This window comes from Lygodium microphyllum, chromosome 13 (genome assembly GCF_053477565.2).
Source record: "Lygodium microphyllum isolate KBCC chromosome 13, Lygodium_microphyllum_v1.1.10, whole genome shotgun sequence".
Taxonomy (NCBI): Eukaryota; Viridiplantae; Streptophyta; class Polypodiopsida; order Schizaeales; family Lygodiaceae; genus Lygodium; species Lygodium microphyllum.
This window is the reverse complement of record NC_141147.1, coordinates 79,435,187-79,507,275: the sequence shown is the minus strand read 5'-3', so window position 1 is coordinate 79,507,275 and position 72,089 is coordinate 79,435,187. Positions and strand designations below refer to the sequence as shown.

General features: G+C 40.0%; 1 protein-coding gene across 1 annotated transcript; it reads right to left on the bottom strand.

The window, feature by feature from the left end:
- Positions 1-23,207: 23,207 nt before the first annotated feature.
- On the bottom strand, positions 23,208-69,124 carry LOC148026818 (4-coumarate--CoA ligase-like). The gene is made up of 6 exons (XM_087691350.1): positions 67,771-69,124; positions 24,720-24,918; positions 24,432-24,577; positions 24,250-24,317; positions 24,004-24,106; positions 23,208-23,852 (listed from the first exon to the last, which is right to left on the bottom strand). The coding sequence occupies exons 1-6, from the start codon at positions 68,860-68,862 to the stop codon at positions 23,706-23,708; spliced, it is 1,755 nt and encodes a 584-aa protein (XP_087547476.1). The 5' UTR covers positions 68,863-69,124; the 3' UTR covers positions 23,208-23,705.
- Positions 69,125-72,089: the final 2,965 nt, after the last annotated feature.

The following is a 72,089-nucleotide window of genomic DNA, read 5'->3' as shown; positions in this document are numbered from 1 at the left end:
TAACATAATCGTGCGCCCATGCGCATACAAAATAATAAATAAATATCCAACGCCTCAATAAATAGGTGCCATGCCTAAGGTATGCGCCCATCAAAATATAAGTGATAAATCGAATACTCGCTATCCTCCAATGCTTTCCTTCGCCACTGCTGCTATCTCTACACATCAACTAAAGCATTCACAATCATTAGTAAAATAATACAATTAAACCGACAAAAGTGAATACCTAGCAGTCTTCAGCTACATAAATGAATCAACTGGTTAGAAATCAATCCTAACCTTAATTTATTACGAGTATGCTCTCTAAACTCATAAACGTTTATTAATTTAATATGCATTTTGCGGAATCACCCGCTATGGAATCACCCATGTACACACTAAATTAATGAAACGCCCGAAAAGGATAGGCGTCCCCATCAACTTCTCGCACAAAGAATCCACTTTGTGTATGATCCCCAGTTATCAAAGTTTACGGAATCCACCGTAAAACCTCACAGAATCCACCATGGCACGGAATCCACCGTGAAATATGCCTCCTGGCATCACTATGTGTATCCACGAAAAAGCAATGGCAAGTACTCAAAACAAAAGAAGTTGCAATTGACAATAAAAGAAAGATTGTACCTACCATGTGGCGTTCGCATGAGCATGAGGCAACAATGTTATGATGGTATGTTTATTGAAGTCTTTTGTTTTGTATTGCTTAATGTAATTTACATTTTCAAACATGCATTGCAAACACTTTCTTATTGTTACCATGCCTATGTAGGTTTGCCATGTCGACTTCTAATCTAGAGATGATGGCTCTTTTGAAAAAAATAATGAGTAAGGATCGCAAACTACTTGGGCTTGTGGATTCAGTTGTGGAAGAAGTGAAAGGTAATTAACTCTAATAATTAAATTTATACCTAATTTTATTACTAATTCATGTGTTCTAATCCAAGTGCTAAGAAATTAAGTGATTTAGTTTGATATAGCACTTCTTTTTAAAAAAATATAAGTCTCTTATGTTTCTAAACTTTGGTTTATTATGTTTACATAAAGGTAACAAAATCACAAATGATGGTACAAGAGATAATGGAACAATGAAAGCTAAGGAGGTCATTGGCCCTAATGTCTCTTCAAATCATGATATAGGTATATGTCTTTATTTCTACTAAACTTTGAAAATTAAAATTTGTACATATATTACATCTTGCTTTATTAGGTGATTCATTTTGAGATTAACTAGCTTTAATTAGTCTCTTTGCCTAATTTAAAATGTTCATAGTTATTAATATTTTTAAACTTTGAGTAATTGTGTGTATATATATAAACATAGATAAAAGAACAACAAAAGGTGGGAAAAGAGGTAATGTAAGAAAGAGAGATCAGGAGGTTACTTGCGATAATGTTTCTTCAAGTCAAGATGCAAGTACCAACTTTAAGGATCAAAAACTTGTACAAATTTGGTGACCCAAATTGATACAAAATATCTAATTACTTTCTTTTGTGTTATTGAAAAATTTCATAACCTTGTATTATCGTGAGCTTTGGTTAACTCTATGTATATATAGGTAAAGTTACTAAAGATGACACAAGAGACAATGCAAGAAAGGAAGACATTGAGATTGCTTGTCTTAACACTTCTTCAAGCCAAGAATCAGGTATTACCAGCTTTCTTATGTTGATAATGAGTCATTTTTTGAAATGGTTATACTAACTAATGATATTTGATCACTTGAGTATCAATAGGAGTGTTATGCATACCATCATATGATGATATCTATCAGCCACCCATGTTGAAATTTAGAGAAGAGGGTAGACTTTATGGAAAAAAGCTCTTGGTTGAATACTTTAAAAGTCAACACACTGTCATGCTCAAAAATTATCATCGAGTACTTAGGTGGTTTGAATCCTTAAACCCAAATGATCTACGTTATAAAAATGCGAATAAAGAGTATATCATGAAAATCATATTAGAGAATCACCATGAGATTTTACCATTGAATTTTACTGGATGTGAGTACATATGGAGAGAGAATGACATATATGACTGGTGGAAGGGTACAAAGCAAGATGAAAGAAAGTATTTGAAGAAAAAAGATCTTTTAAAGAAGGTAAGTTGATTGTTACTTTTTTTTATTGGCTTTCCTAATATTTGAGGTGTAGATTCTTAGTTATTGAACTATTAATCTTATGACATATAGAGAGAATTATCTGCATCTCTTGGAGTGGATGATATAGATAAGCTTCAAAATGTATCAAATGACATAACATCATCAATGGTAAGATGATATGATTCATAAGTTTGATATCATAAGTGTAGGATTGGTTCTTTTTCTCCCATACTCATTTAGGGGTGTCTATTGATGGCAAAGTGAACCATATGTTGCTACTATTGATTCTAATCAACTTGATGTATACATTCCTAGCATGGATGATATTTCGAATGAACAAGGTTTGGAAAAGGTATCTTATAATCTTATATGTTTATCATTTTTGTACTTGATTCCATATATTTTGGAGACATTTAATATATACACATGATCTTATTTTGTTGATGTAGCCTCTTGAAGAAAGTAGCTCCTTTGAAGGACAACAATAGAAGCAAACATATTTATCATTGTAAGTAATGCTTTTAAGCTCATATTTAATAACTTTCTTTGAGAATGTCTCTTATACAGATACTTATACATTAACTTTCATTTCCCATAGATGAATATGTTCGTGGAGGAAGAAAAGAGCTTTGAAGAATTTCAATGTTATACATCCCATGAGGTTCTTTGCTTTATATTAAATTTAAGATTGACCATATGATTCATGTTCTTAACAGTATCTTATCCTTTACATGCTTAAAATATAGGATGTTGAAAATAAAGATGAGACACTTGATATGGAAAATTGTGCCAGCTTTTCAAAGTTATTGTCACATGGTTTAGACAAAATAATGTACGCAACTAAACGTCAAGAAACTTTGGAAAAAAGTATCCATAGTTCAAGCAATGATAAGGTATGTAACTTTTTTTTCTATATAAATGTTTTTAATGTGATTACTAATTTTAGTTTTGAATGTAGGCTAATCCAGATGATGACATTAATGAAACATCTCGAAAAAGTCAAAGAAAGAGGAAGGTATTTGATATATGTTTGTAAGAGAACAATAGCATCATAGTTTAGTGAATAACTAAAGATATGATTTATTACATAACTATTTATTTTACCTGTTGACTAGCCAAGTGAGAAGATGAAGGATCTTTTGCAACAAAGGAGCATGAAACGAGGTACCAATATCAACGAAAAAGAACCAAAGGTGCTAGATGTAAATGTTTATATTTTTGTTTATGTCATACATGAAAAGCATAATCTATTTTTTTTATTTTATTTGAATTAGAAATGTAAAGATCTCCCAAACCAAGGCATTGAGATTAACATTTCAAATGAAACTTAAAGGGTAGCTTTATAGTTTATATATATATATATATAAAATAGTCATGTAGTTAAATTTATGGCTTTTCATATTATAATTCGTGTCATTTAATTATCTATACATAGTATAATAAGTTACTTATTCTCTTTTTGTTATTCAATGCACGTTAATATAACAAAAGAGAACATGGAAACCATACTTTTGAAGTATCTTGGTGTGCCTACAATTCATGATATGTACTTTTCTTTAAAGAGTACATACATGAATCTAAAAAATATTGAAGCTAGCTTTCGAGTCTTGATTAAGGATATAAAGAAGCCAACAAGTGATGATATGATTAAGGAGATTATTTACTGGCTACTAGGAAATGACAAAGTTGTATTAAACAAAAATAGCAATGTGCTTAGTCTAGATGATGTGGAAGTTTTAGCGTAACTTCTACTTTGAGTTAAGAATTTATTGCTTTTCAACATATTGGAGATTTGAGGGATTACTCAAACATTTATTACTTTGCAACATATTGGAGATTTAAGGGATAAAACAATCAAGACACACATGTTGCTTAATTAGTTTTTAGTTCTATGCTCCTTTAAAAGTATTTTCATTTTTCTTTTGGTTGCTAGAAGTAGATGTTGATGTCTTAATTTGTTTAATCTATTTTGATCATTAGATGTATGTTATTGATCCTTACTTAGAAATGATGACATTCTTTATATAATTTTCTAGTTAAAAATTTATTGTGTAATTTCTTGTTTGATATTAGCATGTCTAAGAGTAAGGGCAAAGTACATAAAGTGATAAGGAAAAAAGAGAATTCCCACGGAATTCCCTAGTTGAAAGTACATATAAGTAGGGAATGTAAAAAATAGGAAAAATGAGAGATTTCCTAGTGAGAGTACCTAGGGAATCACCTCTGGAATTTTTTTCCTATATATGAAATATTTTCTATATAGGAATTATTCCCTACATAGAAAATTTTGTATTTTCTGAAAGGTCTTATGTGATTCCCTACTTATTCTCACTAGGAAATGTCCCATTTTCCCTAGTTTTTACTTTCTCCACTTATATGTATTTTCAACTAGGGAATTCCATGGGGAATTCTTTTTTTTTCCTATATGGGGATCGATTGAAAGTTCCTTGTGAAGCTTGAATGGAGTGGCTATGGTGCCAACAAAGAGATGAATGTTATAGGTATTCAAATGGAAGTTAAGAGTGTGACGGAGCAAGTTGGAGATCATGAAGAAGAAGGCTCTGATACTAGTTGAAGGGAGGTGAGCCTTGAAGTGGAAGCACAAGTGGGAGAAAGAGCAAGAGAGAGAGACACACACAATGTGGAAACTCTAACAGTCACAATGTGTGTCTGGCCTTCCCTTTATTCAAATGCCATTGAAAAAATAAAGAATGAAGTGACAGTGATGGGTGCCCGCATTGCCTGTAGTATGCAAGTGCGGGTACTATCAATGTAGTAATACACGGGCGGCTAGGCAAAGGCACATTTACCCCCAACAACAACAAATTTGAACGTAAATGAGATGAATCCAACTTTTAGAAAATTAGCTCTGCAAATGAAAACATCATCACTAATGAGTCATGCAAAACTTACAAACAAGTGAATACAAAAAAAAAATTTGATGAGTCCAACTTCTAGACAATTGATTGCAAATGAAAGCATGATGGCTAATGAGTTATGCCCAACTTTTAAACAAGTAAATACAAAAAAAAGACGAATCCAAACTATGTGCATAAAAAACACGCAAAAATTAATACCTTTGCATGAAATTTAACAACAACTAATATATCTTCATTGGATTTTGTACTCAACTTTTCCAACTTTACATTGCAAATGACAATAGCTTGTGTATCGAGTATACATCAACGGTTTTGAATTTTATGAATGAGCACTAAAGACTCATAGACTTATGCAAGGACACATTGATAGGAAACCATAAAGACAGTAATAAACTCGGGGACGTTACTATATATATATTCTCTACATCACGTGCATTCAAGGCCTATTTATAAATATCCTTTATCTATGAAATTTTTTAAATAAAACATAACCCTTTTCTATTCAATCTATAAATAATCTCTGTATATTACAGCCTTTTGTATGTAAAAAATGTATAAAAATTGTATTTTTAAAATACTTTATTTTGAACCCACGTGATGCACACATATACTCATGAGTAACTTACCCGAGGCAATATAGATTTCCTAATGGTAATTCTCTTTACAATGCTACAAAAAAAGAATCTTTAAAAAAACATTCAATTAACAAGAATACAAATAGATCTATGAAGCTTCTAAAAGAAATGCTAAACAAGCTCAACATTAAGTATGAGAGCTTGGAAGCTAACCCAATATTAACCATTATTATACAAGAGCCTAAAAACCAAGGGTATCTATATCTCTAACTTAATTAACTCTTCCATTATGGTTATAATGTTTCTCTCATATACCTAGTAGTAGCAACATGAGACAAAGCAAACATTGCACTAAGCAATTTTATGAAAACCAAGAACCACACATATACACATCAGAGATCATTTTTCCTTATTGAGAAGATAACCCTCATATTTAATAGCCAACTCTATAGTGAAATCTATGGACAACTCCCCACTCCATTTACAAATCCACCCACAAGAGAGCATATACCTTGCTCTGAAAACAATAACACTAACTCATACAATGAAAAAACAAAACATGTATAATGTAACAACATTACATGCAAAAGTGTGGATAGAGGATGCACCATAGCAGTTCAACCAACTTCGAGCTATTGAAGAAGTTCCCTAGCCATTATAAATAGTAGCATGTGAACAAGCACAACCCCAATAATCAATCATACCCATGAACAAAGCTCAAGAATCAATGTCAAAGAGGCAATCAAGGTAAACAAGGGCAAGCATTGAGTATACACCACAACTTGTAAGACAAATAGAAAGACATTCATACGATATGCCACAAACTTGAAAAGAGCAATCAATTTAAAAAAATGAAGAAAGATGTGGACACACACAAAACCTGCAATGAGCACTTCAATGTGAACAAGTTGTAGTGGAAAATATATAGCATGTTAACTTGATTGAACAAATGCTAATTCTTAAAAAAACATGATTAAAGGCTGTACTACTTTGCATGGATATCTTGCACACTATAAAAAGTATTATTTCTTAAAAAGGAAAACCTTATTCACTGATACTTAACACAATTCCACTTCGCTTTACATCATGATTACTAAACTCAACAATTACCACAAATCTCTCCAATACATCATGCATATTAATAGCCCAAGAATAACATCAACAAACCAAAAATTATATTTATCATGCTCTAAACATTCTTTATGACAAACACACCTTCAAAAGTTCTAATCATAGTCTACACATTGCAAACACAACTTGAAGTTTCTCAATATATACACAAATCACATATATGAAAATAAACTAACTTTACTATGCATTATCATAATATTATTTGTATATTCTCTATCCACCACAAAAATATTCGATTCAATAACAAAAATTCACTTCATCAACATATTATGAGACAAACACAACAAGTGTCACCCCCCAAAAACACCCCAAACTTCGCATAATTGAACATGACTTACTAGTTTGGTAACACTTCAAATATGATTTTTTGGGCTCTGTTCACATGATATCACTTCTTTATCCTATATATATATGAAAATTGTGCCTCAAAGTTTGCATAATTGAACGTGACTTACTAGTTTGGTAACACTTCAAATATTATTTTGTAACGTGTCCCGTAGTATCATCCAGGACACGTCTTAGCAGTCCATCGGAAAGGATGTCTAGAAAACTCCGCCCCACACTCCCATGGAATGTTACGGGTTTTGCGATCTAGGTCTTTCCGCGTCTGCCACGTAGCGGAAGTATCCTGGCCATTCCCACTTAGGATCGACCGGAATTAGGGTTTTCCTGATTGGTCATTAGCTAACAGCAACTAGCGTCAGACCCGAGCGAACTACTTTACGCAGAAACGCCATGTCTGAAGCGGATTCACGCTGCACTTGGTTCAAGGAGAATGGGAAACGAGAGGGATACAAAGCTCAACCTCTTTGCCATAAGGCATAGTCCCATTCCGTTCCCCTAAAACAGCGTAAATCGGGTAAGACGTAACTCTAGGTCACCGTTCTCGTTATTCATTTTGATGATGATGATCATCCCGCTGTTCTTCAAGATTTTTGAGAAAAGTTCCCGGCTAACCGGGACCACCCAACCGTAGGACGGACCCATGGCCCATCCTCCGCACTTTCCTTGGTTTGTTTTAGTTATGTAATTATCTAACACATTAATTTGACATATAACAATCAGCTTCTTTAATTAACCCTGTTAAGCACTGGTTCCTTCACGTAATCTTATCACGTGACATAGAAAAACAATATCAAGCAAGTTCTTTTAACATTTCATCATTTTATCTTTGAAATACAAGGAGGTCCGTCCGTAGGCTTGTCCATAATCCGCCCGAAGGCTATCCAGTAATCCCCAGGGATCACTAGTCCAAGCTTCCGTCCATAAACTAGTATGCGGGCCTCGAGATCCAATCCCAAGTCACGTTAGCCTCTTGTGCAGGACCCGGAAGGCGAGGGATTTACGGCCAGAGCCCCCCCTGGCACCCAAGCGTCCTCCTGCTCCAAGTAGAGCTCAACGGAGAGACCTCTCGCGACGGGTTCGGTCCACATTCCCGGCACGGTCAACAACCCCCTTGGTAGGGTCAGGCAAGCAGTCGGGGGTAACTGAAGCTGCCTCTCCCTTCAGGCCTTCAACCTAAAGCATAGGTGCTCATTCAATTTGTAATTCATAATTCAAACAGAACCCTAAAATCTCTAGCAAGCACAAACATTTCCATTAATCAACCGAGTTGTTTGGCAAACTACTAAGGAAGTGTTCTTTCCTTTTGAGTGTATCAGCACTCGTCTCCAAGGTGTCTTGTAAATTGGCAAGATCCTTTACATTCTGGTGTAGGGCGTACCTTATTAACCCAACTTGGTCAACCCTAAAGTTCCTTAGATATGCTAGTTTTCGGTTTATAACTTTCCTTATTTAGAAGGATATCCAAAAATACGTCTTTTGCAAGATAACTTGCGTAGGGATTTGCCATCCTTGATGAGGGTTTTTACCCTTTCTCCTTGTGAATCAATCACAAGACTAAATTATTTTGTACTTGCTGCGCAAGTCCTGTGATGGAGTAATCTGTTTAGATCCTTTAAGCTGACGTATGTCAGGCCTAGGGTTTCTTTTTTTTAAGAACCTTAGGAATAAACTCTAGTTTCTTATTTTTACAAATTTATTGTCCCTACAGTAAGGAAAGTAGTCAAATGCTTAGGGTATGAATGTTTCTATGTTTAGATTGGTTTAGTTATCTTTTGGAAGGTAATATTAATCGTCTCGTCACGGTTTTGCTATCCTTGTGATAATTTACTTTCCAATCAATACAGTTTAATTTTAGCTTTCGTTTTCCTTACAGATGAACTCATGCCAAATAACAACATTTGCCTTGCTAAGATGGGCAATTTGCAAAGATAACTTCCTAGTAATTTGAGCATCGAAAGAAACCTTTCATGAATTTAACCATTTACTATGATTCGTTGTGAAGGAATAAGACTAATGGTGCAAGATATAATTTCTACACCTTAGGATTTAACTAAAATACACTACTATAGTAAATGGATAATCTTGCTCGTAATTTATAATGCTTGATGCAATTTGAAGAAAACTAAGTTCTATACATTATCATTCATAAGCTAAACTCCTTCGTTACAAATAACTCGAACAAATATATCCTATCCTTAACCATTTCTCTTTGCATGATCGACTTAAAACCGAATTAAAGCCAAGAAGAAAAACCTGGTTTTGGGGTGAGATATCCATATGGATACCAGGAGATGACCCTCCCGCGGCTACGCCTTGGACTTTCTTAGGAGGCATCGCAATTGTAGTCCTTCAAACGTAGAAGAAGCTTTACAACTTCTCCTTAGAATTCCACCGTCGCTCCCTTGCACTGTTCGTCAAAGTAGTTTTTGGAAGGCTCCCCCCTTGAATTGGGGAATTCGAAAGGGTGTTTTAGAATCTTTTACAACTAAGACCCATTGAAGCCATGGGGAAGGCTTAATGGCCTTTGTAAGCTCGCACGAACGGGAATAAAAAGGTGTGGAAAAGACACAAGGTGTGGAAGCAAACTCCAAGGAAATATAGTAACCGCAAGGATTATAAGTGAGGTCGAAAGACCTTGGGTTAACTTGGAGGGAAGGGGTTTCAATACGCCATAAGGGAAGGGCTAGGGAAGGATCTAACACGGAGGTGTTGTAGGCTTAAGGGATAAGAGGGGTGAAAAGACACGGGGGAAAAAAAGTAATAAGACCCTTAAGGTCTTCGTGCTTTTAGGGGGAGTGACTTCAAAGTGAAGGTAAGGGGTTTTTTTAGTATGAGGGTGAAATGGGGCTTAAAGGTTTTTAAAACCCGGGGGGGGAAAGGGGCTTAGGGGGATTAAAACCGGGGGGGGGGGGGGGAGGGGGGAAGGCTTAATAAAGCCACAGGAAGGGGGGGCTTAGCTCCTCCCCCTAGAAGCTTCCAAGAAGCTTCTGTGGTCTCAGAGGCCACGTGGGGAAAGAGGATGGAGGCGGTAGATGGGTTTGTTGGCGGCAATTGACGGTTTCGGCGGCGCTAAGCGACTCCTCCCTCCTCCAGCAATCACACGGCCCTCCTTCAACGACAGCAGCTCAACGTCTCCCCTCCTCACTTTGCCACAGTAGATAGACGGCGTCGTTCCACGGCAGCCCCCTCCACGAAAATTATTTCCTTCTCCTCTATCACCTGACCCCTTCGTAGCCTCTCCAAGCTCAGCAATCATACGGCGTCTCCTGGCGGCCCCCTCTTCAGCCTGCAGCCCCTCATTAAATAGTGGAGGGCAGGGGGATCTTCCCTCCCTTGCGTGTCATCACACATGTTTCCCCCCTCATTCCAAGCTCCACCAAGGAGCTTAATTGCTCCCTCTATTTCCCTCCCCCTCCAGCTCGTCAGTCGGCTGGGGGGAATTTTAAAAAAAAATTCATTTATCCAATTAGCATTTTCATTTGAGGCAGTTCACGCGTGGATTCTTTTAGCAAATTGGAATATTACATTCTCTCCCCCTTGGAGGAATCGAGATGTCCTCATCTCGAGATAAAATGGGGATATTGATGGTTGAGAGAGCTTTCATCTATCCAAGTGGCATCCTCTTCGGGATAATCTTTCCACTGGACGAGGCATTCTCTCAGGTTTTTGGATCTTAATTGTCTCTCCCTAACATCTAAGATCCTATCAGGCCTTAGTTCAAGGACTCCTTGACTAGGCATTACAACTTGTTGATCGTCAAGTACATGGTTAGGATTAGGTACATATTTCTTCAATAGGCTGATATGGAATACATTGTGAATTTTTATGTTCTCTAGGAGTTGCAATCTATAAGCATTGGGTCCTAGGCATTTGAGGATTTTGTACGGCCCACAATATCTTGGACTTAGCTTCTTGCATTTTCCTAGGGATAGAGAACTCTTTTTAGGGCGTACACGAATGAAGACCATGTCTCCTTATTCGAAAACTCTTTCTTGACGTTTCAAATCTGTGTATGCCTTTTGTCTATCCTTGGCCGCTTGTATGTCTTGTCTTATTGACTTTATTTGATCATCCATGTCTTCCAACGTCTGTCTTGAAGCTTCAACTCTTAGGGTTGGATCAGAAAAGTTTAGGGGACTTCGACAATCATGACCATACAATGCCTGGAAAGGGGTCATCTGAATGCTCTGCTGGTAAGAAGCATTGTAGGCAAATTCAACCAAAGGCAAGTATTGAATCCACCTCTTAGGCTCTCGACAGCAGTATGCCCTAAGCATATCCTCGATGACTTGATTTACTTGCTCTGTTTGGCCATCCATTTGGGGATGGTAGGCGGTGCTAAAACAGAGTTGAGTCCCAATAACTTCAAAGATAGCTCTCTAGAAGTGTGATGTGAAGAGAGAATCTTGATCACTAATGATTCTTCTAGGTAGCCCATGTAGCTTGAATATCTCCTTGATAAACAATGTTGCAATGTCGCAGGCTTTATAATTTGTCTTTACTGGAATCAAGTGTGCAACCTTGGTAAGCATGTCAACCACAACCATAATGGAATTGTATTCTCCTTGGACTTGGGGTAGGCCCACAACAAAATCCATACTGATGAATTCCCATTTCATTTGGGGAATGTCAAGCGGTTGCAGTTTCCTTGGCATCATGACATGTTCGGCTTTGATACGTTGGCAAGACAAACACTCGGTGGCATACTTGAGAACGTCACCTTTAAGCCTCTCCCAATGATAGCTCTTCCTAACTGCATTAAGAGTCTTAGCATAGCCTGGATGTCATGCGAAAGGAGAATCGTGAGCTTCCCATAATATCTTCTGCTTAAATGACTGGCTTGTTGCTATACACAGCCTTGTTCTGTAGTAGACAAGTCCATTATCAATGGAAAATTCCTGATACTTAGCTTGCAACTTCTGATTCTGCTCCTTGGTAGATATTTCCTTTATCATTGTTTGGTAGGCCAAATCATGGCATGCTTCCTCTCTAGCTAGTTCAAGTATAGGGTTGTTTGGCATAGATACATTTGTAGCCAGAGATCTAGCCGTTGATGGATTCTGCAAGATTAGGGAATTTAGGAATGCCTTGCGACTGAGTGCATCAGCAACTACATTCTTCTTTCCTGGTCGGTACTTGATTTCAAAATCATATTCCTCCAATACTTCAATCCACCGACGTTGTCTCATGTTGAGCTCGTTCTGGGTAAAAATCCATTTGAGACTCTTATGATCGGTTACTAGAGTAAACTTGTTACCCAACAGGTAGTGTCTCCAAAGCTTTAGAGCATGGATGACAGCTAGTAATTCCAGATCATGCGTGGCATAATTCTTTTCATGACTCTTCAATTTTCTTGACTCTTCAATTTTCTTGAAGAGTATGCTACTGGATGACCTTCCTGCATAAGTACACACCCCAAGGCAAGAATGGTAGCATCAGTTACTACCTCGAATTCCTTATTGAGGTCAGGAAGTTTTAGAATGGGTGCTGATACCAAACTTTGCTTCAATTTGTCGAAGCTATTTTGTTTGAAAGTTGACCATGTAATGGAAGTCTGCTTCTTTAGTAAGTCTGTAAGAGGTGCTGCAATCAAAGCATAGTTTTTGTTGAAGACCCTATACCATCCTGTCAATCCAAGAAAGCTACGTATCTCTTTGACGGATACTGGTATTGGCCATTCAAGCACATCTCTGACCTTGGCTGGGTCTACTGATATTCCTTCTGATGATACTATGAATCCTAGATATTCAATCTAACGCTTGAAGAATGCACACTTCTTCATTTTTGCATACAGCTTATGAGACCTCATTGTCTCAAGGAAAATCCGAAGTTGAGGTTCATGATCTTCTTCCTGTTTATAATAGACTAAAGTGTCATCGAAGAAGACAAGCACGAAATCATCAAGATATGGTCTAAAGATATCTTGCATTAATCTATTGAAGGTGGCAGGTGCATTTGTAAGCCCGAATGACATAACCAGGAACTCAAAGTGCCCATATCTTGTATTGAAGGCCGTCTTTGGAATATCTTCTTCCTTGATCCTTATCTGATAATAACCTGACCTGAGATCAATCTTGGAGAAGATCTTTGCACCTTGAAGATGATGAAGAAGCTCATCTATTCTAGGAATAGGATACTTGTTCTTGATTGTTGATTGATTCAACCACTACAAGGGAATGGGGCAATAGCGACACCGATTTGCGACGACGGATATCGGCGTCGCTATAGGCATCACTATTGGCGTCGCAACTGGCGTCGCTATTTGCGTTGCTATTTTCGTCGCATTTGCGACGCAAATAGCGACGCCGCAGGGAAAAAAACCGCGGCCGAAACCAGAGCGCCGTTTTCATTTTCTTTTCTTTGCCTTTTGAGAGCGAGAGCGAGGGAGAGAGCAAGGGAGAGAGCCAAGGCTTTGTGAGAGAAGAAGAGGAAGATACTTGCTGCCACCGCCGCCACCGCCACCGCCACTGCCGTTGTTCGCGAAGGAGAGGAGGAGCCCTTGTTGCAAAGAGAAGCCGCCCACGCTCGCCATATCTCATTGGTGAGTCTCCCTCTCTCTTTCTTTTACTTGTTGAAGGTTTAAATCGTTCTCTTTTGTTTGTTTAGGAGAGGAAATGAAAGAGAAGGAGAGGGAGAGGGAGAGAGAGGGAGAGAAACAGAGGGAGAGGGAGAGGGAGAGGGAGAGAAAGAGAGGGAGAGTGCATTCTCTCTCTCTCTCTCCCTTTTGCTTGTTTAATGTTTAAATTACTTTCTTTTTTGCTTGTTTAGGAGAGGAAACGAGAGAGTAAGAGAGAAAGAGAGGGAGAGGGAGAGGGAGAGGGAAAGAAAGAGAAAGAGAAATAGAGGGACAGGGAGAGGGAGGGGGAGGAAATAGGAGAGGGAGAGAAAGAGAAAGAGAGGGAGAAGGAGGGAGAGTGCATTCTCTCTCTCCCTCCCTCTCCCTTTTGCTTGTTTAATGTTTGAATCACTTTTTTTTTGCTTGTTTAGGAGAGGAAATGAGAGAGAAAGAGAGTGAGAGGGAGAGGAAGGGGAAGGAAATGAGAGAGGGATAGAAAGAGAAAGAGAGGGAGAGTGCATTGTATCTCTCCCTCTCCCTTTTGCTTGGAGGATGTTTAAATCACTTTATTTTTTGCTTGTTTAGGAAATGAGAGAGAAAGAGAGATAGAGAGGGAGAGGGAGAGGGAGAAAAAGAGAAAGAGAGGGAGAGGGAGAGGGAGAAGGAGAGGGAGAGGGGGAGGGGAAGGAAATGAGAGAGGGAGAGAAAGAGGGAGGGGGAGGGAGAGGGAGGGAGGGAGAGGAAGAGGGAGAAAGAGGGAGGGAGAGGGAGAGGGAGAGGGAGAGGGAGGGGGAGAGAGGAAATGAGAGAGGGAGAGAAAGAGAACGAGAGGGAGAGGGAGAGGGTGAGAGAAAGAGAGGAAGAGAGGGAGAGGGAGAGAAAGAGAGGGAGAGGGAGGGGAAGGAAATTTAAGATAATATACGTATTGATAATGGTATGCAATGTGCTTTGCATACGGCCACGTACTTCATCAAAATGAACCCAAAATTATTTTTATAGAAGAAAAAACCCTTAAATTGAGTATAGGATAATTTCTCTCAGGTCTTATGACTATGAGTAGAATTGATTGAAATAAATTTTATTACTATAGTTATAAAATTTCATAGATGACGCGCATTAATTTTAAAATGGATTACTTATACTCAAAGCCGAGATATAACAAAAAATTATCTACCGGGACAAACAAATCGTTGAGCATGATACAAGACTGAGATATAACATCGGAAAATCTCTCGACTACTATATACAATGCAAGGTTTATGGTCAACTTGCAACTTGACGTACATCTCCATAAAGCTATCCATTTAAGCCTCGTTTGCTGTAATGTAGATAAGATGGCAAACGAAGAAGGTCTTATTGTTCAAGACCGCGAGTCATATCTTAATCAACGTGTCCCATGTCCTTGCTCTCAATGCAAGTTGGCAATTAGACGAAAACGCCGATTGTCTATAGAACACGTACGACGATTTGGCGAGTTTCAATCTGAGATCATTGATCAGGCGATTGCAGATTTTCAGCAAACGGTAATTTGAAGTTAGCATTTTTCATGCATTGTACTCTCAAGCTAATTGAAAACCATACACAATAAGATTGGGTCTTGTTGGCAAATTTTGTATCCAGGGGGGTGATGTCTCGACCCAAGGGGGAGTGCACCCTTTGCGGCCAATTAGAAGAGTTCGTGGACGTGCGATGGATGGATTGCAGGAGCCAATCGACCACTCGCAAGGCCCATCTATACCGTCAATGCCAGAGGAGACAGACAACCTTCCCGACTTGCCTACAATCTTGGAGCCTGAGATGGAGGCAATGATCGATGCATTGATTCCCATGGATGTTGAGACATCTGACCCGCTTAGAGAGGAAGCATCCATACCATTATATGATGGGTGCCGAGTATCTCGGTTGAAGACATTGCTTGCACTCTTAAGTGTGCAAGCAAAATACGGTTGGAGCGATACGAGTGTGACTGAGTTATTCAGGTACCTTGCACACAGCAAAATGCGCTCCACAATGGACTGTGGTGTCATTGCAAGGTTTGAGCAAGAGAGCCGGCGACGAGCAACGGATCCGAACACGGTTGTGGATGAGATGGAGTATTTTGGGAACTTGGAAAGTATTATTACGGTGGATTACCGTAGCTTCTCCATGATAATATTCGATGTGCAGTGGTTCAAAGTGGTACTTGGAGGAGCTAGCGCAACAATTCGACGAGGTCCATCTGGATTTCTCAAAATAGATTCCGAAAAAAAATGGATGGATTTGCGCGACACCTTTGTGTTGCCAGCCCATTGTGAACAGGTACAACTAGTCATTTGCTTGCTAATTGTAATACGACATGGTTTATATCACAATGGTTTGAAGCCGCTTTGTAAGTGTTTGTGAACAGGTAATCTTCTATCCAAGTCCCCGACAACCTCGATGGTGGTATGTTATACCTTCAACTCCTCGAGGTGCGAGAGTATACGATCAAAGCGATGTTCCAGGCATAGATGAAGAAAATATGCAAATAGAGGGATCGAAATTACAAGGGGTGGAGGCCACCGCAAGCTTGGAGCCCGCATCGGCTAACAATGATGGAAATACAGAAGTCGTAGAATTTTTTGAGAACGAGGCAGACTCATTCTTTTGTGGTGACATGTCTATCGACCTTCTAGTGTATGCAGAGTTGTGTCAGAAGATTAACATGGGACCATAGAATACTTCATTCTTGGAGAATTGTATTACTCAATTCGTTGTTTAGATCTTCCATAAAGGTAGATAAGATATGCATTTTAAGAGGGATTTTTCAAAAATGATTTATATTAATGTGCTTTGTATAGTTTAAATTGATTATTCTAACATCATTTTTTATCTGTGCAGGTATTGACATTTTCAGGATGAGTCGAGGGATGAGCGATGAGGAGTTTCAGGAGATGATGGCACGCATGTCTCTAGATCAGCTCGCGAGATTCAGAGAGATGGCAGATCAGGAGTTGTCTCGTTCTTCGTCAGGGCGCTCTACTAGATCAGCTTCAGCGGTTAGATGCAGACGATTGGCGCCGACTAAGGGAGGAGGCTACAAATTCGCCAGGACATTGGAGTCAGCAGCGGGAGGCGGCGAGGGCACGAATCGAGGCTGGATCGGTACATCATCTTGGGAGTGGCGGCCACAGGACATATTTGGAGGACTTTGTAAGTTTCTCTTTTGTTTTGCTTATTTGTTTTTTTGAGATATTCTTTGTACTGACAATCATGTTTCTAACAGTTAGCATTTTTTTTTCTTTGCAGCACTCCATTACAAATCGCGATCCGCAAGGCCTTGAGACTCGATATGCAGAGAGGCACGGTCTCAGATCATTGATCGACCGATTGTATAGACGCGGCGGCCCAGTAAGTCACTCATCTTTCTTGTCCGTAGTTACCATGAGATATTTGAATGCATTATTGTATGGTGGATTGATATGTTGTTTCTTTTTCTGCAGAATCCGTTTGATACTCCTTTGCAGCGGGAAGAGCTTTCGGGGGACGAGGATTTGTAGCTCGCCCTTGGATCCTTAGAGCTCACATATCTTTAGTTTTTAGTCGCCCGATCTATGTAGACATTTTCTATGTATTAGTGATATTGTTTTATGATTGTACCAATCGCATTTTATGCGATATCATGTATTTATTTCATCTATCAGTTTTATGATTTCAGTATACATTCTTTTTGTTTGCAAACGATTTGTATGCAGCAGTGTAAAAACTATTTTGTATGGCTCTCATACAGCACACAGTGCTATATGTGGCACAAAAAAAAAAATTCTGTGTTACTGTCGCTATTTGCGTCGCAAATTTACTGCACGCGTCGCTATTGGCGTCGCTATAAGCGTCGCAAATTGTCTGTAACCGTCGCTATATATAGCGACGCATATACCGATGCATATAGCGACGCATATAGCGACGATTCTATGGCGTCATCAATAACGACGCTTTTTGCGACGACAGGGGCAAATTTTGTTGTTTGTATTTTCGTCACTTTAAACGTCGCTATAAGGTCTATATCTTGTAGTGAACCCCCGGTAATTAATAATAGTCGAAGTGTCCCATCTTTCTTTTTCTGGAATAGTACTGGAGCTCCCCACGGTGAGTTGCTAGGCCGGATGTAACCCTGTTCTAACAGTTGCTTGAGTTGTTCCTTCAACTCAATTGCTTCCGGTATGGACATTCTATAAGGTCTCTTTGCAATTGGTGCAGCTCCAGGTACTAGCCTAATCTCATGATCTACTTGTCTTTGAGGTGGAAGTTCAATCAATTCCTCAGGAAATACGTCAGCATATTCCTTTAGCCAAGAAGGTCCTTCATGAGATTCTTGCTTTTGATCTAACTTGTTGAGTTTGACCAGGTACACGGGTAATCCTTTTCTGACTCCTTTTATGATCCGAGATACTTTGGCTAATTGGATTCTTGGCACTCCTGCCTCACCTTGAGTTATGACAAATTCCCTTTCGGAGTTTCGAAAGGAAACTTGACCCTTTCCACAGTGGATGTGGGCGTCGTTAGGCTTAAGCCAATCCATCCCGAGTAGACACTCATGGATACCTAAATTCAAGACTCTGAATTTGACTGAAGTCTTCTTTCCTCCTAGAAAGAATTCCACCTTAGCAGTTTGCATGGTACAAGTTACCTGACGACCGTTTGCCAATTCCACAAGCAGGGTAGGTGCTTCTACTGTGGCTATTCCTAATCTTTTTGCACATGCTAGTGAGATAAAGGAATGTGTACTGCCAAAATCAATCAAGGTTTTGAAATCTTTACCTTGATAGTCCGATGGTGTCTGAATCACCGAAAACTGGCGATTTGGCCATTTTTTGTGTAAAGCGGCATGGACTGTCGCTTTTTCAAATTCAGCTTCCATAGTCGGATCTTCCTCTTCTTCTTCTTCGCATCTTTGCCTATTGGCAATGCAAGCAGTTCTTCCTCTTCCACGGGAAACGGCTCCTTGACCGCGGCCTACACCTTGGAAAGGTGTTTGACGATGTCCTCCGCTGAGCTTGGGATATTGCCTCTTGAAGTGACCGAGTTCGTTGCAGTGGAAACAACGGAGGTTTCGGCCATTACTTTGAGTAGGAACAAAGTTGTTGACACTATTTGTCCTTGCTTTCTTCCTTTGTCCCTAATTGTGACCCTGAACCCTCTTCATTTGAGGTCTGAATGCTCCTCTATTCGATTCACTATAGGACCAAGTTTTGTTACCCCTTGGTCTAGCTTGCACCTCCGGAATCATAGGCGTCGCTCAAATGAGTGCATCCTGAAGATCTGATGGACGCATAGATTCGAGACGGGTATTTACGGGTGGATTTAAGCTCGCACAAAATTTGGACACCTGCTGCGTCAAGAGTGAGTCCTAGCTGTTTTAGCTCGTAGAACTCATTCATTTTCTGCGTACGATATGCAGGTGGCAAATATCTTCCCTACACGGCTTTCTTCAACTTCTCCCAGGTAACAGACCCCTCTGAAGTCCTTTGATCCCTGCACCATTGCTTCCACCAAAGTCTGGCTTTGCCGATGAGCTTTAACTTGGCGAGCATGGCCTGATTGGTAGGTGCAGTACCAGCTGCTTCAAAGTAATCCTCCATGGATTCAATCCAAATTTCAGCATCAACCTGGATGAATCTACCTCTCCCGTCAAACTCGGATGGCTTTATCTGCTTGAGGAGGAACTTCTTCTCCTGGGTCACAGCAGTACTTGATGTAGGAGGCGAATTTGGAACCTGTACCTGGGGTTGTGCCTGGATAAAAGTTTTCTTAATGTTATTATATGATAATCGATATTAGCTTATCTTTCATTTTTAGTTCAGCTATCTCGTAAGCAATGTAGCTACTTAACTTTTTAACAACTCTTATGCACAGCCAAATATTGATAAAAAGAAGTTTTTATTTGTATTTACATGGGCATAGTCTTTTTGAATACAAGGTTTCGTGTGATGATAGGCCAATCATTACATTCAGTTTGGGGAAAACAACGTTGTATTGCATTTGTCTACAGGAACTGTGTAATAGTATGGTTTTGGGTCATGGATCTTTAGGAATCGATAGTTCATTGGAAGTTCAGGATACCCTTTCCGTTGGAATCCATACTTGTCATGGCGGCCCAATACTTTAATCCTGTCGACTGGGATTACACGGGTTACTTTCTCATATACATATGAGTTCATTTCAACCCTCCGACCTTGAATATGTAAAGTCGAATTTACGTGAGCTTCCACAAAAATGAACAGCTTCACGACTTTCAAGTCTTCCAACCACTTGATCCTCTTTAAGTTGGTCTGTAGATAAGCAAACCGGTGGGCGGCTATATAGTAGATTCCTGAAGACCCCGTCCATCTTCGTTCTGTGTATAAAGGTGATGGATTATAAATCTACTCCAGGATGTTCACCATCCCAATTCTTTGTCTATAAAGCGGAGAATGCATTGCAGTCATAAACATGACCCGAAATACCAAAAACTTGATCCACGCTTCATAATTCTGCAAGACAGCATTGAAGGTGAGAAAATGTTTGGACAGCAACAATTTCTTTACTTCATTTTATTGAGATCTCATAAAAACAATTTCGTTGTTGGTCGGCTCTGATACCAACTGTAACATGTCCCCTAATATCATCCAGGACACGTCTTAGCAGTCCATCGGAAAGGATGTCTAGAAAACTCTGCCCGACACTCCCATGGAATGTTACGGATTTTGCGATCTAGGTCTTTCCGCGTCTGCCACGCAGCGGAAGTATACTGGCCGTTCCCACTTAGGATCGATCAGAATTAGGGTTTTCCTGATTGGTCATTAGCTAACAGCAACTAGCGTCAGACCGAGCGAACTACTTTACACAGAAACGCCAGGTCCGAAGCGGATTCACGCTGCACTTCGTTCAAGGAGAATGGGAAACGAGAGGGATACAAAGCTCAATCTCTCTGCCATAAGGCATAGTCCCATTCCGTTCCCCTAAAACAGCGTAAATCGGGTAAGACGTAACTCTAGGTCATCGTTCTCGCTATTCCTTTTGATGATGATGATCATCCCGCTGTTCTTCGAGATTTTTGAGAAAAGTTCTCGGCTAACCGGGACCACCCAACCGTAGGATGGACCCATGGCCTATCCTCCGCACTTTCCTCGGTTTGTTTTAGTTATGTAATTATCTAACACATTAATTTGACATATAACAATCAGCTTCTTTAATTAACCCTGTTAAGCACTGGTTCCTTCACGTAATCTTATCATGTGACATAGAAAAACAATATCAAGCAAGTTCTTTTAACATTTCATCATTTTATCTTTGAAATACAAGGAGTTCCGCCCGTAGGCTTGTCCATAATCCGCCCAAAGGCTATCCAGTAATCCCTAGGGATCACTATTCCAAGCTTCCGCCCGTAAACTAGCATGCGGCCTCGAGATCCAATCCCGAGTCACGTTAGCCTCTTGTGCAGGACCCGGAAGGCGAGGGATTTACGGCCAGAGCCCCCCCTGGCACCCAAGCGTCCTCCTGCTCCAAGTAGAGCTCAAAGGAGAGACCTCTCGCGGCGGGTTCGGTCCACGTTCCCGGCGCGGTCAACAACCCCCTTGGTTAGTGTCAGGAAGGCAGTCGAGGGTAACTGAAGCTGCCTCGCCCTTCAGGCCTTCAACCTCAAGCATATGTGCTCATTTAATTTGTAATTCATAATTCAAACAGAGCCCTAAAATCTCTAGCAAGCACAAACATTTTCATTAATCAACCGAGTTGTTTGGCAAACTGCTAAGGAAGTGTTCTTTCCTTTTGAGTGTATCAGCACTCGTCTCCAAGGTGTATTGTAAATTGGCAAGATCCTTTACATTTTGGTGTAGGGCATACCTTATTAACCCAACTTGGTCAACCCTAAAGTTCCTTAGATATGCTAGTTTCCAGATTACAACTTTTCTTATTTAGAAGGATATCCAAAAATACGTCTTTTTGCAAGATAACTTGCGTAGGGATCTGCCATCCTTGATGAGGGTTTTTACCCTTTCTCCTTGTGAATCAATCACAAGACTAAATGATTTCGTACTTGCTGTGCAAGTCCTGCGATGGAGTAATCTCTTTAGATCCTTTAATTTGACGTATGTCAGGCCTAGGGTTTCTTTTTTTTAAGAACCTTAGGAATAAACTCTAGTTCCTTATTTTTACGAATTTATTGTTCCTACAGTAAGGAAAGTAGTCAAGTGCTTAGGGTATGAATCTTTTACAACTAAGACCCATTGAAGCCATGGGGAAGGCTTAATGGCCTTTGTAAGCTCGCATGAACGGGAATAAAAAGGTGTGGAAAAGACACAAGGTGTGGAAGCGAACTCCAAGGAAATATAGTAACCGCAAGGATTATAAGTGAGGTCGAAAGACCTTGGGTTAACTTGGAGGGAAGGGGTTTCAATACGCCATAAGGGAAGGGCTAGGGAAGGATCTAACACGGAGGTGTTGTAGGCTTAAGGGATAAAAGGGGTGATAAGACACGGGGGAAAAAAAGTAATAAGACCCTTAAGGTCTTCGTGCTTTTAGGGGGAGTGACTTCAAAGTGAAGGTAAGGGGTTTTTTTAGTACGAGGGTGAAATGGGGCTTAAAGGTTTTTAAAACTCGGGGGGGAAAAGGGGCTTAGGGGGATTAAAACCGGGGGGGAAGGGGGATTAAAACGGGGGGGGGGGGGGGGGGGAAGGCTTAATAAAGCCACAGGAAGGGGGGCTTAGCTCCTCCCCTTAGAAGCTTCCAAGAAGCTTCTTGGAAGCTTCTGTGGTCTCAGAGGCCACGTGGGGGAAGTGGAGGCGGCAGATGGGTTTGTTGGCGGCAATTGACGGTTTCGGCGGCGCTAAGCGACTCCTCCCTCCTCCAGCAATCACACGGCCCTCCTTCAACGACAACAGCTCAACGTCTCCCCTCCTCACTTTGCCACGGCAAACAGACGGCGTCGTTCCACGGCAGCCCCCTCCACGAAAATTATTTCCTTCTCCTCTATCGCCTGACCCCTTCGTAGCCTCTCCAAGCTCAGCAATCATACGGCGTCTCCTGGCGGTCCCCTCTTCAGCCTGCGGCCCCTCATTAAATAGTGGAGGGGAGGGGGATCTTCCCTCCCCTGCGTGTCATCACGCATGTTTCCCCCCCTCATTCCAAGCTCCACCAAGGAGCTTAATTGCTCCTTCTATTTCCCTCCCCCTCCAGCTCGTCAGTCGGCTGGGGGGATAAGGGGGGAATTTTTTTTAAAAAATCATTTATCCAATTAGCATTTTCATTTGAGGCAATTCACGCGTGGATTCTTTTAGCAAATCGGAATATTACAGATTTTTTGGGCTCTGTTCACATGATATCACTTCTTTGTCCTATATATATTAAAATTGTGCCTCAAAGTTAAATCTCTGGAAGATGTTTCTAAAATTAAAATGTATAGAAGAATTAAAAGAATGTTTTTCATCGTGAGATTTTGCATAATTGAATGTGCCTTTCTAGTTTGGTAACATTTGAAATATGATCTTTTGGGCTTTGTTCGCTTAATACCACGTCTCTATCCTAGATGTATTGAAATTGTGCCGCAATGTTAAATCTCCAGAAGATATGTTAAAATTAAAATCTGTAGAAGAATTAGAAGAATGTTTTTCATCGTGGGAAAAAGTGACAAGGATACAATCATTAAATTACGCATAACAGGGTTATAAATATAATCGTAATTGGATTAGCAGGAAACATTTGTTGGATTTGTCAATCGAAGAGATTGATCCAAGGGAGATCGAAAACGTAGACAAAACATCTACAGGTAGCAGATACCATTATAATCGTAATTGGATTAGCAGGAAAATTTTGTTGGATTTGTCAACCGAAGAGATTGATCCAAGGGAGAAAACGTAGACAAAACATCTACAGGTAGCAGATACCATTACAATTTCAAGTTAACTTGCAATCTAGCAGGCAAAGATCGAGGAGGCCGCTACGTATGATAAGAGGGAGTGATGAGTTAAACGGGGCGCTCGTACGTTTGATTGTCATTTGTTCTGACATGAGATGAAGGCCAGCTCAACTTGATCCGAGGTAGGAGGCCCGATTTTAATCGTCCTCACACTAAATTATAACACAGAGGAAGAATCAGTGAAGTTAAGGGTCGTGACAAAGAAAGTAATTAGGAGTTCTGGGCTGCCGCCATAGCCCTCTGGGCCGCCTGGTCAGCCAGCCGCTGCTTCAGAACTTTCCTCAGTATCTTGCCAGTTGGAGACTTGGGGATGGCCTCGACAAAGTAAACTTTACATATACGTTTGTAGAAAACGACCTGCAATCCGCACGTATGGCTAATCTCAGTCATTGCACAGTTAGCCAATTATCAGCATGGATTAAAGGCAAGACACTAGCTCGCATAGACACACACCAATCAGAAGCACGGATGAAGCGAGATTAATCACAATTTTACGGTTAACACACACCTGCTTCGCAATGTACTGCTTAATCTCTTCCTCGGTTATATCAGATCCGCTAGATCTCACCACAAACGCCACTGGCAGTTCTCCGGCCAACTCATCACGCTCCCTGCATTTGTTGTATAGTTTATATAAGATTGATAAGCAAATTAAAGAAGCATCCAGCACTGATCCTATCCTGTTAATTACTAATCAACTGGTAAACTATGGTTACGAGATGAAAATTAGTTGGCAAATAATACGATAACTTACGGGACCACTGCAGCGTCGTGGATCCCCGGAAGAGCAATCAGCATACCTTCCAGCTCAGCGGGTGGAACCTGAGGCCACATTATATCAGTTATATCAAGCGATTGGCAGTATATTGCATTATCACGGGTCTTAGCACTCTAAGAAAGGCTTTTAGTTAAGTAGCCAACTACACGGCCTCTTACCTGGTACCCTTTGTATTTGATAATCTCTTTGACGCGATCGACGATGAAGACCTCCCCGTCCTCGTCGACGTAACCCACGTCTCCGGTGTGGAGCCAGCCGTCCTTCTCCAGCGTAAATGCAGTAGCTTCTGGATTGTTGAGGTAACCTGATTTTTAACGAGAGAAGCTGAGAGCTCAATTGCCTTAATGAGGCGATCGTTAGAAGCTAGTCAAAGGTAACTTAGTTGTATTAATATGGTGCTTACAGTCATAATTCATTGATGGTCATGTCAAACGCAACTGCACTACCTTTCATGATTTGATCGCCTCTGACGCAGATCTCTCCGACTTGGTTGTAAGACAGCGACGCCCCCGTCTCGGTGTCCATGATCTTCATTTGTGCATTTCTGACGACCGTCCCGCAGGAACCTGGCTTCACAGGGCTGGGGTACTTGGCGAACGACGGACACATGCATATGACGGGACCCGCTTCAGTCATGCCGTAACCCTGTTAAACCAAAGCCACTCAGGAATTAATATCCCTTGTTTTGTAAGGCGTCGCCTTGCTTCAACAAATTTGTTCGAGCACAAAATGGCAATTATAACAAGGTCGCATTACTCACATGACGCCAAAACAAAGGCATTACTACTCTCCAACGCATTGGGACGGGCATTGTATTTATTTGCCATATATATCACGCCATCTTCCTCTCTCAAAAACCTTCCAATCTTATGTTGAAACGAGTGGCATCTTCCATCAAATATTATTAACACTCATTTCCTCCTCTGATCTGTAATCTTATATCAAAAGAAGTGGAATTTATGTCATATCTGAAGAAGTGTGAAGGTGCCCGTCAATGAATACGAGTTCCCGGCAAACAAGACTGCTAATGAGCAATTACTTCTAGAAAAACTGATTGAAGACTATTATCTTCATCATTAAGTCTTATTTCAAGGTGTTACATCGTGAGCTTTGTCTCTGAAGAAGGTGTTCTAAAGAAATATTGTGACGGCAGCAAGGAAAAGGTTTTTCTTGCTTTGGGACCTATTATTTGGAAGTTTCATCGCTTCAATTTTCCCCTCTTTCATGCATAACCATGGCAAATCACCCTCTCGTAAGCAAGGAGCTTTGAATATCTTTTGTGAAAGATACATGAAACTTATTCTTTGAATACATGAAATCAAGAATTTGGTGAATTATTGTGAAGATGGAAAATCTTGATTCCCATCATCTGTATTTCGATCGATTGTGAGTCCTAACTATTTTGTATTGAATTGAGTACTCATTATTCCCATCTCGCAAAGCGTCCTTGCGGCAAGCAACTTCATGAACCCCATAAGGATTCCGTGCGACACCTGGTGAACCCAACGTGAAATCATCACTTCTGATCGTCAAGATGGGAGACTCTTCGAATACTCCACCCACTTCATCATCTGCTTCTTCCTTTTCGACCGATGAGATGAAGACTTCATTGCAAATTCTTTCTTCAGTCATTATGATGCAGAATCAGCAGATGGAGTTGTTGATGTTGCAACAATAACAGTTACATCAACAACAATTGTATCAATGACGAATGTCGCATCAAGAAAAAGAGCATATGCATGATGCAACCAAGGCGATCGAGGCTGTGGTTAGTGAGCGCAAATTATTTGATAAACGGAATGTTTCAACCTATCTTAAAGCCTTTGAAAGCTTGATACACTTTTTTGGAGTTCTGTTGTCGTGACGCTGCGCGTCTACCGCTGCGAACCTGAGGGCGAAATTTTCTGCCAAGATTATGAACTCTTAAGTCACCATCATTATGAAATTATTTTCCGTTGTGTTTGCTTTTGCATGACGCACGAGCACATGTAGTTAGGCTAGGCAGAAATTCCTCAATGCATTCATAATTTTTGCGAATAATCGCTCGATTGATTGCATAGCATAGTTTCTAATTTACAAACTACACGAGTGATTGGGCATGAAGTTCTTTTCCAAAGCATGTCTTTGATAGGGCACAATGCATGAAAAATCAGTTCACCTGAAGGTTTTTGTTTAGAAGACTTGAAGGCTTGAATTTGGATGTTGACAGTGTAGAAAATATGACTTTTCATAAGCAAAACTGGATTAATATTTAGCAGTCTAAGAAAGCTAAAATTTATTCGCTTATATCATGGACATTGCTATATTCGACATTTGTATTCTTTGTAAAGAAGGAGGAAACTTTAACTCTGACCACTATCCTTCTATCTTTACTCATCCAAGTATCTTTGCTCAAAATATATGGTGTAGCAGAACCAAAGGAAAGATCAATACATGAAGGTGTCGAAGTGAACAAGCCCCTAGAGAAGAAGTTTCGCTAGCAAATATGAGCTTGGGATGAGGTTGGCCGTAGACACTTTGGCCATACTTGTTTTGCAAAAGTTAAGAAGGATTAAATGAAAGGATAGGCTATATCTATCAAAGTGATAGCCAAAGCCAAGATGACAACAGTCATTGCCATTGAGGATGCAAAAAGGGAAGATGGCCTTTATGAAGGAAGCATCAAATTTAAATCAAGTCGAAGGAGTACAGAAACAGAGTATGAAGAGTGTTAAAAAAGGTTTGGGTGGATAAAGGATATCCATTACCCTTTCAATTGCTTACAGCATTTTACTCACTGTATATGATCAAGACATGAAGAAAGAAACAGTAGAACCTTGCAAAATAGTTGACAAAAGCGAGAAATGGACGTCATCGATTACGCAGAGGTTCACTTTAATACAGCGACAAAAGCATGCGACGAGGAAAGCAAACTCAGTGGTGCTAATCCTGATGACAAAAGAACATGAGGGGGAGGGGTATAAAAAGCCGGTGGGAAAGCACTAGAGGAGAGGAATGAAGAAGCTGCATCAAAATGCCATTACCTTCTTCATTAAGCATCGCGAAAGTCCTGCAGAAGATGGCGGCAAGACGAATGGAGAGAAGCAATCACAGTTTCAATGGCTACCGAAAGAAACGGCATCAACGAACACAAAGCAACGGAGAGAGGACGCAACCTACAGAAGTTGGAAGCTGACGAGGATTGACAAGCTCTGCAGAGGATGGCACAGGATATGAAGATGATGAGAGAAGGGCAAATTCTGAAGACACTGTAGAAGAAGAAGGAGACGAAGTCAATGATAGTGCAGAAGACAAAGACGACAGTTAAGCGGAGAAGAAGGACCGACCTGCAGAAGACGAAGCGCAGATGAAGGAACGAGAGATGACATCGTCAGCTGACTGCCGATATCTATGATATTGTTAGTTCTTCTCTTCACCAAAAAGAAAATCTGCAAACTGCTAAGCCTGCACCTCCAAAAACAATTACTATAGTGCTAAAGGATGAAGGTGACAAATCAAGTTCACTCGCTTGACAAAATTACCACCATGGATCTCTCTTTGAAGGCTTCGGACTTCAAGCTCTTGCTTGCCACTGCTTGATAATGAGCTTCGGTTGTTATGCAAAACGAGATGATATTATGGAGTGAAGATCACCCTCTTACCATAAGAGCTTATCAGCCATTACCATATGCTGAAGGGAGTGTATTTCAATCAATATAAATGTACCTCTTACCTATTGCGAGAAATTTCATCTCATGGGGTTGATCTTGTTTGATGACATAGTAAGCTTTCATTGAAACTATAAATGTTTTGATATTCTTGTACTCCTTATATTCAAGCCAAAGCATGTGAAGCCTTAGAAGAATTCAAAGCACATAATGCAATCAAGTGTGGCTCCATTGAACTTATTGATTCCTCTTGTGGAAAGATTTTGATGGCTTTCAGATTCTATGTGTTTATCTTGAGTTGAGCACTCTTCTTCATCCTTGCCTCAAAGCGTCCCTGCGGTGAGCGACTTTCACGAACCCCCCGCACGAATCTCGTGTGCACCGTCCAATTGGAGCAACTATTTCCTACGGCTTATCATACTTGCTTTGCATGTTAGAGTGACTGATTTGTCTGTGCAAGACTCAATTTGGAATGTTTTCAAGAAAGCGCTCAAAGATGATATTTTATGGAGGATTATGGTATTGTTACACAGAAAACATTTAGAGAGTGGGTCTATCATCCCAAGAAAGGACTTGTTGCTTCTGAGTTGTTGCGAGAGTTTGAAGAGGGATACAATCAATTGGATGCACTAGAGCAAAGAGCTCTAACCTGAGAGAAAGTGGAGTTATTCTTACATGCGGTTGATCTTGCACTTCAGGATGAGTTTGGAGATCTTCTTAAAGACCATACGCAGCCTATAGGATTGAAGGCGGATTGGCAAGATGTTGTTGATGCGGTCTCTACATTGACAAAGAGGCAAAGATAGAAGGCCCACTTGCAAAAGGGCATGCAATCACCACCAGCAATGTCTTCTCCTACCTCGACCTCTCCTACTTATCCTATTGCTCCTTCCACTTCTTCTCCTATTTCTCATCATGTGTCTATGCCTACTTCTATGCCTATGCCTATTCCTGCTACGGTTATTAGATCATCTGTCAAACTGACTGTCGAAGACATGGTGAAGGAAATTTCAAAAAACTTGAAAGATCTTCACATTAAGATGACTAGAAGGGAGTAGCAGCCACTTTTTGTCCCAACCTCTTCTACTCCTACAAATCCTTTCAGAAATGATTCTGCTCACTGTTGCATGTGGTGTGATAGTCTAGACCATGAGCTGAAGGACTGCCAAGATTTTGAAGAGGCGAAAATGCTGAAGTTGGTGGTCTGGAGGGACAAGATGATATGTTTTGGAGATAGAGAGCAACCAATTAAACCAAATTTTGGTAAAGGAGGTATGAAGAAATTATTGGAGGAGTTTCTTTTGCACTCTTATTATGTGATGCGAGAGGTGGCAAGAGAAGCTATTGCCCATGGTCTTCAATTGGAGTAGTTGTCAAAAGAAAAATCTCCTTTATGGTCCTATATGCACTGCATGCAGAGAAGAAGGGAAAAACTTCATTATCGAAACTTTTAGCCATAGGAGATGCAATCACAAAAGGGACTGGATGGAATGATCAAGTTTGTGTCTTTTCTATCTATATTTATATCACGAAATCTCAAGGATTTGAAGTGCTTGTTGAAGAGAAGTGGAAAAGAGATAATGATCAGCGTGAAGGATCGAAGAGGATGACTAGGAGGAATGACCCATCTTCTCAGCCTTCTTCTTCAGGAGACCGAAGCAAAGTATGGCTAACATACATAAGCCAAAAGTACATGAAGATAAGAAGGCCCAAAAGACAAAGGATCTGAAGCTGAAAAGGCAACCTCGATTCAAGCTACTATCCAACATTGAGACAACCACGGACTTGAAAAAGGTACTTGAGGATCAGATTCTTAATTGTAAAATTGAATTTACTCTTGAAGAAGTCTTGGGGATTTCCAAAAGATAATTTCATGATGTTATCATCGACATCATTAAAAGAAAACAACAAGTTATTGAAGAGCCGACACAGGATATGATCCATCGAGAGACTTTAATTGTTGCCGAGACTATTCTCTATGGGTTGTAGATTGAGGAGATTGGTTCTGATGAGGAGACTATTGAGGAGTCTACAGATGGAGCTCTATGTATGCAGTCCAAGAAGTCTCTTCATCCTGTACTTCAACCTGTATAGTATGATGAAAGCAAAGATGCGGCTAGATTAATGCCTCGTAGTCACTGGGCTCATGCAACTACAAAGACTGTAGTCAAGCTGGGTGAGATGGAGACTCCTTGTGTTGCCCTTTTGGATCATGGCTCAGATGGTACGAAACCCCATCCTTTGCATGTACCATCATACTGCCATAGCCCTGCTAGACGAATTTGATAGAGTGTCTTTTCAGCTGATTCCACAAAATTGGAACCAGTTTGCCGATTCATTGGCTAACTTTGCGTATGGAGAAGACCTCTTCTTTAATTGTGGCCCTTGTCCCGATATATATATTGATGGCGAGACAGGACCTAGTCGTTTGTGGGGTATGCTTTCTGAACATGCCCTCTTTGGCAAACGATGGTTAATCTGGGTGATGCAGAGAGTAAGCGAGACTCATCTGCCTTTATTATCTTGGACCCATAGACTGATTAGACCACATGTGATGTGAACACCTCTTGCGATATACGCAGGAGGGATGGGTCATAATTTAATGCACCTAGTTTAGGGCTACGAGCCCTGTTCCCCTGGGAATGATGTGCTTTGATGTCTATCATAGTTGTTTCCTGGAGGATGTTATACGTAGTCATGTTTGATTTCATTAGGCCAAGAGGGCCGATTCAGTTTTGTAGTGAAGTGTTTCATTTCATTAGGCTAAGAGGGTCATTTCCCTGTCTAGTGCGGGTGCGTTTAATCGGGTTTTTGTTTTAAGTGTTGTGCTGGATAGGTTTCGTGATTCGTGGAATTTGGTGGAGCCCGGAGGAGCCTTTGCTGCGATGGAAGCTTCTTGTGGCCAATCCAGGTGATACCTCTCCTTTATGAGTACCTTTCTTTCCTGTTATATGTGTATTTGTACTTGTCGAGGGGATATATTTTTATTGGGGACCGGCAACCAAGGCATGAAGTCCCAGGTTTAGGCTAAGTATGTTTGAGGGAGGTCGGAGTAGTCATTGCCTCCTGTAAAGACATTGTCAGGCATCGAAAGACCTGTTTTAGAAGGAAGTCTTAGTGGCCATGTTCTGCTAGCCTGCTAGGCAGCCGTTCTATGAGTTCTTGTTAGTAGTGAGGCAGTTAGAGATGCGTGCCAGAAGATAATAATGATGATACCAAGAAACCCTGGACATCCTAATGAATATAAATACGAAGGTGTGTAAAAAGGGGTTCTAACCCCTATCCCAAGAAAAGAAAAGAACTGGAAATATATAGGCAGTTGATCATTGCCTTGCAAGGGCCTGGTAGGTTTCTGGGGACGAGTCAGACCCGGGGCCGATACCTTGTCTTCCGAGGGGTGGCTTCTTGCTGAAAAAAAACTGATAAAACAAGGAAGGTTGGAGCGAAAATAAAAGTGAGCATTAGAAAATGATTAAGTGTCGCCTTGCGAGGGCTTGGTAGGTTCTTGGGTGCCGAGACAGGTCCTGAGGCCGATGCCCTGTTCTCCTTGGGTCACTACGCTCAGCTCTCTCCTTTTTACATGCCCAAGTATGTTCATACAATTAAAACCCTAAAAGAATACATGTACTGAAAGAAAATACTCCTTGATCAGGCTATAGGAGTCCTCGCCTTGTAGGAGATCCTAGTTATGTTGTCTTTAGTTGGTAAGTAGTTCAGACTATCACTTAGGGCAACCTCTTTGATAGGTTTTTCAGTTTGGCTGTGTTGTAGCAGTTGGTTAGTCACTCGCTTCGGATCTTCTATTAGATGCTGCTAGGTCTACTCATTGTGGATGTCATGCCTTGGTTTTGTCTAGGGGTAGGGGAAGTATTGTACTGAGTTTTATTATATATTTGTTTTGTATCAATTTGATGCTTCTTTGGTTGTTTATGTGCATATATGTTCGTGGATTCGACGGGCTGAGTCGCCCTATCCCGTGGTCGCCAATGAGAGTGGAATTTAGGTGCCGGGAAGTGCTTAAAAATAGCTAAAAATTATAAATATCAAGGGAAAAATATTCACCGTCAAAGGCGGCGGCTCGATCTAGGACGATTTTAAGCGTCAAAGTGCTTTAAAGGTGCCCGAGCGACACTTGTTGATTTTTCATACTTTTTCAGATAGTCATGGGGTTGACAAGAGCTACTGGCCAATGCAGGATGCTAAGCCGAATGCCCAGGATTTTTCAGAGTTTAATTCCGAGACCGGACGGGGAAATGGCCAAGGAAACGGTCAAGATGCGAAGAGGTGGACAAAGTTTGGCCAAAGTGGACATGACCTTTGGGAGCCCAATTTTAAATGTCACATGAAAGAAAGATGAAGATGAAGATGCCAAATTGTGGAGAGAGAGCACGCAGTATGGCGCCGAAAAATGCACTTGAAGGATGGGAGATGCCTCATGCTGCCTGTGAACAACCATGCCAACTGATCATTGGCCCTCATTCCCCCCTGTATGCTGATCTTATCGCCGCCCTTCGCTCGCGCAATGATGGTCTCTTTGAAGATCTCTGATTTCAGTCTTTCTCTCTCCTCCCTCTCTCTCTTCTAAGAGGGAATTCATGTGGAAAGAGGAAGGAAGAAGAAAGAATGGTGGAGGCTTGTCCGGCATGGATCGGATTGCTTCCCGGGCTAGAAATGGTGATTTGTGATCGTGCTGAGCATGCAGTGCTGCTGATTTTCAGATTTGCAGCCATGGACATGAAACCCGAAACACGAAAATAAGTGGTAATTCAATTTTTTCAAAGAAAATTTGAGATTTCATGGCTTTTGATTAATAAAATGTTGTTCATGTGGGCTAAAATTTGTTTATGTTGCTGTTTTCCATGAGTACTTGTTGATCATAATTAGAAAATCAGAAAAATATGTATCTTATGGCTCAAAATAATACACTAAAACACGTAAAATATGGAAAATCAAGGAAAAATGATGTTTTTGGGCATAAAAATGAGAAAATGAGTAGGAACACCAACTAAATTTTCATTTTTGTTGCAAGAAGGAACTAAGGGCCACAGCCCATAATCTATTTTGAATTTTTAGTAATTAAATAATGCAAGAAATAAGGAAAAATACAAGGAAAATAGAGGAAAATCACTAAAAATAAGGGAAAAATGCATTTTGGGTACGGAAAATTAATGAAAATTAAGAACAATGTTTGTGAATGTTTGTGGGGACTGAAGCATGAGGATTTGCCTCAGTTCAACCCCACCTTCTTGTTCTAGTGTGTTTTTCCCGCTTTCTACACATAAAATGATGGCAAAATGTCCTATAAATCCATACCACAATGCAACATTTGATCGATGGGAGGGTAGAGTGGTTAAAGTGTGTCTAAATGTGGAGTAAGATGATGAAAATATTGCTATTTTTTGCATGCCATATAGGTTGGTGAATAATTATAAAATGAGAGCCTAGTAGCATGAGGGTTTCCTCAATGCTAGGTATGTGCAACGCCACATAAGATCGGTAGTTGAAAATCATTGAAAGGATGTTTTCCACATGTGCACGATACTGATTTTATAATTGTTTGAGCACTTGACATCCACACTATGCATAAATCATGAAAATATTTAAAGGTATCAGAAATCCTGGATGCACAGCAATTGTTTTCATTAGGACCTTGACCCACGTTAAGTGAGAGACAGGACACCCTAAGCCATAGGCTAGTTGTGGGGTCTAGGGAAAAGAGAAGTAAGGACAATGGTACATTCCTGTATACGATGAAATGGTACCTTGAGTGGATTTTGTGCGAAATGTTTATATGTTGAGCGACGCATCGAGGGGCCAATCCCCAAGGTGTAGGAGAGTCGCAGAGAGGTGGCGGCACTCAACCGTTGGAGGACCCCCTATGTCTGTGCTTCGTGCCATTAGGCAATGTGTAAGGGACTCCCTCTGAGGAGTAGTGGGTGAGAGAAGAGTGGACTACAAACAACATAATACAAACGCAAGATGTCTAGGAAGGCAATGTATATGTCATCAGCGCTCCTGGCCGCGAGGCCGTGGGGTTGTTGAGCGCATGAGATAGAGGTCCGGCTAGTGCATGAGCCAGTGCCGGCCCGTTTTAGGTTCCATCAGAAGCCAAAGTTCACACAACATATAAGACAATTGACAAGAAGGTTAGACCAGCTGTTGCACGATCACTACCTTTGGACAATGATGAAATGGTTAGACGATCTGCTTTGCAACCTCCTTTACAAGATCCTGCAGGTGTTGGACATAAGTTTTCAACTAAGACATTGAAAGAGATGAAGATTGGGACTTAAGATTTTTTGCTTTCTAAAGAGGTAATATGTTTTGAAGAGATGTTATGCAAACATGGAAAAGCTTTTGCATTCTTCCCACATGAGATTGGATGTGTTGATCCTGGGGTTATGATACCTATGGTTATTTTTACCATCCCGCATGTCCCTTGGAATCTACGGATTATTCATGTACCGAGGACTCACTTTCCCAAATTGGGGAAACTTTTGAATGAGTGGATTAGGATAGGGATTCTAGAGCCATATTCAGTTCCACATTCCAATAGATGGTTCACAGTTCCTAAGAAGAATGAAACACTCAAATTCATACAGGACTTATAGCCAGTGAACAAGGTCACTATTCAAAATGTTGGTGCAGGCTAGAGGAAGTAAATTTAACCTTGGTAGGATTGAAATCTATTTTTGGAGCCAGAGAAGTCTTGATTGTTGGGCATATGTGTGGATATTAAGGCAAGAAGCCTTCTCCTACGAAGGTTGATGCCATAGAGAAGATTGCAGAGACTTACTCTTCTACTTCAGAGGTTCGCAACTTCCTTGGAGCTTGTGTGTTTTATCTTATTTAGGTTCCTCATTTTTCTCATATTGCAAATGATCTCTACTAGCTCTTGAGGAAAGGACAATGTTTTTCTTAGGAGATGAGACATACTAAAGCTATGTAGAAACTGAATAAATTATTCAAAGCTTCTCCAACTCTTCGAAATGTAGATTATGAATGTGGGAGACCTATTTTTCTTACTGTTGATACTAGTCCTAATTAGCATTGGATGGGCTATTGGCCAAGATGATGCACACGGGAATAGGTATACTATTCGGTTTGGGGTGAAAGTCCTAAGCGAGTAGCAACGTAAATATTCATAGATTCAGAGGGAGCTCTTGGGAGTTGTCATGGCTCTCAAGAATGACAGAGAGTACTTCATTGGTGCTATTGTGGTAGTCGAGACTGATTGTTTGCCTCTCCTAGGTATGGTCGCGAGTTGTTCTACTCTAGATATTGCCATGCTTAGGTGGATTGGGTACATAAAATTCATGAGTCTTGAGTTCAAGCACATAGCAGGTAAAGACAACCTAGTAGTCGATATGCTTTCACGAGCAAGTTATGATGGTATGGATTTTTCTTGCATTGATGATGCTGATGATGGGGCTGATCTTTTAGCCATGCATGCTAATCATATTTGTCATGTATCTAGTTTGGAAAGCTTTGATGAGTCTTTTTATACAAGAGAGTATTTATAGATTAGTCGTTATTTGAGTACCATGTATAGATAGGATGGATGGACTGATGCAGACTTCAGGAAGAGCAGAAGAAAAGCTTATGGTTTTTTCTTGCGAAGTAGGCTACTTTGGAAGAATCCACGAAAGCAAAGATAACAGCCATTGAGAGTTGCCTATGATAGAGCTTCACATGTGCGAATCATGAAAGAATTTCATGAAAGTCTTTCGGCTAGACATCAAGATTTTTTGGGAGACCTATGAGAATATCAAAGAGTGCTATTGGTGGAGAGGCACGTACAAAGATATCTCACAGTTTGTTAAGACATGCCCTGATTGTCAATTGTTTTCTTTAGTGAGACATAAAGATGAGCTTTATCCTACCCACCTACTATCTATTCATTATAAGTGGGTTTTTGATTTGATTACTATGCATGTTGGTTTATGGCAAATGTGTTATATTGTTTTGGCATGAGAAGATCTCACAAATCAAGTGAAAGGAAGAGCTTTATAGATGAAATCTACTTCAATGGTTTGTAAGTTTTTGTTGGAAGATGTTATTTTTAGATATGGATATATTGGAAACATTACTACAAATAGAGGTAAGTTGGATGCTGATGAGGCTAGGGATTTTTTCTCTTGCCTTGGAATTAAACTTGCTTTGACTTCGGTATATAATCCAGAAGGCAATGGGAAAATGGAAAGAGACCATCCACTAATTGTGAAAGCCTTGGCCAAAGCATGTGGTGGGGGATGGCGGGTCAAGGAGTGGCCTAGGTTGTTGCCTTATGCCTTATGGGATGATCCCACTACTCACAGTGTGACTAGAGGTTATTTGCCAGCTGAGTTTGATGTATGGAAAGAAGCCAGTCATGCCTAGTGAAACTTGCACACTTACTTGGAGTGCTTTAGCCTGAGAATAACTTTTAGCTCTTCGTATTCATTAGATGGAAAAAAGACCTCAAGATATTGAGAGAGCAATTCAAAAGCTCAAAGAGGCTAGGATTCACAACAAAGATCACTTTGATAAGAGACACAGACTGAGACCTAAAGAGATTAAGGAAGGAGAATGGGTGTTGGTCTATGACAGTAGTCTAGACAACCAATATAGTGCTATCCGCAAGGTTTCGAGATGATGGTTTGGGCCCTATTTGGTGCAGCATGTCCATGACAATGCTACATATTCCTCCTTGGCAGAGCTTGATGGTACAGCCTTGTGGGTTTTGATTACACATAAGAGAATCAAACTATTCAAGAGAAGAGATGGTATAGACTATGCAGTTGAGGAGTTGGATGATGCGATTTATGATGGACTTGAGCCAAGAGATGACGAAGATAAAGATGTGGACATTGCAGATGCTTTTACAGAAGATTAGAAGATTGCATTGACCATCGAGCTTGGCAGTGAAGAGGATAGATAGTTGTGGCCCATCCGGAGGATGTGTAGGTTTGGAGGGGGCCAATCTCGTGACATTGTGCATCCACCATTGTAAATCTTAAGGGCAGAGTTTTTCGCCAAGAAATTGATTACATTAATCAATGTCATTAGGAATTTAATTTTCATTGTGTGTATCTTTTGTGTTTACATTTGCATGATACACGAGCACCTGTAGTTAGGCTATGCACAATTTCTTAAATGCACTCATAATTTCTCATAAGCATCGCTCCATTGATTGCATAGCATGGATTTTAAATTGCAAACCGCATGAATGATTGGGCACGAAATCTTTTTTTTCAAAATCATATTTTTGTTAGGACACTGCTATCATGTGAATTTGAGGATAAGGCATGAAAACACTTGATATGATAATTCTCTTTTGAACTTTGAGCACAAAGTGGGTTTACATTATGTGGCTTTAATAATTGGTTTGAGTTAAGTACCCTGACATTATATAGGTCTTGTAATGATTGATAGTAAGGTTCCAACTTGGTCAAAAGATAAGAATGCACCTTTGTGCCTATGAGATGCCTCATGCTTATGATCATTGGACAAAGGAAAAGAAAAAGATATATGTAAATCTTTTTGGTATGTATTCTTGGAGAAGGGTGGATAGCTATTCTTAAGAAGAAGGGATTTGTTTAGGAAATATGCTTTGCTTTTTGGAGGAGTTGGCAACTGCATGATATACAAAAGGTTGTGCCAGGACTCTCATGGCAAAAGAGTGTCGTCATTTTGGGCAAGGAACCAACTTTTTAGGGGATAATGTTGTTCTTACGATAGATCCAAAGCCCCAATTACGTTGGACTGATGAGCTTCATGAGCAGTTTGTTGATGCAGTTAATCAACTTTGAGGACGTAATAAGGCTACCCCTAAATCTGTGATGCAAGTTATGAATGTCAAAAATACCTCATTTTGTACCACTTGAAGAGTCATCTTCAGAAATATCGAGTAGGAAAGTATGGACAAAAAGATCTGAACGAGGGTGGCAGTCTACTCATAAGGAAAATAAAAGCATCAAAACATGAAAACAAGGCGGCCCTCTTCTTCCACCTGATAAACCTTTCCACGATAAATTAAGGAGAGCATAGCAAGGCATCATCATTGACGTTATAAAGCAATGATTTCTAGAGATTTTTTTGTAGGAAAGCCATGAGCTTTAATTGGAGTGGTGGCATTGATTATAAAAGGAGGGAAGAGTGAGCATATCGAGCAGGGGGGAAGACACAGACAAAGAAGGTGACGAATCTGAAGATGCAATGAAAGAAGCAGTAGTTGTAGATGATGACGAAAAGACAACATCAAGCTCTATAGAAGGAAGGCAAACGAAGTTGCAGCAATAGCGACGGCTGAAGGTGATGATGAGGCCGCAACGAGGCCAAAGACGAAGCTGAAACGAATGAAGCAAAAGATGAAGGTAACGAAGCAGAAGACAAAGTCAAAGGTGACGAAGAAGAAGACGAAGACAAAGGAGAGAATGGAGTGCAGTGAGGCTCACCAAGCAATCCATCGAGCTCTTCCGCGCGCAGCCAGTTCGGACTCGCTATTGCATGAAGTACCGGCATTATGACACAAGCTCAAACTACCATTGTATGATTGGTACTTTGTACCTTTTATGCGTAAGTGTGTCAGCCATGACCAAGGCATTACTACTTTCCAATGCATTGGGACAGGCATTGTATTTATTTGCCATCACGCCATCTTCCTATCTCAAAAACCTTCCAAGTTCCAATCTTATGTTCAAACGAGTAACATCTTCCATCAAATATTATTAACACTCATTTCCTCCTGTGATTTGTATTCTTATATTTAAAAAATGGAATTTATGTCGTATCTTAAAAAGTGCGAAGGTGCCCCTCAATGAGTACGAGTTCCCAGCAAACAAGATTGCTAATGAGCAATTACTTCTGGAAAAACTGATTGAAGACTATTATCTTCATCATTAAGTCTTATTTCAAGGTGTTACATTGTGAGCTTTATCTCTGAAGAAGGTGTTCTAAAGAAATATTGTGACGACATCAAGGAAAAGGTTTTTCCTGCTTTGGGACCTTATTATTTGGAAGTTTCATCACTTCAGTTTTTCCCTCTTTCATGCATAACCATGGCAAATTACCCTCTCTCATAAGCAAGGAGCTTTGAATATCTTTCGTGAAAGATACATGAAACTTATTCTTTGAATGCATGAAATCAAGAATTTGGTGAATTATTGTGAAGATGGGAAACCTTGATTCCCATCATTTGTATTTCGATCGATTGTGAGTCCTAACTATTTTGTATTGAATTGAGTACTCATTATTCCCATCTCGCAAAGCGTCCTTGCGGCGAGTGACTTCATGAACCCCTGCGCGGATTCTGTGCGACAAGGAATGCTCAAGTAGAGAGGTTTTCTAGAAGATTTTAGAACATCCTAGAAAATGTCTCCATCCTCGCTTATGTCATCATTGTATCAATATGCCATGTGTCGACATGTATGTCATGCCATGTGGCATTCTTTTCTAATGACATGCATTTTCCTTAACCTCCCTATACTATAGTATAAATAGGGGCCATGGATTACAAGCCCTTGAGTCTTGCCAACACTAGTTGTGAGGCTCCTAAGAGGTAAGTTATCTTCCAATTCTTGTCTTATTCTAATCTTGTATTATATTGAGTCTTTTCTTGTAATCAAGCCACACTCTTGTGAGTATTCTCTTGTAATTGAGTTCTCTTATAATCGAGCTATTTTGCATTCAAGTTCTAGTTCAATTTATCTTTCAAGTTCTTGTCTTGTACGTTGTTAGAGAAATCTTATCACTCTTGAAGAGCACTTATTGTGCCCATAATAGTTTGGCAGGACTCTATCTTGCCTAGTCATGATGGTAGGTATTGTTGCTTCTTTACAAATGATCTAGTAGCAAATCCAAGAGCTTCAAGAAAGTAACACAAGGCTACAAGTAGAGCAACCACAAGCTTTGGCCTTAGTTATGCAAAATCTACAATGGCAACTTTAAGAAATCAAAAGATGAGCCTATATCAAGCCAGGGGTCCATCAACTACTATTGACTTCCTTCATGATCAAGATAAGAAAGAACCAAAGGTGAGTCTTCCAAAGAAATTTGATAGCACAAGGTCAAAATTTGGAGATTTTTTCTATGGGGTATGATTATTTATACACATACAACTAGATCATTATCCAAATGATACTTCTTAGGTCGGCCTCTTAGAAACTCTTCTCTCAGGCATAGCTCTCTCTTGGTTTGCCCCATTGCTTGAGAACGAATCCCCATCTCTATATAATTTAGAGGCCTTCATACAATATATTTTTTCCATATTTGGAGAAGTAGATAGAGCAAGAGTAGCTAAAACAAAGATTAGATATCTACGCGCCAAGGGTCGAGGCCTACCTCCATCTATGCATCTGAATCTCCAAAACTCACATGTGATTTAACATGGCATGAGGATTATTTATTAATCAATTCCATTGGGGATTGAAACATGATGTTAAACACCTTTTGCCCACTATGCCAAAGGTGCATACACTTGATGAATATATCCCTCAAGAAATTGAATGTGACAACTACATATTTGAGAGAAGACAAGAAAGAGGTTGAGGAACCATCTTGAATTCAAGCAAGAGGAAGACTTTTCAAGACCCAACCAACCAAGAACACCAAGTATCTGAGGCAGAGCTTATAAAAATTGATATGACATGGTTCAGGCCATTGAGAGCTCAAGAAAAACAAAGGTGAAACATTAATGGATTATGCATGTGTTGTAGCTAGTCAGGACACATTGCGATATAGTACCCTAACAAAGGAAGGATGAGAATTTATGGTGCCATACTCTATCATTACCGAAAAACATTGGCGTCCAATCTCAATAGAGACCATATGGCTAGACAAAGCTTCAAGAAATCCAAAAGAATATCTCTTTCTATTTGCAAATTCAATATTTAGCTTTATGTTACAAATAAAGATTCACCTAGAGACAAGATAGATACATGGACAAGCGTTGTTAAACTCTAGAGCCATAATATGCTTCATGGATGAGATATTTGTAGAGCAACATGATATATAGCTTCTAAGAAAAGGAAAGCCAATATGTATAGAAGTAATTGGTGGCCAACCTCTTGCTTTGGGATATTGCACGTATAAGAATCAACCCATAAAAGTTAGCCTAAGGAGTTTGGTATCAGATATGGCCTTCAACAACATCCATTGTTTAAATATTCACATTGTTATTGGGCTACCCTCGCTAGAATTACATAACCTCGACATCAATCTGAGGTGTAGAAGAGTCAAATCAATGCTAGTACAAAATAAGAAAATGAAGAATTTGCAACCAATATACATTGGGTAAAGGTATTCATGCATCAAGCAAATATGCAATTCCAATGGAGAAACCAAAGGACAAAACCTTGGACACACTCCTAGCTTAATATGTATAAATCAAGGATGTGTTTGAAAGAAAGAACATAGATATGCCATCGGAATACCAACCTTATGATTATGCAACAAATTTATAAAGAAAGAGCTCAACCCTTTTGGCCACATCTATAAGTTGTCACTAGATGAATTAGCAGAGCTCAAGAAATATGTTGATTAAAATCTTGCCAAGGGATTCATATATCATTCAAAATCTCTAGAAAGGGTGCTCTAATTATATTCGTGAAGAAAAAAGATAGATTCCTCTGTATGTGCATGGATTATAAAGGGCTCAATAAGATTACTATCAAGAAATGCTACCCTCTTCCTTGGATTCTAAAACTCCTTGAACAACTCGGGAAAGAAAAACTATTCACCAAGATAGATCTTCATGGCCCTTATAATCTTGTTAGGATAAAGGAAGGTGATGAGTGGAAGATGGATTTTTCCACAAGGTATGGGCATTTTGAATATGTTGTCATGTCCTTTGGCCTCGTGAATGCTCTAATATTTTTCGAACATATGATGAATGACATCTTTCAAAAATACTTGGAAAATTTTATTATGATCTATTTGGATAACATCTTCATCTTTTCCACGAACCAAGATAAAGCATGAGCATTAGTCAAAAATAGTCTTAAATAAATTATGAGAGGTAGCTTTGTATACAAAACTAGTTAAAATAGTTATTTTTATCAAACTAAAATTGAGTTTTTGGGATACATTAATTCTGAGAAATGAATTTTTATGGATCCTAAGAAGGCACATATTATTCTAAAATGGGAGATTCCTTTATTTTTGTGAGATGTTCAATTATTCTTGGAATCTGTAAATTTTTTTCGAATCTTTATCAAGGGTTACTTTGATATTGTTGCCCCTCTAACCAACCTAACTAGAAAGGATAAGTTTGTATGGGATCAAAAGACTGAACAATCTTTTCAAATATTAAAGCAAGCCTTTACCCTAGCACCCATACTTATCCTATAGATTCATTGAAGCTCTTTATTATGGAGACGAATGCCTTAGATTTTGGACTTGGAGTTTTTATCCCAAATTGGTGATCAAGGACTTTGTGTGTTCTTGTGACATGTGCAATTGAGCTAAAGTCCCTTGTCATTGACCTCATAGCCTTCTTCAACCATTACTTATTCCAAGTAAGCCATGGTCATCCTTATCGCTCGACTTTATTGTTCAACTACCTTCTTCCAAAGGGTATGATTCTATCGTGATAGCGATTGATTGATTCATAAAAAACAAACATTTTATCCTAACAATCAAGGGTTTCAAGAATAGAAGGGATGGCAAGGCTCTTTCTTGAACATGTGTATTAGCACCATGTATTACCTGATAATACCGTATGTGTCGCAACCCCTAGTTTATGTTTGGGTTTTGGAGAAGCCCCTTTAAACTTCTAAGAGAACAAGTGAATCTTTCTTCAGCCAATCATCCACAGAGTGATGGATAAATAGAATGAGTGAATCAAGTCTTGGAGCAATACTTTAGATCCATGTGCCTCCACTCAATTCCCACCATTCTTTGCTAATTATGGTTAATATCCAAGTATAAATCATATAAGATCACATGAGAAGAGCTCAATTGGTACAAACTTAGCTCAACACCTCTTTAATATTTATAAAGAATTGTAAGCACACATCAAACAAGCTCTCAAAGAGAAATATAAAAAAGGTGTAGATAAGCTTTGTATGCAATATCTATCATAAAAAATTGGACATCAAGTTTGATTTCTTCAGTTTGATCTACGTTCTTCTCATCCCTCTCAAAACTAGATTATTAATGACTTGGGCCTTTCAAGATTCAAGTAAATCTAGTCACCTATCATCTCAAACTTCCCCAATCCATGAAAGTCCATCTTGTATTCCATGTTTTAGTCTCAGAGCCGCGTTATACATCTAATATTCTCGGAAGAATACAAAAGCCATCACCTTGGATCATAATTGAAGGTCACCAAGTATATGTAGTAGGCAGAATCCTGGATTTGAGAATTTCAAGAGGTAGATTACAATATATTATCCATTGGAAGAGCTATGATGCAAGTGAATGAACATGGAAACTAACTTCACATATTCACAGAGCTCTTATTAAGGTTTACAAATTTTATCTTCAACACCCAAGTAAGCCAAGGCTTATTTAAAAGCATACCACTTCCCATCGTGGAACTCTATGCTAGAAGGAGGGGGAAGGGGATAGTGTAATGGGTACTCAAGCAACAACAGTCCCTAGTTCTATGAAGATTCTAGAATATTTTTAAAAAATGTAGAAGATATCTACATCATCGCTTGTATCATGATTGATGTCAACATGCAATGGGTTAGTATGCCTAAAGTATAAATAGGGGTCATGGGCTACATGGCCTCCAATCTAGCCAACTCTAGTTGGGAGGCTCCTACAAGGTAAGTCCTCTTCCAATTTTAGTTTGTCTTGTAATCAAGCCATGCTCTTGTGTGAGCATTGTCTTGTAATCAAGGTAAAAATTAAGGAACCACTAAGACTTTTACTTTGTAGATAAATGGGCAAATGTTTGATTGATCTTGGTAAAGGTTTAGAAAATTGGGTGAGTAAATTTAAGAGAATATCCTATTTTTGAGTTGTTTTTGGGCAAATTTTAGGCCAAAATATGTAATTTTCTGTATATATGGGCTTTCCATTGAGTTTTCAAGCCTGAAAACTTTAGCCTAGTGACCTAAAAAACCTCCAAAAAATAGCATTGGACTAAACTTGCCCCTGATTTTTAGCTTGCTTGTAATCAAGTTCTCTTGTAATTGAGTTATCTCGCAATGAAGTTCTAGTTCAATTTCTCTTTCAAAGTTGTGAGAGCAATCTCCTTCACTATAAGGAAAGAGAGGTATAACGACGGCGGGTAGCGACATTTCGAGAGGGAGAGCGAGAGAGAGAGTGAGTGAGTGATCGTATTGCATAGAGGGTGAGAGAGGGAGAGGAAGAAGGCTTGCCGCTACCACCACCGCCGCCGTTCGCGAAGGAGAGGAGGAGCCTTTATCGCGAAGAGGAGCCGCCAAACGCTTGCCATATCTCATCGGTGAGTCCATTCTCTCCTTCTTTTGCTTGTTTAGGAGAGGAAATGAGAGAGAAGGAGAGGGAGAGGGAGGCGGAGGGAGAGAAAGAGAGTGAGAGGGAGGGGGGAGGAAATGGGAGAGGGAGAGAAAGAGAAAGAGAGTGAGAGGGAGAGGGATTTGGATGGGGAGGAAATGAGAGAGGGAGAGGGAGGGAGAGTGCATTCTCTCTCTCTTTTACTTTTGCTTATATGATTTGTGTATATATATTGAGAGAGGAAGAGGAAATGAGAGAGAAAGAGAGGGAGAGGGAGGGGGAGGAAATGGGAGAGGGAGGGGGAGGGAGGGAGAGAGAGAGAGAAAGAGAGGGAGAGGGAGAGGGAGGAAATGGAAGAGAGAGGGGGATGAAATGAGAGAACGAGAGGGAGGGAGAGTGTATTCTCTATTTTTTATTTATTTTTTGTATAATTTGTATATAATGAGAGAGGGAGAAGAAATGAGGGAGAGGGAGAGGGAGAGGGAAATTAAAGAGAGGGAGAGGGAGAGAGAAAGAGAAAGAGAAAAAGAGAGAGAGGGAGGGGGGAGGAAATGGGAGAGGGAGAGAAAGAGAGGGAGAGGGAGAGGGAGAGGGAGAGGGATGGGGAGGAAATGGGAGAGGAAGGGGGAGAGAGGGAGAGGGAGAGGGAGAGGGAGGGGGAGGAAATGGAAGAGAGAGGGGGATGAAATAAGAGAACGAGAGGGAGGGAGAGTATTCTCTCTCTTTTTTATTTATTTTTTGTATAATTTGTATATAATAAGAGAGAGAGAGAGAGAGAAAACGAGGGAGAGGGAGAGGGAGAAAGAGAGAAATTAAAGAGAGGGAGAGGGAGGAAGAGAGAGAGGGAATGAGAGAGGGAGAGGGAGAGGGGGGGAGACGAAAACATAATAGGGAAATGAGAGAGGAAGAGGGAGGGAGAAGAAATGATAGAAGGAGAGAAAGAGAGCAAAAGGAAATGATTAGAGAGGGAGAGGAGAGAGAAAAAAAGAGAGAATGAGAGGAGAGAGAAAAACAGATAAGATGTTAAACATAATAGGCAAAGAGAGAAAGAGAGGGTGTGGGTGAGGGTGAGGGCGAGGGAGGGAGAGGAAATGAGAGAGGGAGAGGAAGTGAGAAAAGGAAATGAGAGAGGGAGAGGAGAGAGAAAAAAATGAGAAAGAGAGAGGAGAGAGAAAAAGAGAGAAAAATCTTTAAACCTAATAGCGAAAGAGAGAAAGAGAGGGTGAAGGCGAGGGAGGGAGAGGAAATGAGAGAGGGAGAGGAAGAGAGAAAAGGAAATGAGAGAGGGAGAGGAGAGAGCAAAAGGAATGAGAGAGAGAGGAGAGAGAAAAAGAGAGAAAGATCATTAAACCTAATGGGAAAAGAGAGAACGAGAGGGTCAGGATGAGGGAGGGAGAGGAAATGAGAGGAAGAGAGAAAGAAAGCGAAATGAGAGAGGGAGAGGAGATAGAAAAAAATAAGAGAGAGAGAGAGAGAGGAGAGAGAAAAAGAGAAAAAAATCATTAAATCTAATAGAGAAAGAGAGAGTTAGGGTGAGGGAGGGACAGTAAATGAGAGAGGGAGAGAAGAGAGAAATGAAAATGAGAGAGGGAGAGGAGAGAGAAAAAGAGAAAAAAATCATTAAACTTAATAGGAAAAGAGAGAAAGAGAGGGTTAGGGTGAGGGAGGGAGAGGAAATGAGAGAGGGGGAGAAAGGGAGAAAGGGAAATGAGAGAGGGAGAGGAGAGAGAAAAAGAGAAAAAAAGAAAAAAATAATTAAATCTAATAGAGAAAGAGAGAAAGAGAGGGTCAGGGTGAGGGAGGGACAGGAAATGAGAGAGGGAGAGAAAGAGAGAAAATGAAATGAGAGAAAGAGAGGAGAGAGAAAAAGAGAAAAATCATTAAGCCTAATAGGGAAAGAGAGAAAGAGAGAGTTAGGGTGAGGGAGGGAGAGGAAATGAGAGAGGGGGAGAAAGAGAGAAAGGGAAATGAGAGATAGAGAGAGGAGAGAGAAAAAGAGAAAAAATCATTAAGCCTAATAGGGAAAGAGAGAAAGAGAGGGTTAGGGTGATGGAGGGAGAGGAAATGAGAGGGGGAGAAAGAGAGAAAGGGAAATGAGAGTGAAAAGGAAATAAGATGGAGAGGAGAGAGAAAAAAAATATGAGAGAGAGAGGAGAGAGAAAAATAAATAAAAATCATTAAACCTAATAGGGAAAGAGAGAAAGAGATGGTACCTTAGTACCTGCTACGTAGTATCATAATACTGGATACTTGGCACTATGATACTAGAGTACCAGGTGCTAGATACTAAGATGCTATAATATTATGTGCTAGGTACTGAGTACTAGGTACTAAATACTAGTGTTCTATGATATTATATGCTAGGTCATAGAAAAAGAGAGAGATGGAAGGAGAGGATAACAATCTAAGAAAAGAAAAGAATGATAACAAAAACAAATTCTTTGTTGTAACGTAGACAAAATGGAAAACGAAGAAGGTCCTGTTGTTCAAGATCATGAGGCGTACCTTAATCAGCGTGTCCCATGTCCTTGCTCTCAATGCAAGCTGTCAATTAGACGAAAACGCCGATTGTTTATAGAACACGTATGACGATTTGGCGAGTTTCAATTTGAGATCATTGATCAGGCGATTGCGTATTTTTAGCAAATGGTAATTTGAAGTTAATATCAATCATGCATTGTACTCGCAAGCTAATTAAATACCATATACAATAAGATTGGGTCTCGCTGGCAAATTTTCTATCCAGGGAGGCGATGTCTCGTCCCAAGGAGGAGTGTACCCTTTGCGGCCAATTAGAAGAGTACGTGGGCGTGCAATGGATGGAGTGCAGGAGCCAATCCACCACTTGTAAGGCCAATCTATACCATCAATGCCAGAGGAGACAGGCAACCTTCCAGACCTACCTACAATCTTGGAGCCTAAGATGGAGGCAATGATCGATGCATTGATTCCCATGGATGTCGAGACTTCTGATCCGCTTAGAGAGAAAGCATCCATACCATTATATGATGGGTGCCGAGTATCTCAACTAAAGATACTGCTTGCACTCTTAAGTGTACAAGCAAAATACGGGTGGAGCGATACAAGTGTGACCGAGTTGTTCAGGTACCTTGTACATACGCTTCATTGATTTTTTTTTTACACTATTATTACAAACATTTATGCTTTTTCAAGGTGTTTTATGATTTTTTTTCAGGTTATTGAAATATCATATATTACCACCTGCAAATACCATGCCTAAGTCTCGTGATGATACACGACATGTTTTACGGAAGCTTGGCATGGACTACAATAACATCCATGCATGTATCAACGATTGCATACTGTTTTGAGGAGAATACGAGACTATGGAGACATGTCCAAAGTATGGTGCTCACAGGTATCGACAAGACTTGCAAGGGCAAACCATCCCTCAAAAAGTTCTCAGACACTTTATGCTTATCCCTCGCATAAACCACATGTTTCGTACATCCGGCATGGCGAGCTTGACAACGTGGCATGTGCAGAATAGGTCCACGAATGGAGTTCAACGAATATCAGTGGATTCACATGCATGGAGTCACATTGACTCTACCTTCCCAGGCTTTGCCCAAGAGCCAAGGAATCTTCGGCTCGGTCTTGCAATGGATGGCGTGAACCCATTCGGTCTGCGCTCAACTTCTTACAGTATGTGGTCTATAGTCCTTGTCAACTACAATATCCCTCCATGGCTTTCTACGAAGAAATGACATCTCATTCTTAGCTTACTCGTCCCCGGTCGCTACAAAGTAAAAAATATGGACGTGTATCTTCGTCCATTAGTCGATGAGCTTAAGATTTTATGGGAGGAGGGGGCCACTGTGCAAGATATGAGCAGGCGCGATGGTCGGCGGTCAGCCAATATTCGAGCCATTCTCATGTGAACGATACATGACTTTTCGGGATTCGGAGAGTGCTCAGGTGAGCAAGCCTCTGTTCTCGCTGGTAATATCTATATTTTATCTCGTTCAAGCAAGTATTCACTGGGTCATGGTGTTGGGACAAGTCTGGTTACCTCAAGTTATCATGCATATCCATTGTGCAGGCCACAATTAGACTCGCGAAGGTCACGAACCATGAAGAAGATGGTATATCAAGGACACACTGCTTTCTTGCCAGAGGATCATGAACTCAGGAAAGGTTTCCTTGGATGATCTCCAACACGCATGAACGCCGCAAGTTGGTACGAGCTGAAAATGGTCCACGCGGAATCATATCTAAACAGAATGTCGCGGTTCTCAGTTTTCTACGAGTTGCCATATTGGACCCACTTACAGGTCAACCATTGTTGGATCCCATGCATATTTTCAAGAATGTGGGCAGCTTGTTATGGGACCACATCATACGAAAGAGAGACACTATAGGGGCGCGAATGGATTTGAAGGAGGTAGATAAGATGGAGACGCTTTGGCCGCAGTCGAGTGCTGATGGTCGCATGCATCTTCCTTGCGCTCCTTGGGTTTTGTCCACTAAAGAATAGCGCATTGTGAAGCAAATAATCAAATCTAAGACGAGTATGATGCATTCTCTCAAGTCCACATTTTCTAAAGACGACCAATTATCAGGGTTAAAATCCCATGACTGGCACAATATATGTCAAGTTTTTACTACGAATGGATTGTAATTAGCGCGCGTATTTTGCTATTTGGAGTATAGACATTATTTTTAATGCTTCCTCATTTGTGGCAATTTGTACTACCGATCGCGATCGCAGGATGTCTTACTCCAGAAATACGCGGGGCCATTTATAGGTTGTCGACTTTGGTGCAATGGATCTCACAGAAGGAGATTAAAACGTCCTCTATTGAATCCGCGAGGCGGGGAGCAGTGGAGACGGTCTATCTCTTTGAGAAATACCTGCCTACCAGCATGCTCACGATACAAATCCACCTTCTTGTACATCTTGTAGATGAAGTGGAGATTGTTGGATCTGTCCATACACGATGGATGTTCTTCTTGGAGCGCTTCATGAAAATCCTGAAAGACTTTGTGCGACAACGAGCTCGGTCAGAAGGTAGCATGGTTGAAGGTTGGTTAGTATCTGAGGCGCTAGTGCATATTTTACAATGGCCACCAACGGTGAAACTAGACAATGAAATGCTATGGTCGCTGAAGGACGATGATAGACTGATTGGAGATGTGGTGGTTGGAAATGGGGTAGAAAAAAAAATGGATGCCTCAATGGAGGAGAAGGTGAATCGCTTTTGTATGTTGCACCATGCCTCTATGGAGACGTGGCTTGCCAAGTACTAAATCGCTAGGCAAGATCAAGAGGAAGCGCGAGCTGAATTCCGACGTAGTACGCATCATCGACCAATTCGATATCCCGAAGGCATGGAGGAGATGCCACGGTTCATGTCAACGCGATGGTTGCATGGAGCTTTGAACACAGCGTCTTGCGAAGGGACAGAGGTCTCAATGGAGGAGTGGGAATTCTCAAGGGGATGTAGTCCAAAGGTGATGAGGGGTTTAGAATCTGTCGTATCTAAATTTTATATGCGACGTCTAATTTGAGTGTTTCAATATACAGTATAAAATATATAGTGCAACGTGGTCGTACGGATGGCATTTTCGCATGGAGTGTATTAACAAAATGCACTCCACAATAGACTGTGGTATCATAGCAAGGTTCGAGCAAGAGAGCCGGCGACGAGCAACGGATCCAAACACAGTTGTGGATGAGATGGAGTATTTTGGGAACTTGCAAAGTATTGTTACGGCGGATTACCATAGCTTCTTCATGATACTATTCGATGTGCAATGGTTCAAAGTGGTACTTGGAGGAGCTAGAGCAACAGTTTGACAAGATCCATCTGGATTTCTCGAAATAGTTTTCGAAAAAAAGTTGACAGATTTGCGCGACACCTTTGTGTTGCCGACCCATTGTGAATAGGTGCATGGACTCATTTGTTTACTAATTGTATTACGACATGGTTTATGTCACAATGGTTTGAACTCTTTTGTACGTGTTTGTGAACATGTAATCTTCTATCCAAACCCCCGACAACCTCGATGCTGGTATGTTATGCCTTCAACTCTCGGAAGTGCGAGAGTATATAATCAAAGCGATGTTCCGAGTATAGATGAAGATAATATGCAAATAGAGGGATCAATATTGTAAGGGGTGGAGGCCGTCGAAAGTTTGGAGCCAGCATCGGCTAACAATGATGAAAATACAAGAGTCTAAAAATTCTTTGAGAACGAGGTGGACTCATTCTTTTGTGGTGACATGCCTATCGATCTTCCAGTGTATGCGGAGTTGTGTCAAGAGATTAACATGGGACCATAGGATACTTCATACTTAGAGCATCCACTTACTCAATTCGTTGACCAATCACTTATAAGGGTAAACAAGATATGCATTTTAAGTGAGATTTTTTTAAAATAATTTATATTACTGTGCTTTGTATGATTTAAATTGATATTTTAATATCATTTTTTATCTGTGCAGGTGACATTTTCAGGATGAGCGATGAGAAGTTACAAGACATCTTCACATGGATGTCTCTAGGCCAGATCGCGAGATTCGGAGATATGAAAAACCAGGAGTTGTCTTGATCTTCGTCAGGGCGCTCTGCTAAATCTACTTCAGCGCGATCGGATGCTTCGGCTTCGAGCAGACGAGCTCGATGCTCACGACTTAGGCCAGAGGGAGGGAGTGCTTCGGGGTCAGGGGGATGCTGTAGAGATATAGAGGCAGTGAGACCGCAATTGACATGGGATACAGATGCAACTCCTCGCTCTCATGGAACTTCTAGGGAGGGTGGATCAGGCTCAGGTGGATGCTGTGGAGGCACGAACGCGGTGCCTCCGTCTCATCGTTCAGCTAGAGCTGCGTGACCTCAGGGATTTCTCACACCTATGGGGACGTCTACTCCAGTTACTCCGGCTTTTTCTCAGTCGTCAGCGAGATGGCACCCCTGTGAGTGCCACTCCCGAGAGATATTACCCCAGTCGGTACACCGGATGCACAGGGGTCTCCTAGATATGCCCAGGAGCGTGGACGCAAATGGGAGAGGACCCATCTTAGGCAGACTCCAGGGGGATATGGATATCTAGTTGATAGTAGGTCAGGAGCCATCATCATGAATGATGAGGGGAGGAGGGTGATGGCTCGCATAAGAGAGTTGTGCCAATAAGTTTTTCGGCACAACGTCTTGGATCATTGGAAGAACATACCAAAGGGGAGTAAGGACTACATAGTAGCATCCTTGCAGGAGGAGTTTTGGATGCCAGTCTCAGTAGATAGATTCTCTACGGGCTAGATGACGTATTGCATGCGTGCATACATGTCACATAGACGATCCGACGCACGCAAGGCAATCAAGAGTGGGGCTGCAAAGCTCGAGTGGTTAGATGCAGACGACTGGCGTCGACTGAAATAGGAGGCTACAGATTCTCTAGGACGTTGGAGTAAGCAGCGCTGTCAAAGAGTTTACTGTTCATAATATAAATTATGGGATTCTTATGAATACAGAAGAGCTTCACTGGAAGTTATATGAGAAATTTACATACAAAATTCAGACATTGTTATCCAATAACCACCTTAGTTATACAAGTTCTTTTGTATTTAGCATATAATTTTCAGTTATACCAAGTATATTTATGAAAAATAAGTCTATGGGAACCTACAACTTGATCATGTAGAAGAAATTGACAGTCTGCAGGATAAATCACATTAATTTAGGTACAAAAATATGGTCAGAACCCAACAAAGATACCAAAAACTGCCAAAAGTCCAGTAGGTCCACATGGGACTAGGAGTAACATACTTAAGTGACCAGCAAGTGACCTAGGCTGGTCAATAAGTGACCAGGGATTGAGCAAGGAGCAGCCCGCGTTTTTCGATGCAAAATGCGGGCTGCACTGTCTGAGGCAAACTGGAGAGAGCTGGAGCTATGGTGCATGAAATGGAGTATGCAAACTGAAGATCAACAGGCCCAACTACTGAAGATGTAAACATGGTGAGAGCTCCACTTCTCTGCCTCTTTGGTCTGACGAAAATGCATGCTGAAATAGTCTATAAAAGAGGGAAATCTGAGAGAAGAGGATTCAGCCTGCTCTTATGCACGACTTCTCTCATTTTGTCTACCATATTCTTGGTCCAATGAAGCCCGACTTGTATCCAAGTACTTGAGTGACTTTGGGGCAAGCAAAGGGTGAGGATATTGAAGACATACGGGCTGTTATGGGCTGAAATAACCAGTCATAAATAGGGAAGCCCATTGTTATGGTCCATTTTTATGAGCAAACATGGATTTTTATGGTTGTAATGGAGGGAAATGACCTCTTTTCTTCAGGACATTGTTCATAGATGATCAAAAGTGCTTTTTATTGAGTTTATGCACTCATTTTGAACTTGATTATGGGCTGGAATTTTCTGTTTTAAAACAGGACTGAAGCTAAAATTATGTTTCTTCAATTCATTTCATGTATCTTTGATCCAAATCTTGGATGCATTTGAATCTATCAACAATATACTTGTTCCAAAGGGTTGAAATCCATCTATGTACTTGAAATAAATGCCATTAGAACTTGTATTTGACATTCATAAATGAATTGAGAATCTGAAAATATCCTTTATGACATGATGTATGTATCCAGAGGCATTTGATATAATCAAGATAGACTTATTCCTTCTGTTCATGTATGCTAAGTACATAGTGAAAAGGCTTTAACTCTTCTTCCGTACCTAAATCATTTCTAAATCCCTGATTTTATTAAACCCCAATCTATTTTCCCTTCCCGAATCTTGAATCCTAAACTCTTCTTCTGTACTAAAAGCCCCGGTGGTAGACCTTCAACTCTTAATGCGACGACAGTGGTGAACCCAACGTGAAGGTCCGCTCTGCGGAAGAAGAAGTCCAATGGGAGAATCATCAAGTTCGGGAGGAGATGATTTGCAACAGTTGGTTCGTCTAATGCAAGAGAGTCAACAACAACGGCTGCAATTTCAACAGCAGTTGCAATTGCAACAACAACGGAGACAAGAAGAAGAGCGGATTGATGCTGCTGCCATTAAGGCCTTAGAAGCAGTTGGGCATGAGCTCAAGCAATTTAATGGGAAAAATGTGTCTTCTTTTATCCGCCTCTACACTGACAAGATGGTTTTGTTTGGAGTTCCTCAACATGCATGGAGCCGTTACTTTGCCCGTCTGGCTGTGCATGGTCTCCAAGACCGAATTCATGGTCTTTTCCAAAAAGATGATGGATGGACTGTGTTCAAGAAGGCTCTTCGAGAAGAATTTTTCCTTGAAGATTCTGGCCTTATGACTAAGAAAGTCTTCACCGAATGGGTCGAAAGGCCCAATAAGGGTCTAATTGCTACTGCTCTTCATCGAGATTTTGAAAGCAAATTTGCCCAACTAGATCCCGATGACCAACAAGGTATGGAAAGTCAAAAGATTGAATTATTTTTAAAGGCTGCAGATTCTTCTCTTCAGGAGAAATTGACTGACCAACTTGAAGACCTTGACTTTGAGTCGGGATTGAAGACTGCTTGGAGTGATGTCACTGAAGCAATTAATATGATTGCTCGAAGAGAGCGATTGTGCCTAAGATGGGGATCAAACCCTGCAACAACTGAATCTATGAAGGAGCCTGTTCCAGTTTCTCGACCTCCTGTCTCTATGGCCGAGCAATCAAGAAATTCTGTTGTTCCTTCTCCAAAGAAGGATGTCATGGACGAGCTAATTAAAAGCATGCGGGGTCTCCATCTTAATTTAACATAAATTAATTCTAAAGTAGAAAGGCTTGATGTAAAAGTAGAATAAAGGGGTCGGTCAACCACCCAAAGACCTACACGAGAAGGCTTCAAAAGATGTATTTGGTGTGATAGCCTTCAGCATGACAAGAGGGAATGCGGTGCATTCCGTGAAGTTGAAGCACAAAAATTAGTCTTTTGGAAGGATGGTAAAATTCATGCAACCGAAACCGGGCTTCCTCTTGAGCCAAACTTCGGCAACGGTGGCATGAAGAAAAGATTGAAGGATTTGGCAACAAGAACGGCCTATGCAGCTGTTGATGATGCAACTTATGGGTTGCAAATTGAGCCAACTAATGAAATTGTTAAAACATGTAAAACTAATGCAAAATCTAAAGTGTGGACGCAGGCCTTGGAACGCATGGAGCAAGGCAAGGCAACTAAGGATGATTTAACCACTGCCAGCCAATGTATTCGAGGAAGAACCGGATGGTCCGAGCCTGTGGATTCATTTTCAGCTTTTGCCCGGTTAGTTGAAATTAATAATCAAGAAGCCATGATAGAAGAAAAGAGAAGAAGATGTTGCCGGTCCTTCCTCTTCAGGACTGACTAAACGTATAACAAGAAGCAAACCAGACCAACAAAAGGCTGCTGAAAATCCAACACCTCCAGAATTTGACATGGGAGATGCCCCTCAAGTAAAGAAGACAGAAGGAAAAAGAAAAAGCAAACATTCCAGTTACAAGTTGCAGTTTGACATAGAGACCGCAACGGATCTTAAATGAGTCCTAGAAGAAAGGATTCTTAGAAGTAGATTAAATTTACATTAGGTGAAATTCTCGGTATTGTAAAACGAGGATTTCATGATGTAATAATTGATGTAATTAAACGAAAAAGGCAATATGTTGGTGAGGAAACTGAAGAATCTGTACATGCTTTTTTGCAAGTACTTCATGTGTATTTGCAGGATGAAGAGAAGCTGAAAACCCAAGGGATTCGATTGGAGGCAATCAAAGAATTGATTGCAGCCATAGAAGCCAAATATGAAGACATTTATGAAGCAGAAGCTGAAGAAGCCATAATGGTGGAAACTTCTCAATCTAAAGTGCAGCCCATGCATAAGAAAGAGACTCTTCTTCACAACATGCAAGAAGAAAGTGAAACTCACTTTATTCCAAGTAGTCACTATTCCCGTACCCATTGGGCAAGGGCGACTACTGAAACTGTTGTTAAAATCGGTGAGAAAGAAACTCCATGCATTGCCCTTATAGACCATGGTTCGGAAATTAATGTTATGTCAAGAAGTCTCTATGAGAATGGTGGATGGCCCATTAATGTGGACCCAAGATGGCGCATGAAGGCAGCCAATAACTCTTCTGGCGATCTTTATGCAGCGTGTCCTTATGTACAAGTTACTATTGGTAATGTAAAAGATGAATTTCATTTCTTTGTTCAAGATTCATGCAGTTATCCTATTATTCTTGGACAACTATTTATTTCTGAGTCTCATTTAGAGACAAAGGCTCTTGATGATGGTTCATCATATACTCGGATAAGAAGCAAGGATAATGATAAAGCTGTTTAATTCCTAACTATCTGTGTTAATCACCATCGGAATAGGGATCGATTGAGAGTTCATCCTGTTCCTCCTAATGCTCGAGAATTTAAGGGTTTTCAGGTAGCGCTGCCATAAGTGGAGGCTATGGCAGTGCATCATGTCACAGAAAATTGCCTCCACATATGAAGAAGGCAAGGCTAAAAGCTGATTTGCAGGTTTTTTCAGCCAATGGTGTGAGCTGTTATAAATAGTTTTCAACCATGAACATGGCTGAAAGAAAGTATTTGAGTCGTATGGAGCAAGAGCTAAAGCAAATTGATGTTTTACCTAAAGATGAAGAAATTTCAAGACTATTTTATGGGCTGAATTATAATTATACAATGGCTGAAATTTATACAGTCGTTCATGCTGAAAATCAGTCCATACAGATATGTACATTGGATATGTATGACATAATTCAAGAATTTGTAGATTATGAAGCTTTTGGACAGCCAAACAAGGATGAAGAGTGAGTAGAAACAAAGTATAAAACAGTTGATAAGAAGGTCAAGCCGGTAGCTACTCCTCTACCACCTGAAAGCAAAGGACTGGCAGAAAGGGTATCCAAACAACCAAGCCTTCGTGATCCTAAAGATATTGGTCACCAATTTACAACAGAAAGTCTACAAAAGCTGAAAATTGGTAAAGACTCTTTTCTCTTATCACGGCTGAAAAGCAAATCTTCATGCAGATGTTAAAGAACCATGGTAAAGCCTTTTCATTTCAGCCACATGAAATTGGATGTGTGGATCCAAGCATTGTGGCACCAATGGTAATTTTTACGGTCCCACATGTTCCTTGGAATCTTAAACCAATTCCGGTTCCAAGGGCTCATTTGCCTAAATTATTGAAACTTTTAAATGAAAAGATAAAAATGTGAATATTGGAGCCATCCTCAGCTCCATATTCCAACCGATGGTTTACCGTACCTAAGAAGAATGGATCTTTACAATTCATTCAAGATTTACAACCCGTCAATAAAGTCACTATAAGAAATGTTGGATCACGACCAATTGTGGATGAGTTTGCTGAAGCTTTTGCAGGAAGGGCAATCTATTCCATAGGAGACTTATATTCAGGCTACGACCAATTTCAGCTTGCTTTGGAAAGCCGTGACATTACCACAATGGAGATGCCTCTTGGCCTAGTCCGCATGTGTACTCTACCTCAAGGGGCTACAAATTCAGTAGCTCACATGATGAATGCTATACATAAAGTATTGAGGGATTATATTCCTCATTTGACTCTTCCTTTTCTTGATGATGTTCCAATCAAAGGATGTGAAGTTCATGAGAAAAATGAAGAACTCAATGAACTTGTATGTCAAAAGTTTGTCTCTGATCATATTAATGATTGTACTCAAATCTTATCTAAATTAGAAGAAGTCCATCTTACTCTTTCAGGAGCTAAATCTGTTTTTGGAGTCGAAGAAGTCCTTGTGGTCGGTCATATGTGTGGTCCATATGGCCGAAAACCTTCTCCATCCAAAATAAATGCTATCAGCAAAATGCAGGAAGAATGTACAAATGTTTCAAAAGTGAGAAGATTTCTTGGTGCATGTGTCTTCTACCTTATTTTGATACCACATTTTGCCCATGTTGCTGAAAGTCTTTATCAGCATCTAAGAAAGGGCCAAAGGTTTATATGGAAAAAAGAACACACTCAGGCTATTCGGAAACTCAAGAAAATGCTAACTTCAGCCCCCACTTTAAAAAGGGCTAATTACTCTAATGGACAACCCATTATTCTCACAGTGGACACAAGTCCTATTGGAATAGGATGGGCAGTTGGACAAGATGACTTTGAAGGCAACAGATATGTAATCCGCTTTGGAGCGAAGGTTCTTAATGAACGACAAAGAAGGTATGCTCAAATTAAAAGAGAGCTTTGGGGAGTACTAACTGCATTAAAATGTGACAGGGTGTTCTTCATGGGCGCACATGTTATAGTTGAGACAGATTTCCTTCCACTCTTGGGCATGATCACCAATTGTTCCACTCTTGACATAGCCATGCTAAGATGGATAGCATATATTAAATCCTTAAATCTTGATTTGAAACATATTGCATGTAGAGATAATCCAGTTGCTGGCATGCTTTCACGTGCCAGATATATGGATATAGAAGAAATGATGGATGAAGAAGAATCGAAGTTTATAAATGATGCTGTTAAGGCAGGTACAAATCTGAAAACAGCAAGTATAGCTGAATCTAATATTGATTCAGCAATCAAAAAGGCTGGTACAACAAAAATTACAGCAAGTACAACAAGTTCAGCTACTAAAACAAATGTTACATCAGCAAAGGAAGGATGAAACAACCAAAGAAGAATAATGGACAACTAGTAAACATCATATTCAATGCTTTGTTATGGTTTGTTCACACTTTAAAGAAGAATATTATGAAGATGATTGGTTAAAAATTGGCCAATTTTTTAGCACTATGACAAAGAAGGAAAATTCGACTAATGAAGAATTCAAGAGAATTAAGAGAAAAGCCTATGGTTTTTTTCTTAAAGATGGATACCTTTGGAGACATGCGAAAAAGAAAGGAAGGGCGTCTGTTCGTGTCTTAGGTGACAAAAAGACACAAAGACAGGTCATGCAAGAATTCCATGAAAGCCTATTGGCTGGTCATAGAGGTATATGGGACACTTTTGCCAAAATAAAAGAGAAATTTTGGTGGCAAAACATGTATAAAGACATTGAGCATTTTATTGAGTCTTGTCATGTTTGTCAAATGTATTCTATGGTAAAGCATAGAGATGGGCTTCAGCCTACCTATCCTTTATCCATTCACTATAGATGGGTTATGGATCTAGTAACCATGCCTACAGGAATTTGGAACATAAGATATCTAGTACTTGCTAGAGAAGATCTCACAAATCAAGTGGAAGGAAAGGCCTTGACAACAAAGTCCACTCATGCTGTTTGTAGATTTTTACTTGAAGAAGTATTTTGCAGGTATGGATGTGTTGCTAAAGTAACTGCTGATAGAGGAGAATTGGATGCCGATGAGGCTCGCCATTTCTTCACTCAATTGGGAATTAAGCTATCTCTTACTTCAGCCTACAATCCTGAAGGCAATGGTAAGAGTGAAAGAGGTCATCAACCAATTATTAAAGCCTTAGTAAAATCATGCAAAGGAAAATTGAGGGAATGGCCTAAAATGCTACCATTCGCATTATGGGCTGATAGAACTACCCATAGTGCAGTGATAGGATATATGCCAGCTGAACTCATGTATGGATAGCCACCTGTTATGCCTATTGAGGAATCCATTGTCACATGGAGTATCTTGCCTTGGGATGAAGGCATGAATAGAGAAGAATTGTTGTCTTTACGCATAAGGCAACTTGAAAGAAGGCCAGAAGATGTCAAAACAGCAATTGAAAGGCTAAAAACAGCAATATTAAAGAATAAGAAGAGGTTTGACAAGCGTCATCGACTCCGTCCAAGAGCTATTCAAGAGAATAACTGGGTTCTTGTCTATGATAGCAGCCTGGACAATCAATATAGTGCTCATAGGAAGTTAGCCAAGCGATGGTTTGGACCATATGTTGTAAAAGTAGTACATAATAATGCTACTTACTCTTTGGCTGAAATGGATGGGACCATGATAAAGATTCCAATAGCTGGGAAACGAATCAAACTCTTCAAACGAAGAGAATCTTCAACTTATGAACTTGATGGCTTACTTGAAGACATGCAGCAAGAAGAAGACTTAGAGAATGAAGATGAAGAAGAAGACCCTCTTTGACCTATCATCTTATGAAATGGCACATGCCAGAGGATGTGCTGGTTAGGAGGGGATGAATGTCAAAGAGTTTACTGTTCATAATATAAATCATGGGATTCTTATGAACACAGAAGAGCTTTACTGGAAGTTATATGAGAAATTTGCATACAAAATTCAGAAATTGTTATCCAATAACCAACTTAGTTATACAAGTTCTTTTGTATTTAGCATATAATTTTCAGTTATACCAAGTATATTTATGAAAAATAAGTCTATAGGAACCTACAACTTGGTCATCTAGAAGAAATTGACAGTCTTCAGGATAAATCACATTAATTCAGGTACAAAAATATGGTAAGAACCCAACAAAGATGCCAAAAACTGCCAAAAGTCCAGTAGGTCCACATGGGACTAGGAGTAACATACTTAAGTGACCAGCAAGTGACCTAGGCTGGTCAATAAGTGACCAGGGATTGAGCAAGGAGCAGCCCGCGTTTTTCGATGCAAAATGCGGGCTGCACTGTCTGAGGCAAACTGGAGAGAGCTGGAGCTATGGTGCATGAAATGGAGTATGCAAACTGAAGATCAACAGGCCCAACTACTGAAGATGTAAACATGGTGAGAGCTCCATTTCTCTGCCTCTTTGGTCTGACGAAAATGCATGCTGAAACAGTCTATAAAAGAGGGAAATCTGAGAGAAGAGGATTCAGCCTGCTCTTATGCACGACTTCTCTCATTTTGTCTATCATATTCTTGGTCCAATGAAACCCGACTTGTACCCAAGTACTTAAGTGACTTTGGGGCAAGCAAAGGGTGAGGATATTGAAGACATACGGGCTGTTATGGGCTGAAATAACCAATTATAAACAGGAAAGCCCATTGTTATGGTCCATTTTTATGAGCAAACATGGGTTTTTTATGGTTGTAATGGAGGGAAATGACCTCTTTTCTTCAGGACATTGTTCATAAATGATCAAAAGTGCTTCTTATTAAGTTTATGCACTCATTTTGAACTTGATTATGGGCTGGAATTTTCTGTTTTAAAACAGGGCTGAAGCTAAAATTATGTTTCTTCAATTCATTTCATGTATCTTTGATCCAAATCTTGGAAGCATTTGAATCTATCAACAATATACTTGTTCCAAAGGGTTGAAATCCATCTATGTACTTGAAATAAATGCCATTAGAACTTGTATTTGACATTCATAAATGAATTGAGAATCTGAAAATATCCTTTATGACATGATGTATGTATCCAGAGGCATTTGATGTAATCAAGATAGACTTATTCCTTCTGTTCATGTATGCTAAGTACATAGTGAAAAGGCTTTAACTCTTCTTCCATACCTAAATCATTTCTAAATCCTGAATTTTATTAAACCCCAATCTATTTTCCCTTCCCGAATCTTGAATCCTAAACTCTTCTTCTGTACTAAAAGCCCCGGTGGTAGACCTTCAACTCTTAACGCGACGACAGCGCGAGGCGGCGAGGGCACGACTCGAGGCCAGAGTGGTCCATCATCTTGGGAGTAGCGGCCACAGGACATATTTGGAGGACTTTGTAAGTTTTTCTTTTGTTTTGCTTGTTTATTTTTTTGCAATATTCTTTGTACTGACAATCATGTTTCTAACAGTTAGCATTTTGTTTTCTTTGCAGCGCTCCATTACAAATCGCGATTCGACTGGCCTTGAGACTCGATATACAGAGATGCATGTTTTCACTTTATTAATCGATCGATTGTATAGATGTGACGGCCCTGTAAGTCACTCATCTTTCTTGTCCGTAGTTACCATGTTTAATTAGAATGCATTATTGTATGGTGGACTGATGTGTTGTTTCTTTTTCTGCAGAGTCCCTTCGATGCTCCTTTGCAGTGGGACGAGCTTTCGGGGGACGAGGATATGTAGCTCGCCCTTGGATCCCTTGAGCTCACACACCTTTATTTTTGAGTCGCCTGATCTATGTAGGCATTTTCTATGTATTAGTGATATCTTGTCATGATTATACCAATCGCTTATTATGCAATCATGTATTTATTTCATATATCAGTGTTATGATTTCAATATACATTGTTTTTGTTTGCAAGCCTATTATATACAGTGCAGAAACTATTTTGTATGGCTCTAATAAAGCACACAATGCTATATGTGGCTCCCTGTCACAATTTTTTTTTCCTTGCTACCGTTGCTATTAGCGTCGAAAATTTTACTGCTTGCATCGTTATTAGCATCGTTATCTACATCGCAAACCGTCACTATCAGCGTCGGTACGACACCAATACCGACGCTAATAGCGACGGTGATACCGACTGTTCTATGGCGTCGCCAATAACGACGCTTTTTGTGATGACGGGGGAAAATTTTGTTATTTGCATTTTTGTCGCTTTAAACGTCGGTATAAGGTCTATATCTTATAGTGCTTGCTCTCGAAAAGCACTTGTGGACAGGTGCAACACCACATGGCAAATGGAGAGGTTTTGTGCGAGGGGGTGATGAGGCACTACGTGCACCATGTGACAGCCCCCCCACCAAATCTCCTCTTAAAGAAGACTAGCATTCCACGTGCGCTTCACGCGCACGGAATGCTAGCCGTGCTAACGCACGACAACTTCGCTCAACAATCCATTTCTCATCTTTCTCTCTTCTCTTTTTCCTCTCTCTCTCTCTCTTTCTCCCCCCAAATTTTCCTATGTCTAATTTTTTTTCTCTCTCTTTCTTTCTTTGCCTTTTATTTTAGTTTATTTTTTTCCTCTCCTGATTCTCTCTCTCTCTCTCCTTTTTTTCTCTCCTTGCTTTTCTTCTCTCTCTCTCTCTCTCCTTTTATTCTCCTCCCTTTCTCCTCTCTTTTCCTTCTCTCTCCCTCTTCTCTTTTTTCATTTTTTTTCTTCTTCTCTCTGTCTTCATTCTCTTTTTAAATTTTTTCTTTTTTCTCTCTCTCCTTTTCTTCTCTTTATACTTTTCTTCTTCTTCTTCTCTCTTCTCTCTCTCTCTCTCTCTCTCTCTCTCTCTCTCTCTCTCTCTCCTCTCTTTTCCTTCTCTCTTTTTCCTCTATTTTTTATTCTCTTTCTCTTTTTAATTTTATCTTTTCTCTCTCTATAATTCTCTCTACATGTTCTCTCTCTCTTCTTCTTCTTCTTCTTTCACTTTCTTCCCCCCTCCCCCTCAGTCTCTCTTAAAGTATGTGAATTTTATCTTTTCCTTATATATAATTCTCTCTTTATGTTTATATTCTCTCTTTTCTCCTCTCTCTCTCTCTCTCTTTTAAATTTTGTATTTTTCTTCTCTCCTTCTCTCACTTTTAAATTTTATATTCTCTCTCTCTCTCTCTCTTCCCCTCTCTCTCCTTCTCTCTCCCTTCCTCTCTCTCACAAAAAATATTTAAATTTTAAAAAGACTTTTCTATTTTCTGTTTTCCTCTCTCTTCTTCTTTTTCTTCTTCTCTCTCTCTCCCCCTTCTTATCTCCTTTCCTTCTCTCTCCTCCTTTTTCTTTTTTTTCTTCTATCTTTAATTTTTTTTCTTTTCTCTTTCTTTTAAATTTTATCTTTCCTCTCTCTATAATTCTCTCTGTGTTCAAATTCTCTCTTCTTCTTCTTATTTTCTCTCTCATTTTCTTTCCTCTGTCTCTGTCCCCTCTCTCCTCTCTTTTCCTTTTTTATTTTCCTCTCTCTTTCTCTCTCTTAAATTTAATATTTCCTCTCTCTATAATTCCCTTTCTCTCTCTTCCCTCCCTTTCCTTTTCTTTCTTTTTTCCTCTCTGTATATTCTCTCTCTCTTTCTCTCTCTCTCTCTCCTTATTTGAATTAAAAAGAAAGTTTTTTTCTTTTCTTTTCTTTTCTCTTTCTTTTAAATTGTATATTTCATTTCTCTATAATTCTCTCTCTGTGTTCAAATTCTTTCTCTTCTTCTTCTTATTTTCTCTCTCTCTTTCTCATTTTTTTCTTTCTGTCTCTCTCCCCCCCTCTCTCCTCTCTTTTTCTTTTTTTTCCCTCTCTCTCTCTCTTGAATTTTATATTTTCTCTCTCTATAATTCTCTTTCTTTCTTTTAAATTTTATATTTCCTCTCTCTATAATTCTCTCACTGTGTTCAAATTCTCTCTTCTTATTTCCTCTCATTTTCTTCTCTCTGTCTCTCTCTCCCCCTCTCTCCTCTCTTTTCCTTTCTCTCTCTCTTTCTCTTAAATTTTATATTTTCTCTCTCTATAATTCTCTTTCTCTATGTTCCCCCTCTCTCTCTCTCTTCCTCCCTCCCCTCTTCTTTCTTTTTTGCTCTAAATATATATATATATATATATATCTCTCTCTCTCTCTCTCTCTCTCTCTCTCTCTCTCTCTTAAACCTTATTTTAATTAAACAAAAAGTTTACATTAAAAAGTTTAATCTAAGAGAGAGAGAGAGAGAGAGAGAACCTAGGCCTTACGTATGAGAGAGAGGGGGGAGGGGAGAAGAAAAACGTTTAATTAAAAAAAGACTATTCTATTACCTGTTTCTCCCCCTTCTCTCTGCATCTTTTTTTTTCTTCTCTCTCTCTTTTATTCTATCTCCTTCTCAAAGTGTGTGAAAAACTATGTTAAAAAAACTTTAAATTAAAAAAAGCTTTTAAAATATTTAATTAAAATTTTTTTAATTAAAAAGTTTAATCTAACAGAGAGACAGAGAGAGAAGAAAAGTAGGGGAGAATAAACTATGTTCTCTCTCTCTCTCTCTCTTTTTTTTCTCTCCATGCTTTTCTTCTCTCTCTCTCTCTCTCTTCTTTTATTCTCCCCCCTCTCTCCTCTCTTTTCCTTCTCTCTCCCTCTCCTCTTTTTTTCTTTTTTTCTTCTTCTCTCTTTCTCTCTCTCTTCATTCTCTTTTATTTTTTTAATTCCTCTCTCTCTCTCCTTTTCTTCTCTTTGCACTTTTCTTCTCTCTCTCTCTCTCTTTTTCTTTTCCTTCTCTCTTTCTCCTCTATTTTATTTTCTCTCTTTTTAAATTTTATCTTTTCTTTCTCTATAATTCTCACTACATGTTTTCTCTCTCTTCTTCTTCTTCTTTCAGTTTCTTCCCCCCCAGTCTGATCTCTTAAAGTATGTAGATTTTATCTTTTTCTTATATATAGCTCTCTCTTTATGTTTATATTCTCTCTCTTCTCTCTCTCTCTCTCTTCCCTCCTCTCTCCTTCTCTCCCTTCCTCTCTCTCTCAAAAAATATTTAAATGTTAAAAATACTTTTCTCTTTTCTCTTTTTTCCCATCTCTCTTCCTCTTTTCCTTTCTCTTCTTCTTATTCTTCTTATTCTCTCTTTCTCTCCCCCCTCTCCTCTCCTTTCCTTCTCTCTTTTCTTTTTTCTTTTTTTAATTCTCTCTTTAAATTTTTTTATTTTCTCTTTTTTTTAATTTTATCTTTTCTCTCTCTATAATTCTCTATGTGTTCAAATTCTCTCTCATTCTCTTCTCTCTGTCTCTGTCCCCCCTCTCTCTTCTCTTTTTATTTTTTCTTTTCCTCTCTCTCTCTCTTAAATTTTATATTTCCTCTCTCTATAATTCTCTTTCTCTCTGTTCCCTCCCTTTCCTCTTCTTTCTTTTTTGCTCTTTGTATATTACTCTCTCTCTCTCTCTCTCCTTATTTTAATTTATTTTTTTTCTTTTTCTTTTTTTCTCTTTCTTTTAAATTTTATCTTTCCTTTCTCTATAATTCTCGCTCTGTGTTCAAATTCTTCTCTTCTTCTTATTATTTTTTCTCTCATTTTCTTCTATCTGTCTCTCTCCCCCTCTTCTCTCTTTTTTTTTCTTTTCCTCTCTCTCTCTCTCTCTTTCTCAAATTTCATATTTCCTCTCTCTATAATCATCTTTCTTTCTTTTAAATTTTATCTTTTCTCTCTATAATTCTCTCACTGTGTTCAAATTCTTTCTCTTCTTATTTTTTCTCTCATTTTCTTCTCTCTGTCTCTCTCTCCTCTCTTTTTCGTTTTTCTTTTCCTCTCTCTTTCTCTCTTTTAAATTTTATATTTTATCTCTCTATAATTCTCTTTCTCTCTATTTCCCCTCTTTCTCTCTCTCCCTCTCCTCTTTTTTTTTTACTCTTTATATATGTGTATATATATATATTTATTTATTTATTTATTTATTTAAATTAAACAAAAAGTTAATATTAAAAAGTTTAATGTGAAAGAGAAAACCTAGGCCCTACATATGAGAGAGAGGGGAGGAGGGGAGAAGAAAAATGTTTAATTAAAATTAAAAAAGACTATTCTCTTTCCTCTTTCTCTCCCTTCTCTCTCCGTCGTCTTCTTCTTCTTCTTCTTCTTCCTCTTTCTCTCTTTCTCTCTCTCTCTCTCTCTCTCTCTTATTCTATCTCCTTCTAAAAGTGTGTGAAAAACTATGTTCGAAAAACTTTAAATTAAAAAAGTCTTTTAAAATGTTTATTTAAAAATAAATAAATTAAAAAGTTTAATCTAACTATGTGTGAGAGTGAGAGTGAGAAAGAGAACATAGGCCGTACACATGAGAAAGAGAGGGGGAAGGGTGGAGGAATTTAATTAAAAAGGGGATGGAGAAAAGAAAGAGAGAGATTATAAGTGAGAGAGAGGGGAATGGGTTTTAATTTAAAAAAGGGAGGTGGGAGGGAGGCTTTAATGAAAAAAGGGAAGGGGAAGAGAAAATGAAATATTACACATGAGAAATAGAGGAGAGAAGGGGGTTTTGATTAAAGAAAAGAGGTTTAAAAAAAGGGGTAGGTTCTGGAAGCCCTTTGGAGGTTTGAGGCTTTCTAAACCTATAGCTATTTTCTTTCTCTATAATTCTCTTTCTCTCTATTCCCTCCCTTTCCTCTTCTTTTTTTTTTGCTCTTTGTAAATTTCTCTTTCTCTCTCTCTCTCTCTCTCTCTCTCCTTATTTTAATTAAAAAGAATTTTTTTCTTTTATCTTTCTTTTAAATTTTATATTTCATTTCTCTATAATTCTCTCTCTGTGTTCAAATTCTTTCTCTTCTTCTTCTTATTTTCTCTTTCTCATTTTTTTCTCTCTGTCTCTCTCCCCCCTCTCTCCTGTCTTTTCTTTTTTCTTTTCCTCTCTCTCTCTCTCTCTCTCTCTCTCTTAAATTTCATATTTCCTCTCTCTATAATTCTCTATCTTTCTTTTAAATTTTATCTTTCCTCTCTCTATAATTCTCTGACTGTGTTTAAATTCTTTATCTTCTTATTTTCTCTCTCTCATTTTCTTCACTCTCACTCTCCCTCTCTTCTCTCTCCTCTCTTTTCCTTTTTTCTTTTCCTTTCTCTCTCTCTCTCTCTCTTAAATTTTATATTTCCTCTCTATAATTCTCTTTCTCTATGTTCCCTCTCTCTCTCTCTTCCTCCCTCTCCTCTTCTTTCTTTTTTGCTCTTTGTGTGTGTGTGTGTATATATATATATATATATATATATATATATGTATGTATGTATGTATGTATGTATGTATGTATCTCCTTATTTTAATTAAACAAAAAGTTTACATTAAAAAGTTTAATCTGAGAGAGAGAGAGAGAGAACCTAGGCCCTATATATAAGAGAGAGAGGGAAAGGGAGAAGAAAAATATTTAATTAAAATTTAAAAAAACTATTCTATTTCCTCTTTCTCTCCCTTCTCTCTCCGTCTTCTTCTTCTTCTCTCTCTCTCTCTCTTTTATTTTATCTCATTCTCAAAGTGTGAAAAACTATGTTCGAAAAACTTTAAATTAAAAAAATCTTTTAAAATATTTAATTTAAAAAAATTAAATTAAAAAGTTTAATCTAATTGAGAGAGAGAGAGAGAGAGAACCTAGGCCGTACACATGAGAGAGAGGAGAGGAAAGGTGGAGGAATTTAATTAAAAAGGAGATGGAAAAAAAAAGAGAGATTATAAGTGAAAGAGAGAGGAGGGTGTTTTAATTTAAAAAAGGGAGGTGAAAGGGAAAGGCTTTAATGAAGAAAGAGAAGGGGAAGAGAAAATGAGATATTATATAAGAGAAAAAGAGGAGAGGAAGGGGTTTTGATTAAAAAAAAGAGGTTTGAAAAAAGAGATAAGTTCAAGAAGCCCTTTGGAAATTCTGGGCTTTTCGAACCTATAACTAAAATAATATAGTAGTAAGATAAAAGATTATGTGTCTAAAGGTATATATTGTCTTATTGTGTTGATGGAAAAGCAGTGTCCTAAAAAGCAACCGAGTCTTAGTGCAATTTTAAAATTCAAATGTTAAAAGTTTACGTCATATTAGAGCTGAGGAAACCTTAATACCGTGAAAAAGAAACTATATATTTCATTTATTAAATTGTTGATGGAAAGGTTTCGAAATTCGGTCTTTCGGGAGAGGAGTTTCTTCCGGGCACTGGTACTAATGAAGAAGAAAAATGACAGAGAAAAGCTTAGACGAGGGATGATTAGCACGGGGGGTACCTGACCAATCACGGCGTTGGGTAGGCAGGCACGGAGGGCATCTTCGAGCTCCTTGCCCATGGGGGCGGCCCCGGACAGCACTTTGCGGATGCTGGAGATGTCGTAGTGGGAGACGGTGGGGCACTTGGTGATGACCAGGACGATGGGCGGGACGACTGCCGCCACGGTGATGCGGTGGTGCTGGATGAACTGCAGGAGCGCCAGCACGTCGAACCTCTGCATGATCGCGATCGCCGACCCGGCCCTCAGTGCGCACAGCATCACCGAATTCAGGCTGAAGACATGGATCAGCGGCAGCACGCACAGCACCACGTCATCCGTCGAGAAGTGCAGGTTCGCATTCTCTCCGTCCACTTGCTGCGCGACACTTGTCACCAGGCTCCTGTGCGTCAGCATCACCCCCTTCGGCAGGCCCGTCGTCCCCGACGAGAAGGGCAGGGCCACCACGTCGTCCGGGCTGATGGCCACCTCCGGGCAGTCCGCCTCGTCGGCTTCCAGCAGCGCCGAGATGTGCATAATCGTGCTCCCCTCCCCGCCGTCCGATGCGACCTCCCCGTCGACGGTCATGATCCGGATGTGCGCCTTGCACTCCTCAGCCAGCTTCTCCACGAAGACCGACTGCGTGATGATGAGGCGCACCTTAGCCGACTGCACCTGCCTGTGTATCTCCGCCGGCTTGTACAGCGGATTGGCCGTCGTCACCACGGCCCCTCTCATGGCTACCCCCAGGAATAAAAACACGAACTCGGCGCAGTTCGGCAGCAGCAGCATCACCACATCCCCCTGCTCTATCGCTATCTTTGCCAGCCCCGCCGCTACCCTCCGCGAGATGCGCTCCACCTCCGCGTAGGTATACTCTTTTCCTGTCAAATGCTCGATGATGCACAGCTTGTCCGGGTACTGCGACGCATCCTCAAATACATATTGCGTTAGAGTTAGGTGGCTGGGTATCTTGATGTCTGGCAGGCGAGATCGGAAGATGTGCTCTACTGGAGCAGGATCAGTAGCGGCAGGCGAGGATTCGACGATCTCTGCAGAACTTGAGGACGGAACAGCAGCGGGCCGGGAGGGAGCCATGACTGGAGCGACCATGGGATACCTTAGAACGGAACGAGAGGAACTGCGCGCCTGCTCAATGAGGAGGATAGGAGCAGGCGAAGAGAGAGAGAAAGAGAGAGAGCGAGCGAGAGCGCTTAAGATATGGAAGTCAATGCGAAATGAAGAAGAGAAATAGATGGAGTACAGGCAATGAGAGGGGCGACTGGCGCGGCCGCCCGGAGGCGAGGAGCGTAGACAATTAAAAGCCAAGAATGAATGCGCGCAATACGAGACTGTAAGCTTGGGTTGCCAGTGCTTCAGCTCAGTGTGAGGATAAGTCGGCCTAAATATACGTGATACTTGAGAGAGAGAAAGAGAGAAAGAGAGAGACTTGGTCAATCAGGAGACTGGTCTACGGTCCATTGTCGCGATGATTAGCCACACGCAGCTAAATCCATCGAGGATTTTAGCGCTTGTTATTCTCATTACTAATTTACTGCGTTTATTTTTATCTTCCCCTGGCTTTTGGTCCTGCTCGTAAGACAAGGACCATAGTGTTTAGGTGGACAGTTCAAAAATTCCGAGGAAAAGTCTTTGCTTCCAACATTTCGAAGGTCAAAAACATGGCAAGATAAGGATACTATTTTTAGAGTGATTGGAATTTGGAGGTATAACAATATTGATATTTTTTCCCGCATGATCGAAGAGAAAAACAAAAGATGTACGTGCACAAAGAGAGAGAGAGAGAGAGAGAGAGAGAAAGAGAGAGGTCATGTAATGTGTTTAGGTGGAGAGTTCAAAAATTCAGAGAAAAAATATTTGCTTTGAAGATTTGGAATGTTGGAATTGCAACATAAGCACACTATTTTTGGAGTGATTGGAGGTATAAGAAGATTGATAAGTTTTCCCACATGATCAAAGAAAAAAACAAAAGAGGTACACGCACATAGAGAGAAAGATAGAGAGAGAGAGAGGTCATGCGGCTGCACGACGTCTCTCTCTCTCACTCGGGCACATGAGAGAGGATTTGACTAATTTTCGGTTAGGTCTTGCAAACATGGCAACATGACCCATCACTTTTGTGTTGGAGTGCTAATGGAGGAAGGAATCGAAGCCTATCAGAATATAGTAGACTATATGAGCATGCATACGACAAGGAAGCTCCAATAGCTATTGATCTATTATCACACCATCGTCTTCTTCCCCTTTCCAACCTAATGGAAACTTATGTAATGTGTGATCGCAACTCTCAACCCTCATCAAGTAAGGTTCATCAAAGTTTAGCTTGTCATATGAAACAATGGGAGAATGAGAGAGAGAGGAAATAGAGAAAAGTAGAAGGAGAGGGGGAAGAAAGAGATAAAGAAAGGAAGAGAGACATTGCTTTCCATTTCTTTGTTTTTAAAGTTTTTTATTTTTACTCTTTAATTTTGTTTGTAGAGAGATATGTTGAATGAAAGGGGGGAGGGAAGGAGAGAGTCTAGAGATAGAGAGAAGAAGGGAGGGGGAGGAAGAGAGAAAGAAGAGAGAAAAAAAAGGAGACAAAGAGAAGTTTCATAAAAAATAGAAAGATGGAGAGAGAAGGATGGGAGATGGAGGGAGGGAGAGAAACAATGAGAGAGAGAGTGGGAGGAGACAAAGAAAGAGATAGAGATAGAGAAAGAAGGGTTGGGAGAGAAATAAAGGAGGAGAAATAAAAATAGAGAGGGAGAGAGAAATAGAGAGATAGAGGGAGGAATTAGAAAGAGATGAGAGATAAAAATAGATTGGGGAGAATATGAATAGGGAGAGAGAAAGGAAGAGAGGAAAATGAAAAGATGGAGGGAAAGAGTGAGATAAAGAGAGGGAGGGAGACTTGCTACCCATTTCTTTGTTTTCTAAGTTTTTTATTTTCTATGTTTAATTTTCTTTGTGAGAGATGGATGGGAAAGAAATAGAGGGAGGGGGACATAAACAGAGAGATGGAGGAAAATATAAAAAAAGAGAGCGAGAAAGAGAAGTAGAGACTAAAATGGAGGAAGAGAAACAATGAGAGACAAAAGCATATTGTCTACCATAACATAGTTAAAGTGGACAACGATATTGGTTGTGGCATTCAAGATCGTGAGATGTTTCTCAATCAGCATGTCCTGTGTCCTTGCACTGAGTGCAAGCTAGCAATTCGATAAAAGCGTCACTTGTGTCTAGTATCTCACTTAAAGATGCTACTTGTGCTCCTAAGTTTACAGGAAAAGTACGGTGTCGGAGGGGTTTTTTTCGAAAGGTCAAATCCACCGGGGATCAAAGGTAGAAGGAAGTAAGGATAGGAGATGGAAGAGAAGAAAGAGAATACATAAGTGCTAAACACGACAAAGACAAAGCACAATGAATTGAATCAATATGTATTGAAAGAACCTAGAATCCTTACACTACTCAAAAGCAATCTCCAAGCATTCAATCTCCTGGAGCTTCTTCATAGAATAAAACATGTATCAAAATTACAGCTCCTTCTCTACTGCTCGGAACCTAAATCTGATGGCTCTGTTGGCTCCAAAAGGGGGGTAAAACCTGAGGACACGTGGTTACGGATCTCCCAGATCACTTCTTCTTTCAGTTCAAAGTGCAGTTTTGAGCTTATTTACAATGATTGCGACGCGTGCGATTTTATAAATCTGTCATTTTTTATGAAAATCCCATAACTGGCTGAAAAAGCAACTTGCTTTTTGCATGCCATCCTAATCTAGAAGCTATTCTAACTTTTTCAGATTTTTACAATAAATAATATAAAAAATAGGCTAAAATTATCCAAAAATCTAGTGTTTTTGGATAATGCATGTAATTCACACTAATACTAATGACTTAGAACACATTGACTCTCTTGATCAATAAGAAGTCGGATGATGCATTCCATGCTTTTTCACATTGTGTCCGCATAGCATTACGACATCCACCCCCTTTGAACCTCCACATCCTCCGGTATGTACCAAAATCCTAGTTGTGATGCCAGGAGGCATATTCCACGGTGGATTCCGTGAGGTTTTACGGTGGATTCCGTAAACTTAGATGACCGGGGCTCATACGCAAAGAGGATTCTTTGTGCGAGAAGTTGATGGGGACGCCTGTCCTTTTCGGGCGTTTCATTAATTTAGTGTGTACATGGGTGATTCCATAGCGGGTGATTCCGCAAAATGCATATTAAATTAATAAACGTTTATGAGTTTAGAGTGCGCACTCGTAATAAATTAAGGTTAGGATTTATTTCTAACCAGTTGATTTATTTATGTAGCTAAAGACTGCTAGGT

What these genes read in the sequence shown, in the direction of transcription:
- LOC148026818 (XM_087691350.1), bottom strand. Translation starts at nt 68,862, where the DNA reads ATGGTCGCTCCAGTCATGGCTCCCTCCCGGCCCGCTGCTGTTCCGTCC. An exon ending in AGGCGATCAAATCATGAAAG is followed by an intron (nt 24,578 to 24,719) that starts GTAGTGCAGTTG and finishes GTTAAAAATCAG; the next exon opens with GTTACCTCAACAATCCAGAA. An exon ending in CACGACGCTGCAGTGGTCCC is followed by an intron (nt 24,107 to 24,249) that starts GTAAGTTATCGT and finishes CAACAAATGCAG; the next exon opens with GGAGCGTGATGAGTTGGCCG.